The following is a 67,653-nucleotide window of genomic DNA, read 5'->3' as shown; positions in this document are numbered from 1 at the left end:
GAAGTGGAACCCTAGATGGACGACTAGGGCATGGATGACGCGGGAAACCCACATATCCGGTGCTTGGGTCCATGCTGATGTTAATGGTGCAGAGGCCGCCCCTTTTCCTGTGAGGAGCTCGCTCCGGTGGAACGCCATGTCAGCTAGGGGTGAAATCGTGTCGTCATCCATGCATACCGACCACCAGGAGGTGCAGGCCGCACTATAACATAGGTGACCTTCTGTGACAAATTCCTCGTGACAATAGAGTTATTCGTCATTGAATAATTCTGTTTATGACGTTTTATAGGAGTCAATACAATTTAGTGACGAAAATATGGTGTGCGTCACTAAGACCCTTCAGAAATCGTCATAATTCGTTTCATTACCATATTTGTGACCAAGTTTACAACAATGCTGGTTCGTTGCAATTTTTCTATTTTTTTAAAAATGCTTATGTCATCCCTATTAGTAAGCCAGCACTCCGCGAGCCATTGCCTCCTTTCGAGCTAGGCGTACACCGCGACGAGGCACGACAAGCATAGAAGCAGCCTCGTCACGATCATGGTCATCACAGTGTCATCGTAACTGACAGCGGATCCATCTGATTGCTCCTTGTACCGCCGCCGCCTTGGCCGGACATCCCGTTGGAGCTCGCCGACATGGTGAAGAGAGGGGTGGTAACAAATCATGTCCTTAGTGCTCTCTTTATAATTCAATTTGGCTCTTTGTATATTTTGTATATTTAGTTCAAAATTGTATAAGATTAGAGTCTGATCCTTTTAGTGCCCGGCACTTAAATTATCTAGACTAAAATTTAAAATTTAGAGTCCTTTACCATCCCTATGAAAGAGGTGGTATTGATGGATGTGTACACATGTACAAAAGCGAAAAATAATCAGTTGTGACCCGAAGCCAGAGCTCGCATGCTGTGAATGTGAGAGCTGGATGGAGTATTGGAGTGTGTGAACGGCCAGGAGAAAATTGGCTGCTTCGTGCAGCGGCAGTAGACAAAAGTCAAAAGTGCATGTGAACACGTGTTCAAGTTGCATGGCCGCAAAGTTGACCGGCGGTCAACTAGTAACGCCACATGCATTATTGTACTACTAGTACATTTCAGGACTGATAGATGCTTGACTGCTGACTTTGTTTCTCAATAAAAAGAAAAGAAAGGATTGATTCGATCGTGTGCAGGCTCTAGCTAGCTGCTCAACCTGCACAGCGAGCATGGAGTTGGGGACGGCGGCGATCGGGAGCCTTCTCCCCAAGCTGGTCGAGCTGCTCAAGCAGGAGCACGACCTGCACAAGGGCGCGAGGAAGAAGATCAGGAGCCTCTCACGGGAGCTGGAGAGCATGCTCGCCGTCCTCCGCAAGGTCGGCGAGGTGCCCCCGGACCAGCTCCAGGAGCTCGTCAAGCTCTGGGCACGGGATGTCCGGGAGCTCTCCTACGACATGGAGGACATCGTCGACACCTTCCTGGTGCGCGTCGACGACGGTCCGGAGCCCGCCGACACGCACAATCTCAGGCGCCGCCTCCGGAAGAAGATGGCCACGATTTTCAGGAGGTGCAAGCACCAGCGTAAGATCGCCGGAGCAATCCGAGACATGGACAGGAGAGTCGAGGAGGTGGCTGCAAGGCGTGACAGGTACACGGTCGACAGCGTCATCGCCAAGCTTGCAAGTCCTGTCGCCGTCGATCCTCGCCTGCAGGCGCTGTACAAGAAGACTGCGGAACTTGTGGGCATTGAGAAGCAGAGCGAAGAGCTCGTGAAGATACTGTCCCTTGGGGATGATGCTCATGCGCCCGATGAGAGGATGAAGATTGTCTCTATCGTTGGGTTCGGAGGACTTGGCAAGACCACCCTTTCCAAAGCAGTCTATGACAAGCATAAACCGGCGTTTGATTGTGGGGCTTTTGTTCCGGTTGGTCGGAATCCTGACATGAAGAAAGTTTTAAGGGATATTCTCATTGATTTTGAATACATGAATCCGAATGTGATGATATTGGATGAAAGGCAGCTCATCAACGAACTACGGAGACTCACCGAAAATAAGAGGTACCAGAACCTACTCATCAGCATGCGGTTTTTGTTTTAGTAGCTGAACATGTAAGATCCCGCCTTCAATGTTGCATTCGGAGGGTAGGGTTTGTGTGGATGAGGATAGACGCTTATATATTGCTAGAGCATCAAAACCGGTTGTTAGAATCGGTAGTACCGTAGTAGTGATATGCCATTTACTACGTTGTTAGTTACAATCAGTAGTAGTGATATACCATTTACTACCGGTTGTTAATCTGTAAATAGTAATGCTATTTCCTTAACCAGCGTTTGCTAGTTATGGTTTGGAAGCCTAGAATTTTTACATCAACCGGTTCTGTGGATGAGGATAACGCTTATATAGAGAGATATCATCAAAACCGGTTGTTACATCAAAGGTGCTACAATTATATCATAAAGCTTTATAATCTTTTTAGCTGATGATAAAGCTTTATAAATCGGTTGTTACATCAAAGGTGCTATAGACAAGGATATTAACGGTCTAGATGTTGTATTGTAGAACATTATTTATATTGTCAATGCGCATGACCATGGACAATTATTTGTATAATAGGCTAATTATGTTTTCAAAATGCCATAAACATTGGGTATAAGTACAGCATATTAGGCTATGAAGCAAAATGCATCCGAAAGAACTTAACTGAGGCATCAGAGTTGCCTAGATAAGAACATTGAGAATATGATCGCTATCTATTATAGTTATGGATTACTATCCGGTTCTTTATTTACACAGTATGGTTTTTTCTAAGCCCTTTATGCAGTATGGATTATATGCGGCATATGTTTTCTAAGCTCTTTACACATTATGATTTTTTAGAGAGTTTCTTCCATCAACATTGTTAAAACATTTATACAATTTTCAAACTTATAATATTCAATTTATCTGCACTAGACTTTCTACAAGTTGTCGATTTACAGTGCCATTTTCGTTTGTTCTTAGAAATGGTTGGCAACTTGGTGTGCCATTTTAAATGATTTACAGTGCCATTGTCGATTTACACTGCACTAGGTCAACTTACTAACTTAAGTTATTCTCCTTGTATTTTCATGTGAATGCCTAGGTGTTTGTTTGTTATTGATGACATATGGGATAAGAAATCATGGGAATTGATCCAGTGTGCTCTGCAACATAGTAATTACCGAAGCAGAGTAGTGGCAACTACTCGTATTTTTGAAGTCGCCACACATATCGGTGATATTTACAAAATGCAACCACTTTCTCGTGATGACTCTGAATTATTATTATACTCTAGAATTACTGATGGTGAAGACAGATTTCTAGACAGTCTTTCAACTGAGGCATGTGATAAAATTTTGAAGAAATGTGGTGGTGTGCCATTAGCTATCATTACAATAGCTAGTTTATTGGCAAGTAAAACAAGGGAGGACTGGTCTAAGGTGTACAATTCAATTGGTTTTGGTGATAGAGGCAATGACATCGTAGAGAATACCAGAAAAATATTGTCTTTTAGCTACTATGACCTCCCTTCACATCTAAAGGCCTGCTTGCTGTATCTAAGTCTATTTCGGGAAGAATATGGGATTGAGAAAAATCTTTTGATATGGAAGTGGATAGCTGAAGGTTTTATCCAGAATGAACAAGCAACAACAGAGATAGAATTATTTGAGCTTGGGGAAGGGTACTTTAACGAGCTAATAAATAGAAGCATGATCCAACCGATGGAGTTAGAGGATAACAGTTATGTATATGGTTGTCGTGTTCATGATATGGTTCTTGATCTGGTCCGTTCATTGTCAAGTGAAGAAAAGTTTGCTACTATATTGGACAGCGATGACCAACAAAAACTTGTGGGTAGCAATGCTCGCAGGTTCGCCGTGCATGGTAGGAATGCTGACCCCCAGCTGGTTGACATGGGTTTGGAAAAGGTGAGGTCCTTTAGTGCCACTCAGTGCGGCAATGTTAATGTGGTAACATCATGCTTTCAAGTTGTACGGGTTTTAACTTTAGAAGATTGTAGTGTGGAAGCTTGTGGAAAACATAGACTACAGCATGTAGGGAATTTGCACCACCTGAGGTATCTCGGCATTTGGAATACACGTCTTGATGAGCTCCCCAAGGAAGTAGGAAATCTCAAGTTTCTGCAAACGCTGAATTTGTCAGGTACTGGAATGCAGCAGCTGCCGGAGTGTGTGGGCATGTTGAAACAACTGTTGTGCCTACGTATCAATGACAGTATAACGGTTCCAGCTGGTTTGATTGGGAACCTTACTTCTTTGCAAGAGCTGAAGCTATGGCCGGCTGATGATGTGTCAACAAGGCAGTTTGTGAAGGAGCTGGGCAAGCTGAGAGAACTAAGGATCCTCCGGTGTACCATTCATGTAAGGGATGAGAGCATGGAGAGAGATCTGGTAGAGTCGCTAGCAAATCTCCACAAGATCCGGACTCTGTGTGTTCTTGGCTCGGCGTTAGCGAGAGGCATCACAGGGGAAGAAGCATGTTTCGTGCCCCCTCGGTGCCTTGGACAGCTATGTTTGGAATGCTTCAGGTTCTCTGGACTACCAGTGTGGATCAACCCGTCACTTCTCCAAAACCTCACCCATCTAGATGTGGCAGTGCACGTGGTGCAAGAACAGGACATGGAAACCCTTGGGAGGCTGCCAGAGCTCTGCTACCTCAAACTGAATTCAGATCACACCAGGCTAGTAAGCATAAGGAAGCAGGCTACCGGTGATCTACGCCGCTGCTTCCGGAAGCTGAGATTCTTTGTTGCTCCCTCTTCATTTGTCCGGTTTGATCTGCACGGCTGCAAAAGGGACCCCAGCATGGCACACTCTGTCATGATGCCAAGCCTTGAATCCCTTGTGTTTTGTGTCCATGTTCAGTTCCTAAAAGACATGGACATTCAGCCTGGCTTTGGCAATCTCATTGGCTTTGAAGAAGTTGCTATCACTTCGCTCCGGAGGGTCACAGCTACGATCCAATGCGAGGACGCTACCGCTGAGGAGGTGGAGGAAGTGAAGGCGGCATTGGCTCATGCAGCTGACCGCCATCCCAACCGTCCCACCCTTAGAACTGAGATGGAGAATCAGCATAAGATGCTCTCAACCGGCCGAGAGGTAATTACCTATTGATAACACATTCTCTCTTCATGATAATCTTTCAGAATTCATGGTTGTGCTTACATTTTTTTTTGCTTCGGCATTAGAGGAAGGCAGACTGTAATAGTTGAACTACTGCAGCACTTTCTGGTCACCATTCACCAATCCCTGTATGTGCGCTTGTTTTCACTCTCTTCTCCAAATAGAAAGGGCCAGAAAGAAAGAACTATTATTTCAATTAATATCACCAAACAGAGTCAAATGGAAATGGTCTAGGATACAGTAAGCTGCAAGGAGAAATGAATGAAGAAACCATGAAATTACGTATATTCCAACTTTAAAAATCCAGTCGTGGTTCCTTAAAACTTACTCCCTCCATTCTAAATTGTTGGTCATTTTACCTTTTTCTAACTCAATTCTTGTCTAATTTTGAAACGTCCAGCGTTAGTTCATTTCTATCTCAGGCTACCAACAAAAGGTTTGTCATCCATTTCCTTTGGACTGAAAAAGAAGTTGAAAGACCTAGTCTTGAAATGTGGTTTGTAAATATTTTAATGTTCCATTTCTTCTTTTCTGCAAAAACTTCGAATTTCTAAGAAGAATAGCATGTAGAACCGCACAAGACAAAATCGTAGGATTCAGCTGCGCTTAGAAGCCTATCCATGTCAAATTAATGTGTATCCACACAAAAACAACAAAACTTGAGGTGTCCAAACAAAACAAAACAAGATATAGTATGTTTGTGTTTAAACTAACACCCCTGCTATACTCCTACTAATTTAGTGAAATCCTTTCCGTTCACAGAAACTAAAAAGGTGTCAATTAGGTTAACAAGAGAGGAGGGGGGGGGGGGGGGGGGGGGCTTACAACCAGCTTGTACTTTCGCGTCGTGGCCTTTGTGCACCCCTGGTTCTACTTCCTCTGCGTGGCAAGTGAGGCTGCTGCCGCTGATCAGGACCACCAGCAGTAGGACAGCAAGGTAGCAAGTCCTTGTTGCCGACATCTTGTAAGAGGCCTTATGTGGAGTGCTGGCTTCAATTCAATAGTTACTCCTAGTTTTATACTAGGTGTTTATGTTACTAGAAAAGCGAGTATATAAGGTCATTCTCAGTTTTGTTGCACAATTTCAAATAATATCATGTCATCTAAGGATATTTAAGCTAATGAATGAAACTAGATCTCATAATACAAAGTTTCATTTCACGATTTTATAGGTTAGCATATCATTTGAATGTTGTACTCATGTGACCAATGGGAGTGGATGAAATATGTGGAGATGAAATCAAACTCTCATAATTAATTTCTAATAGTTTCTAAGGCATTGGTAACTGTGTGTGCGACAAGTTTCATCCCGATGAGGCGATGAAACTGCTACCATCTCTCTCATCATAAATATGACACCACATCATCTAATTTATTGATGTGCACCTTATCAAATACAAATGAAACCTCATGAAACTTGCACCGTGAATGGCCTTTCAGGTTGGACCACGAACTGTGATTAGTTTTTTGTTTCTAAAGCTCTTCTCTCGGTAAGCCACTTCACTATAAAAAAAAAAAGGAAGGTGTGTTCGTGTAATCGTGTTAGCAAACGAAAGTTTTGATGAGTTGCTGGCCTGCTCCCTCCAATATAGGTCCTTGCCACTGTCCGACGGCAAAGGCACTTGCGGCTCTTAATAAAGTCGACGGATCATCGTACTTTAGAGCCTGCGCGACGGTAAAGGCACTTAGGGCTCTTAATGTCGACGGATAGGCCATCTTACCTTTGTTAGTACGTGTGCGTGTGTGCGCGCGCGAGAGAGAGAGAGCAGGCCTATGGACAGGAACAGTTTACTGGCTTTCACAAAAATAGGAACAGTTTATTGGGAGCCGCGGGCCCCCATGCCGGGCTCCACGTGCGTGCCCTAAGTCCCGCGCGCCGGCCGCTTCTACTTGTGCCAGGGCCGAAGCCCACGGCGTCGCCATGGCCATCGTCGTCCATGCGCCGGGCCGGCACCGAGCGAACACGGCTTACCTCTCTGGTCTCGAGGCCGAATTTGGTTTCCCGGCGCGGCGTGAGGCTCTCTGCTTCTTTCTCCACGCACACGCAGCACAGCCGGGTTGGAGATGGGCCTGGAAACCAGCCCGCTGGCCTGCATTTCGTCGGCTCAGATCTGGCCCGTGCGGGTTGCTCTAGGATCCACTCAATGCGAATCTCTCTCTCCCCGACAGGGATGCAACTGGGCCGAGGTGCAGCGACTCGGTGCCTCCTATTCCTAATTCCCCTGACGAGCGATTGATATTTTTTTTTTTTATCGAAAGCCATCTTTCCATAAGTCACGAGCGCAGCAGACTTGCCAGCTACCAGGTCCTACAGCTACAGGAGAACTCAAACCATACTGCATCTAGCAGGGGAAAAAAAGTCCAAGTGTTTCTATGGCCTCCAACACATGAGACATGAATGTTTGCTATGGTATCTTAGTCACAGCTAACTTTTATTAGTATTAAAGTTGCTATAGTACTCAGAAAATGAGAACGTCAGGATTATGCCTCTTTCTGCGTTTGAAACACTCCGTCGAACTACGAAGACATGTGGCTAGTAGCTGTCAGGTCCGAATTCGTGTTTTTTAAGTACCGGAAGAAACTCAAACTCCCTGTTGGATTATAATAGATGAAGCTTGAAGAACCGTGTCTGATTCCTCCATACACCAATGCCTTTCGCACTTTCCATCTCACCTCCAAAGTTCCAATCTCTATAATACACTCTAAACAAGTACTCCCTCCGTCTCAAAATATTTGTCACCGTTGACTTTTTTTTACAACTTTAACCATTTGCCTTATTCAAAAATTTCTTGCACATACAAAAAGTTAAGTTATGCTTAAAATATTTATAATAGTAAAGCATATCACAAACAAAGTAGATGGTATTTACATAATTTTTTGAATAAGACGAATGATCAAAGTTGTAAGGAAAAGTCAACGGCGACAAATATTTTGAGACGGAGGGAGTACAAAAAATAATTTCTTCTTACGTAAAACACCATTCGCAATCAGGCACCGGGATTCAGAAGCGTATCAGCTTCAGCAGCGGCCGATAGTTTCAGGACAGGACTTCGACGAACGGAAGCGCCGGCAGGAACTCTTGCGGCCTCGTGGCAAGATGACGCTGCGAGAATTTTTTTAGGACATGCGCTGGCGGAACTTTCGGCCCCGATTTCGGCTGCCGCGCGCGGACGGGCCGGGGGTGCGGTTTTGCAGCAGGTTCCGACGCTGTCGGCGGGATTTGGGAAGCTACACGTCGTGCTTCATGCCCCAGCGCCGGTGCCGAGGGACTCGCCGGGACTCGCTGTCCCTCGATTCACGGCGCCGGTGTCAACGCGAGGGGGACGCCGGCCAAAGTTCTTCCTTCCTTTTTTTTTAAAAAAGTTTTACCTCATGCTCATGTTTCATTGTAAACAAGGCGTCGCACTCGTGCATGCGCGCGGGTCGCGACGAGCCGCCAGCGGAGCAAGGCCGCGACGGTACGTGGCGCTGCGGCAACCGCGGGCCCCCATGCATTTGACGAAGGATCAAAGGGACGGGTCAAACTGGGACCAATGGCCTGCAATTCAGTACTGTGATCCCAACTAACTAACTGACTGACTGACTGACGGGTGATGAGTGGCTGGAGAGATTTCATCTGTTTGCGCGGATCTTGGGCGCTGGAGAAAGTGAATCCATCTCCATCTTTCAAGGTCTGGGTTCCTTCAGCTTGGTGTTTAACTAGCAAATAACCAGGCGATCGCCTTTCACCAAATTGCTCCTGAAATCGCGCTCTGACCAGTGACCACCAACCGCGGCTAGTTCGTTGCTTTTACCTGCCATTTCCATGATATATAACACGAGCAAAATTTGCACGAAATTTATCCAGTTTAAAGTTTACGCGTCCCCTCGCCTCTAAATTCGCTGCTCGCATTTGAATCCTTCTCAGCAATACGACACAATGGTAGCTCAAGTATGCAACTCATACAATGGGGATCTACGGTTCAGTAGTACCACTAGAAGAAGTTTCGCTCACAAGTACATGCCTTCAGAATTATCAGCACGTGCTTCCAAATCATACACATTTTTAATAGGCATTGTCCAACTGTACGTGCGTTTTGCATTATTCTATCGCAGCATTATTTGGTTGCAGAATAAGAACTGTACTGTGTATAATGGTTAGTTTTTTTCTCCGCTCAACACCAACTCGTCACGTTCTGCCCAATAATTCGGCCGGCAGGATCCCAATTTTTCTTGCCACGTAGTACTTCCCCATTCCCAGCAGATTGCCTATAAATACCTCACTCGTGGCGGTTCCTGCAACTCACCAAGCAAACACTGCACCACTCTCGAGCTGAGCTCAACTCCTAGCTCACAGCCTCTTCCGAGCTACCAGTGCTTAGCCCAGACGCAGCAGCAAGCGAGAAGCTTGCGGCAGTAGCGATGGCGAAGTCCTACACCTCACTGTTCCGCGAACTGTTCGTGCTCGGGCTTCAAGTGAGCCCCATTGCTTGCACCCGCAAGCTCGCCAAGCCAAACAGGCACAGGCGGCCGGCGCACAGGCCGGCAGTGAGGGCCCGCAGCAACCACACCGCTACCCCCTGGGCCTCCTACGCCTACGGTTTCGGCGGCTGGCTGTCCGCCGGCCGGCGCGACGTACTACGGCGCGCCCAACGGCGACGGCAGCGACGGTTAGTGCGGTTGCTTATTCTATTGTCTGTCGGTTAGCATTACACGTGACGTTTGACATGGAGCGGGGCGAATTTGTATATGCAGGCGGCGCGTGCGGCTACCAGACCGCCGTCGGCCAGCGGCCGTTCTCGTCGATGATCGCCGCCGGGAGCCCGTCTCTGTTCAAGGGAGGCAAGGGATGCGGCGCCTGCTACGAGGTCAGCATTGCACAGAGTCTAAAATCTAAACTACATTCATGGTGCCAAGTGGTCGGCGCTGGTGCTAACTGAATGCTTTCATGTGGCGCGCGTAACGCAGGTTAAATGCAGCAGCAACTCGGCGTGCTCCGGGCAGCCGGCGACCGTGGTCATCACCGACGAGTGCCCCGGCGGGGTCGGCCTCGCTGAGGCGGCCCACAGGCTCCGCGCCGGCGGAATCCTCAAGGTCCAGTACAAGAGGTACGTGCGTGCCTGCTGCTACCTACAGTATTGAGAAGTTCAGAATTCCATCTCAGAACGGAGTTCATATATAGTTACCGCTCTCGTGCGTGACAGGGTGCCGTGCAAGTACAGCGGCGTGAACATCGCCTTCCGGGTGGACCAGGGCTCCAACCCGTTCTACTTCGAGGTGCTGGTCGAGTTCGAGGACGGCGACGGCGACCTCAGCGCCGTCCACCTGATGGAAGCTGGGTGCAGCACCTGGACGCCGATGGTGCAGAACTGGGGCGCGCTGTGGCGCTACAACTCCAACACCGGCAAGGCGCTGAGGGCGCCATTGTCGATCGGGCTTACCTCCGACTCCGGCAAGGTCCTCGTCGCCAACAACGTCATCCCCGCCAGCTGGAAGGCCGGAGCCACGTACCGCTCCTTGGTGAACTACTCTTGAATGACTGCTCCCAGATCAAGTGGTGTGGACGGGACTGCGTATCGGGGTGTTTGCGAGAGGCGGTGTCAGTCTGTCAGAAGAGGAGAAGCAGGTTAAAGAATCCTGTTTGATTCTTTCCCTCCCTCCACGGTCTCTGCAGCCCCCGGTGATGCGCGTTGCCGTGTACTAGTCGTTGTGCCTATTTTTCTGTACGTGTGTTTTTTTCCTTTTTTCTTCCTCTCAGTTGTGATGTCGAGGAGAGAAGCCAAGCTTGAGCTGCGAATAATGTTGCATGCTGGTGTGTCGGCTATGAAATTGTGTGAGTGTTTTTTTTGCCACGCAATCCTTTCGGAGAAATGAATTACTGCTATTTCGTCGCAACTACAGTACTCCATGGTGTCAAGTTCAGTACTTTCTTTTTTACTAAATACAGAAAAGGTAACAGAATAAATAAATACAACAAAACCCCTTTAAGTTTCTCAGGGGTCATTTGCAAAGGGTACTGTGCCCTGACCGACAACAGCTCCCTCATGCCTGTTGCCCGGCTACTCTGGACTCTGGTGCTTCATGCGCCTGTCTGAAGGCAGCGATGCCACGCTGGATGATGACTGAGAGTTGTCCACGGTTCAAAGCCTTGCTGTCGAACATCCTGCAACTGCGTTCCTTCCACAAATTCCATGCCATGTAGATGATTGCCTGTACTCAAGTTACCAAGCACACCGTAGCCTCTGATCTGGCCTGGAAACTTTTTCTCTCGAGGGAATAAATACTCGTAAGCTGCAATCATATCAATGAAAATTGACATGAAATCCAACTTTCTTAAGGAAATCACTCGAAAAAAATTGCCCTTTAATTTCTGAACTTACGAGAGACAATATTGCCCTTTAATGATACCTGGATTAATAATGTTTGGTTCACTTTATGGTCCGCGAGATTTTTCAAAAGACGACCGCCGCTCAACTGGAGACTACAGGTCAACCGGGCCTGCTAATCAGCGCGCGCTCGCCAGGAGCGCTGCTGGCGCCCGATCTCCAACAACATCTGTTTTCTTTTTCTAAAAAGTTTTTTTTTTCTCTGCAGCTTTCTATTTTTGAAAAATTATAACTCGTAAACACGATTTTACTCACAACTTTTTACACACACCTTGTGTGAGGTGAATTCTCATCATAACTTTTATGGTACACACAACTTTTACGTATAACTCTTTCGTAACAACACAAAGAATAAGTTTTTAGCACAAATTTTACGATACATATAAATTTAATGCATCTTTTTTTCCCAAATAACTTATAAAAGATAACTTTTTAGCACTTAAAAATTGTATGAAGATGTTATCGGGAAGATTTCTCATACAACCTTTAATCAGACAACTTATAAGTACAATCTGCAGTATGATTTTTTTTAGTATGATTTCCATATAAAAGTTGTCAAGAAAACTTCAGATATAATAGAAGGTAATAAAAGGAAAATCTGGAAAAGAAAAAAAGCCATGCCAAAAAATAAATCGCACTCGCTATTATGGAATGTAAAAGAATAGAAATGAAAAGAGAAAATAAATGGATACCTAGGCCTTGGGTGCAAGTGCATGCAGCTCCGTTCGCAGCTGTCCGGGCACAATTTTCCGAATCCGAATACCCCCTTCCGAAATATCCGAACCCATATTTCCCTATCACTATCTCGAAGAACATTGTGAAACCCGAAATTAGTTCGGAAAATTCAAAATTCTAAAAAGGCCCAGAATATCCAAAATTCTAAAAAGGCCCAGAATGAATAGAAGTAGCAAGGCCCATCCCGCCAGCCCACAAACTTTCGAACGCTAACTTCCCTGAGTCATCATCATCCTCGTCTGCCCGACTGCCCAGTCCCCAATCCCCATCTCGGCATCTCCCCGACCGCGACTCTACCAGGCCGCCGGCAGGCGCCCACAGCACCCCGCCTCCCATCGCACGCTGCCACCAAGGACCACGCGCAGCTCCGCCGCAGCCCCAGCCGCTCGCGCCACCCGCCGCTTTGCGCCCCTCTCGGCCATCATCCTTGCCTGCTCTGCCCTCGCAGGCCGCTGCCCCTGCGCGGCTGCGCCGCATGCCCCAGCCGCCCGCACCACCGGCCGCCCCCGCGCCCCTCGCCGGCCATCCTTCCCACCTGCACTGCCCTCGCAGGCCGCCGCGCCCGGATCACAGCCCTAGCCGCTGGCGCCCGGCGCCAACCGCAGGCCACGCGCACCTCGGCGGTCGTCGTCCAGCGCCCCGCTCCACCGCCGGCCAGCATCCAACGCCCCGCGCGGCACGGCGGCAGCGCCCCAGCTCGTCCGACCCATGCGCACTGACCACCGGCAATATATATCCGAACCTGAATTTCCTGGTATTTCCTTTTTCTGGTGAATTTCGGGTAGCAATTTTCTATCCGAATTTTTAATTACCCAAATTACCCGACCTGATTTTCCCGAATTACCCGAATGCCTAGGCCTAAGCGGTGCTACACCTGCACTGCATGGCGACTGACGTCGATCCAAGGACGCTACCTGGTCGCCGTCGGGACCCCGAGATCCGCCATGTGCGACAGGAACGGGGCACGAGCTATTCGTTCCGTTCGCGTGCATGCTCTGGCGCCTGCGCGCCGGCCGTCCTTTGCTTTGCCCCCTCCCCTCCGTCTCGCAAGTCGCAAGGCCAAGTCGCACTAGCCGCGCGGCCAACCCACCAACCGAGACCGGGAGCGTGCATGCTCGCGGCGGCCGCATGCTGCATGGCCCGGCGCCGCCGTGCCAGTCGTCGTCCGTTCTCGCCGCGCATGTGACGGCCGGCAGATCCCGGCGGATGCGAGCCCCGAAAGGGACCCGCACATGCTCGCTCTCGCACCCTACCAGCTCCCATGCCCCGCGCCCGTTTGCTGCTACACGAGCGGTCAACACTCCCATGACATGTCACTTGGCAGCATCTCTCCAGTCTATCCATCTACCTACCTATCGGGAATCGAGTAAAGTAGTAGCAGCACATTCATCCTGGGCTTTCACACGTCTGAGTTTTTAATCCTCCGAACGTGCTTCGAGGCAGCGGCGAGCATGTCGGAGCGATTTGCGTCGCCTAACGTAGCGTTTGGTTGGTTGAGAGAACCGAGCGGCTCCATACCGGATTCTAGGAATGGAGCCGCTCTATTCCGGGTTTGGTAAACTGAAACGGAGTAGCTCTATTTTTTGTTTGGTTGCAGAGTGAACTAGAACAGAGTGGTTCCATCCTGTGTTTGGTTGAGGAGTCAAGTGAAGCACAGAGATAGGAGCGCGAGGCAGGAGCGAGTCCGGAGCGGAGCGGCTTCGTCCGCGCAATTTTTTGGAGCGGGCTTGTTCGGCATCTGACGGGAATATTGCTCGTCGGAAGCCGCTCCGCTCCACAAATCTGGCAACCACACATCTACAAAAGTAAGATGGAACAGCTCCGTTCTACTTCGCTCCCCAACCAAACGCACCCTAATAGGTTAATCGATTTTGATGTGGGGCTCACATTTCAATGTGGCCTCACTAATCTACGTGAAATATTAGACTGTCATGCTGAGTAATGTCCAATAAATTTCAGTTAATTTCGTTAAAATTTTATTATGTGAACGCAGGGTTTTATATAGTTGTAGCTATACTAATCGGCACGAAGTAGCTGAACGTTCTACTTATTCATCACAAGCAACTTCTGCTGATCCTGGAGCAACATAGATGCTGCTGCCAAATGAGGTCTCTTCCAGGCGAGCGCTCATAGGTTTTGATGACCAGTATATGAAAACCAGATGGTCCGTTTTTGCGAGCAGCGAGTTAATTCGATTGTGATGCTTTGGTGTTTGGCCATATCTTTACGCCAACACAATCTATCAACCTTGCCACATCGCCACCCCGAACAGACCATGGCATGTCACCTCACCCTCTCCCCACCCTCACCCTCTTTCCTAGGTTACTGGGTGAGCGTTCTCAACTCTTGTTCAAGGCCACATATTTATATGTATTTATATGAGATAGGAACAACCCCTTTCGTAGAGTACAAGGAAATCATAATGATGGTTGGTTTGGCTAGAATATTTCCTTATGTACAAGAAATATTTGTTACCACAGATTGATCCTATCCATCTATAGGATCCGGTAGAACTATCTTGGCCCTGATCTTGTCATTTGTTACATTGTTTTCCACCAGCCCCATCAAACATAACTTACGTGTTTTACTGTAGAGGTCATTGTTAATCTTGCAAGGCATGACACTAAATAAGCTCCACTGTCACAAAGTGCTCCACTGTGGATCTCACTAACCCTGTGGTCTAGCAGTTATTTTTCCTTACATTGCCGGTGTTCACATCAGTCAATTGATCATCACCAGTAGCTGGTCCCGAAAGCAGGTATTGCAAGTTGGTATACAATTTGCACTGTCGAACATGTCAGCAAATTGACAGGTGACTCTTCATAGGAAGATGTTGAAAGGCTGGCATTCTGTCACCATCTGCTTTCAACACAAGCACAAGATGAAACCATCAGCTCTAAAATTTGGGCGCCTGATTCTCTCTCAGGAATCGGCATGGTGCTCTATATAAGATCATATACGCCTAAAATGCTCCGAGATGACACCAAGGGACCGGGCAACAGCAGAGGATGCTTACGCGGAAACCTTGTCCATCAGAGAAGAGTTTCTAGCATTGTGCAGCTAGGCACCTGCGCAGTGCTTTCACTTGCGTCTTGGTTGTGCTCTGCTCCCCGCGGCTCATTGCCGCATTCGCCAGGTTTCAGAATTCAGAGGAGCAGGGCTCTCGGAGGTCGAGTCGGTTCATATGGATCGCCGGTGTCCGCTGTCCGTCGGCATGGATCTCCAGTTTTGATTAATGGAGGTGTACTGGAAGTCCGAACTTTTTGCTGAAACGAGTTGCACGTTCAAACTATTACTGGTTCGCATCAGTTCTGATCAGTGGAACTGTCTGTCGAACAGAGGTTATCCATTTGATCAATACCATTGTACAGAAAACAAATAGATTTGCCTGTGATGAAGACGAAGCTGAAAGAGAGGTTCTACGGTGCCACCGAAATTCTGTTGAGAAAACAAAAAAGAAATAAAAAGGTGTGTCTGAGCCCAGGTTCGAACTGGGGACCTTTAGTGTGTGAGACTAACGTGATAACCAACTACACCACCCAGACGGTTTGGTTTTGTGTTCTTTACAGTCGAACCTCGTAGACAGATGTTACGAATGGGTCAGCTGGTGGGTCCTACGCTGCCTCCATTCTGCCGTCACCCCTCGCCGCCGCTGCCGCCGGCGATGGGGAAGAGGAAGAAGGGCAAAGCCGACATGGTACCCTGCGAGAACCCCGATCTCGCCCCACATTTCCAGCCCACCACCTCCTCCACGCACGACCGCAAGCACCGGCAGCCGCGAGACCCCGCCCCGGGCGCCGGCTCCGACTCCGAGCCGGACCCCTCGCCGCCGTCCTCTCCGGGCTCCGTGCGGCGCCTGATCGAGGCCTACTCGAGGCCCCGCCTCCTCGCCATCCTCGCGGAGGCGGCCGCGGCCGACCCCGCGCTACGCGCCCGCCTCGGCGCCGCCGCCGACGCGTCGCCCTCCCACCGCCGGCTCTTCGTCCACGGCCTGCCCCCGCGCGCCGGCGCCGCCGCGCTCGCGGAGGCGTTCTCCCGCTTCGGGCCCCTCGCGGACTGCCACGCCGTCGCGGACCGCGCCACCGGGCGGTGCAGAGGGTACGGCTTCGTGTCCTTCGCCTCCCGCGCCGCCGCCCGCCGCGCGCTCCGGGACGCCCCGCGCCTCAGCGTCGCCGGCTGCCCCGTCTCGGCCCAGTTCGCCTCGGCCGGACCCGGCCCGTCCGCCGGCGGTGGCGGCGGCGCCGGGCGGCGGGTCTACGTGACCAACGTCGCGCCGGGCGCCAGCGCGGAGCGGCTGCGCGCGTTCTTCTCGCGGTTCGGGGAGCTCGACGGTGGGCCGTTCGGGTTCGACGCCGACACCGGGAGCTCCCGCGGGTACGCGCTATTCGTGTACCGGGCGGCGGCCGGCGCCGCGAAGGCGGTGGAGGAGCCGTACCGCGTGTTCGAGGGGCGCACGCTGCGTTGCCAGCTCGCCAATGAGCCCGCGCGGAAGGCCAAGGCCACCCCCGCGCCGCCACCGGCGCTAGTGGCAGGTTCAGCTACTGTGACACCACCGCTGACGGCGGCGAAGGTACAGGCACCCGCTCTGCAGCCGGTGCTTGATGCCATCGCGGCCGCCGGCGTGGGGGACCTTGCGACGTACGCGCGGGACCCGGCGCAGGCTGCCGCATTGCTCGGGCAGAACCCGGCTCTTGCAGCTGCGGCACTGAGCTCTGCATTGGCGGCTGCGGCTGCGGCTTCGCGGAGTCCTGCAGCGCCTGCTGTCGCCTCAAGTCCGGCTGCTGCATCTGCGCCGATTCCAGTGGCTGTGGCCACAGGAAGACCGGCAACGGCAGCAGCAGTAGAGCCATCGCCGGTGAGATTTGGTGTTCGGACAAGTGGCGGCGCAGGGCTGCTTGGGCCATACAAGCCGCCATCGTCGCCAGCGGTGCCATCGTCCCCAAGGAGGAAGGGAACATTGCTGTGATAGTCATGGTAACCACCTCTTGCTGCTGTTGCTGCCAGGAATGATTGTTTTGGTTATTTTGCTTGCTCCAATTGCAGTTGGCCATTGATCAGTGCTGTTCTATCGACTGAGATTCTTCAGTGGTTGGATCATCCCTGTATGCAGATGTTGATTTATAGAGATGGAAAGTTGGACAAAGCAAATCTTGTTGTGCCCAAGCTGGAGGAGCCTCTAGAATGGGTGCCAATGGCTTCTGTTTTCAAAGCTCTGCCTGCTCTGGGATACGGATGCAAATCTAGCTGAGGTGATCCTCCCTTCACTACATAGAATTTTGCTGTATATAGCGTTTCATGTTTCACGTTATTGTACTTAAGAAATTCTGCCTTCATGTTTCTGAGCAGGATAGTAGCTTTTAGTACCTATGTTATTCCCAAATCTAACTTGTACTATGCGGTTTAACATCCTTGTTGCATCATCTGAACTTGATGTGTCTTATGCATCTGTCTTGCTCATCAGAAAACGCTACTTTAGTTGCCTGCAAGAGTTTATTCATGTAATACATCATAAACCAACCTACATTTTACATAAATAGGCAGCACAAACAAGTCTAAGCCAACCTAATTTGCATTCTTTATACTTTGAATCAACCGGTAAAGTTGTATACGATAAAGAATCGCCTCTGAGGCATTGATCCAGTGCATTGTACAATGTGTGGTTCGCAGGGGGGAATAACAAAGGTGGATGAACATGATGAGGCATTTCCATTCATCACAAAAATAAACCGTCCCTCCTTCAGAAACTGCCTGTATTATGTACAAGGTCACATAGCGCTTCCTGATTAGTTACAGTAACTTTGGTCTTCTGCGGCGCTAGTAGGATTGCTTCCTGCTGATGCATTCCAGTGCTTCTGTTGGTATACCTGTAATAGCATACACCACACCATGCAGAGAAGAGAATAGTGGTGTCTGCCTTGTAAGGTGTAATAGCATATGGCACTGCAAATGCCCCTATGAGGAACCATGAAAAGCTCACTTCCACCTCTTTGCGTTTTTAAGTGACTTCGATTTTTGCTTGCTTTGTTGGAAGGCCTGAACCTTCTGCTTCTTTCTGACAGCTTTCTCTGCCTGCATTGGAGTTCCAAAAACAGGGCTGTTAAAATAAACTAAAGCAAACCAAATGTATGGTTGCTACCTGAAATAGTGAAATGGCATTGTAAATGCATAATAGCAATGTACCTTCGACATTTTGGATTTGGCCTTTACTTTGGGAGCTTTCTCCTCGAGCTCTTCCTCACGGGCAAGTTCCCTTTCTCTGGCTTCAAGGTTCCTTTCAAGGTAATACTGCAATCATTGATGAAGAAAATTTCATCATTACTTGTCTTACAGTCCTGATATGATTCAAAATATGAAACCTTTGATAATACTAGATGGATCCTGATTCTTTTTCTTTCAGTGCACACGTCAGTGATGACTCTCATATGCAGATATTCTACATACTAAACTTATGGCATTATTATTGTTAAACTTTCCGGCACACAACTTCAGTCTGCAAGCTTCTAATTAACTTCGTTGAAAGTACAACACACTTAACACTGACTTAAGCAGATAACGCTGTAAATAGCCATGATGATTATGCAGTTGTACTAAGGGAATAATAGCAAGAAGAATTCAGCATAATTCATGCCCACTGCGATCAGAAGTTTGAAGGAAGAATAAAGGTAGGCTTTTAAGGTCATAGGAGAGCTTACATTATAATCTCCTTGATAGTCCTGAATAGTCTGATCTTTCACTTCAATGACTCGGTTAACAATTTGTTTTATGAAGTACCGATCATGAGAAACTGTTATCACAGTACCTGTATATTCTGATATTGCCTCCTGTCATGCATGCAAAACCATTTATTAGGACTGCATGCTAAAGAATTCTGACAATCCCATATCAGAGGGGGAAAAGATGAGAAAATTATAGATCATGAAAACTGAACTTTCCAAAAGGATAAGGACTGCATCTGACCTCAAGCATTTCTTTTGATGGGATATCAAGATGGTTTGTCGGTTCATCCAATATGAGTAAAGTAGATGGAGTCACCATGAACTTGCAAAATGCAAGTCTCGCCTAAGCAACAACAGAGAAAGAGTGAGCATTAGAGAGCATTCAGAATTTCAGACACAGTATAAAGGTAACTTGTGAGGAGTAACTGTGCTGAAAATGCACATTACCTTCTCTCCACCGCTTAAAAATTGAACTTTTCTGTCCAGCATGTCATCCCTGAAGTTACAACGGCCGAGGAGACCTTTGATATCATCAAGCTTCCAATCTTCTGCAGCATCTGCTACAGTATCTAGCACGGTCTTCTCCAAATCAAGAGCTTCTGCCTGGTAAAACATCATATCCCATTCATGTAGTTGGAAAAAGCAACTTTTACTATAGTTACTCAGTAGGAGCATGACCAAAGTGTCCCCAAACACTTGATTTGTATGAAACAGCCACACAAGGAGATACTGATTAGAGTAACTCAGTTTACCTGATTCTGCTCGAAATAGTTCGGCAACACATTATGGTCCCCAAGAAGCACCTCACCATCTTGTGGCTTCTCCATCCCCAAAATAAGTTTAAGCAGTGTGCTCTTCCCACATCCATTGGGCCCAATAATAGCTATCTTTTCACCTCTCTCTACTATTAGATTGGCATTGTTGAACAAAGTCTGGAGCACACCACAGCAACCAGAATGTGAGTAAACAATTGGTGTACAGAATATCACAATATATTAATTCATAAACTGAAATCTTGTAAACAATGGCCATTCACACAACAACACTGACCTTATCCTCAAATCCGAACTGAAGATTTTTTATTGCTAACACAGTTCTACCACTTCTTCCCCGCTCAGGGAATCTGATCTTAAGCTGCTTCCTCTGGAAAGGTTTCTCAATCAACCCTTCCTTTTCAAGCTTCTCCAATTTCTGTTCAGATAAGATAAAAGTTAGAAGTCACACAAAAATGTAAGTAAAAACATACAAAATAGCAGCTGGAAAATGCAATGCGATTGGTCACAAAGATTTGACGAAAACTTCCATAAAAAATCCAAGTTACCTTTTGCTCACTGGAAGCACGCCCTGCATTAACTCCAGCTCCAAGTCTGTTTATCAGTTCCTTTGTCTGTTCAATCTCCTTCTGCTGCTTCTCCCACGCAGCATATTGTGCCTCAACCGCTATCGCTTTCGCTAGAATGTATTCTGAGTAGTTACCCTTGTATGTCTTGGACACACCAAATTCAGTTTCTACTATCTTGGTACACAATTGATCAAGAAAAGCCCTGTCGTGAGATATGATGACCATCGGCACATCCTGAGTCTTCAGATAGCTCTCCAGCCACTCAATGGTATCCAAATCAACATGATTTGTAGGCTCATCAAGTAGCAGCAAATCAGGGTCCTGCACGAAATCAAATTTTCAAGGTAAAACTTAAACTAGAAAGAATTGCTGGAGGACAACTCTGTCCGGATTCATCACCAATTCAGTGCCATAATGCAAAATTCCATTACTGTCCAGCACAATTCTTCACATTGTAAAATTGTAACAGCTGCCCTTGTTCAATTTAAAGGTCAGGGTTTTATACCTGAAGAAGTATCTTGCCTAGAGACATCCTCATCTGCCACCCGCCACTGAAGGACGCGACAAGGCGGTCGGCATCCTCCGGCGCGAACCCGAGCTCCGGCATGAGCTTCTGCACCTTGACGTCCACCATGTCGAGGTCCACGTCCTGTGACCGCCGCTGCAGGAGGTCGAGCTCGTCGAGGAGCCGGCCCATGAGGTCCAGGTCCTCCGTGGCGCCCTCGAGCGCGGTTTGCACCTGCTCGAGGCGGCGCTTGACCTCCATCTCCTCCTCGAAGGCGCTGAAGAACTCCTCCCGGACTGTGCGGGAGGCGGAGACCTCGAACTCCTGGCTGAGGAAGGCGATCTTCATGTTCTCCTTGGCCTTAATGACGGTGCCGCCGTCGGGCTCCTCGAGCCCCGCGATGATGCGGAGCTGCGTCGTCTTGCCGGCGCCGTTCACGCCGACGAGCCCCACCTTCTCGCCGCGCTGCACCTCCCAGGACACGTCCTTGAGCACCGTGACGCCCTTGTAGGACTTGGAGATGCCCTCCAGCCGCACCCCCGACGGAATGCTCGACGCGCCGCTGTTGCCGCCCGACCGCTTCTTCTTGCCGGCGGCGGCGGCGGAGGGGTCCGAGGAGGATGAGGAGAGGAGGGAGGAAAGGTCCTGGCTTTTCGCATCCTCCTCCTCCGTAGTGGTGGTGGTGGAAGTGGATGGGGAGGATGAGGTGGTGAGGCGGCAGCGGAGGGGAGCATGGCGACGGCGGCGGAGCCGGCGGGAGGTGGGGACGGAGCGGGAGGGGGAAGGAGGCGAGGGGAGGAGGGGCGAATTTAGGTGGAGGGAGCGGAGCTTGCAGGAGAGGATGTCCATGGCCGCCATGGGAGTGCTTCGTGGAGGCGGGGCCTCTCTCTCTCTCTCTCCGCGCTCTGATTCTTGGTTGGGTTGGGTGGAGGGAGAAAGGCCACACAGCACAAACCCACAGCCACGGGAGTGTATGGGTGAGGAAGGAGGTGGGGTAGAAGAAGAAACGGTTTCTTTTTATCAGGTCAAATTTATTTGTTGGGTGATTTTTGGGGTTTAATTTGACTTCAAATTTTTTCTGCTCCTCTAAATTGCTCTTATCAGTTTAGTTTCTTTTGTTTTGTTTTATACGATACTGTTGTTTGGGCCTAAAGTCTGTATTTTTCCTCCATGATAAGGGGCTAAGGGTAAATGTGTTTTTTTCTTTGAGGTTCCTCTTTGTTTTGAACGAAAGATGTGTTTTTAGTTGCTTTCATGTGGTCACGACATTTTTGGAGGTAGGATGTAGAAAGTTTCTCCGAGATGTGTGGCAACGATGCTTTCGCTTACAAATTAAAAATAGTTGCCATACAGATGTCACTCATATAACTTTCTAAGTTGCTCCTCACTGTTAAAACCATCTTTTTTGGCTTAATAGATAGAACGAAAAATGGTTTTCTTAGGATTTCCGAATTTCCACTTTTATAGTCTTTATTCATAATTTCATCTTTGTTACAGGACTCTACTTTTTGTGTAGAAGAGCTAAAATAGTTTTCTTATAAAGATGACAGCTCAGTCTCTCGGATGTGCTAATAGGGTTAGGGTTGCGTGCGTGTATTCATAAGGTGAGTGTGCGTATGTGTATGTGAGCGTCTACGTCTGTACCGTGTTTCGTAAAAAATATTATTTTCGATATAAACATTTTGGGAGGTACAACAATGTAAATTTCTCTATTGGTGATATTGATTCGTTCACTTACAAACTACAAAATAGTTTAAGAGGAAGGATACGCTATTAAATTAAAGCAACTAATAGAGTATGGGTGAGGAAGGAGAGGGGCAGTAGAAGAAACATAATTCTTTAAAGTTATTTTATTGGGTGGATTTTAAGGTTTATGGGTTTTAACATTAACATTTTTAAGTGAGAATGCAAAAGGATTGGAGTAGAAAAATATTTTAAATTTTGTTTCTTCTGCTCTAGTTTCCTGAAGATATTCTTATTTCCTATGGAAGCCTAGTTTCAGTTTCTTCTAGAGAAAGGAAGGAGAGAGTAGCTTATTTTTCCTTCGAGGTTTCTATTCATTGATTTCATGTGGTCTAAATGTTTGGGGGTGGCAGGACATGTAGAAGTTTTCTCCAATTGATGTTGACGTTTTCCTACAAGTTAGAAATTCAAACATCGAAGGTATGCCCCATACCATGCTTTGAACATGAAGTTGTGATTTTTAGGGATAGATATGTTTAACTTTTAGTTGTCTCTTCTCATAAAAATGGCTTTGGAAATTTTATTTTATTATACTTATGTTTTCTCATATACTTTTTTCGTCGTGGCGAGTCTAGAATATTTCATTGCATGTTGAAACACGTGCCGAGTTCACAGAACATTAACCTGAATAGCCATGATCCATCGCAAGGAACCTAGCAGCTCGGTTTGCAAATTCGGTTAACTTTAATAAGGGCCATATGGTGGGAGTAGCAAGTGCCATGAAAAAGTTATTTTTGAAGAAAATCTTTTGCATTTACAATTGCTCGGAATACTTCGTTTTGGCAGCTCTCGCCGAGGGGCTGAAAAATTCCTGTGGCCTAGGTTGATGCAGAAGACGACGACGCCGCCGCGGTGGGCCGCCACCAATCCGGCAGCGGGACCGGGGCGTGTGGCCCTGGGCGGAATCGTGCGGGGGCTTCCCGGCCACTTGCAGCCACCCACGTGTCCCTCGCGAGCGCCCGGGAGATAATCCAGATGTTCTAGTAGGGTTCTAGTTCTGGTAGCCCTGCTGTCTCAGCCGGCGATGTCCGGCCATAGCTCCAGAGCTTTGCCTCCGGCGATTCAGACAACGATGCGCGAGCCGGCAGCGTGCTCACCTTCGCGGCGCAGGGGATCCACGGCGAGCTTGGATGAGGAGGAGATCTCGGGGAAAGAACGGGGCAGGGGGAAGCGAGGAACGGCGTGGAGCGCGGCGGTGCCGCTCCGGCGAGCTGCGCGGGCGCCGCGGTGCGGAGCGGGGGCGGCGCTTCCTGCCAGCCAAACACCGACCGCGCGTTGGAGCTCTCTGGGATCTCACCCGCGGCTCACGCGCCGGCTGCAGGGCCGATAGGAGGAGGAAGGGGATTACCCAGCGGACGTCCGGCGTGAGGCGGCGCGCTCCGGCGAGCCGCGGGGCGAGGACTGGATTGCGATCAGAATGCTTTTATAAAACACCCCTGAATAATTTCAAATGACCCCCTTATTTGGATCGCGACTATCGATCGCGATCCGAATATTTGCAAAATACCCCCAATATTTGCGAAAAGCCCCCTGATTCGGCTCAGGGTCCTCCACCCGCGCGTCCGCCGCCGCCATGGCCTCCCCCCGGCCGCGTCGGAAGCGCAGAGCGCCAGAGCCCGATACGTCCCAGTTTTCCAAATCACCGATGCATCCATCTGAGCGGACTCCGGACGGCCAGGTACCCGGCGCACGGCTGAGCTCGCTCCGGCCGGCCATGGCGAGCTCCAGCTGCGGCGAGTCCGGGAGGTGTTCGTTCGTTTTGGGAGATTCCTGCAGGGTAGCTGCTCCGATAGGCCCGTCTCTGATGGGGGTTGCCATGCCCAGCATTGCCGCTGCAGGGCGGGTCAGAGATCAGAGCAGACGAGGGTTAACAGATTCCCACGACTTGAAATTCTTTAGTACAATCCGATGAGGGGGTTAGTGCCCGGTGAAGGCTGAAGATGAAGCGGCTGATCTGCCGGTTCCAACTCTGAACGCGTCACAAGTTTGAAAGCTCTGTTCAGTATACTACTACCTTCAGACAAGCTGCCTGTCTACGAATCATATGATTATCTCAATGCAGGACAAACGAAATTACATGCTTTCTCCCTCTGTCCCTCTTTGTTAGCCACTTAGCCGTTTCAGATGTTCAAGGGTACCAAGAAACTTAGCCGTTTCAGATGTTCAAGGGTACCAAGAAAAGGCCAAACATGTAGTTATGCCTTCACTGCGTCTCTTGCTGTCGCTTCAGATTAGGTTGTCTGCCAAATTACGGTAGCAGCCAGCCACCCGTGTTGGCCCAGCTCACTCTCGATCAGGCACCGGAGCTCACACTGCTAGCACTCGCACGTTGTTTGGCTCTGGATGAGAAACACAATCACACGCATACAGATTGGCGCACTGCACACCAGTGCCTTTTTTTCCTGCACTACTCTCTGAACTGATTACATAGCCAGCTATTTAAACACACACGCGCACACAAGCTAGCTAGTGGCCACGGCTCACACGGTCTACACGTCTTGCCGTAAGAACCGGGCAACCCACAAGCTAATCACCACTGATACATCTACATGCAAGATAAGCACACGGTCTGGCCGCACGACTCAACCAGCACCCATCTCCCTGGATTACACGCAAGCCACTTCCACCTGCATGTCGCTAACTTACCCAAGCATGCAGATCACCAGTCCTCACGGCAAGGCTCCTCCTCCACTTGACTCGGCACTCTCCAAGCCAAAGTGCACTCCTGCATGCAAGCACCTACATGCAGATCACAGCCTGCACTAGTCTAACTAATTCACGCACACACCTGACACGACTGACAACTCACACAAATAGTAAACAACATGATTAAGTCTAACAAGTCGCAATTGTCGTCAGAGTTTTCCATACAAACTTCAACAAGCCAACAAAGCCTTACTCTCTTGCGGCGTGACACTCAAATGTGTTGGAATTCAGTTTCAGACCATGAAAAAGTTTAGGAACGATCTGTGCTTTGGGTTTTGAGTCTTATGATGCATAATCATTCCGAGTTTGGAACAGCAGGAAGTGGCTAGCTAGAGACGACGAAGAGAACAGCAGGACGCGCATGATCAACAAGAACATCAGTGTTACATCCCCGAAGGAATTGAAACAGGAAGGGGGAAGAACTGCTAAACAGAGCAGGATTTGGATGGGGAAGAAGACGAACAACGAGAGATGGCAGGTTCAGCATTATTCAGTTATGACTCGATTGGTTACAGGTTCCAGTTATATACCCAGATCCACAGGGTCATGACACTGCCCCTCCCTTGAAAATCAGCTTATCCCCGAGCTGAAGCATCCGGGTAACAACGGAAGACATCGTTGATCTCCTCCCAAGTAGACATAGAAGAAGGAAGATCCGACCACGCGACCAACAGTTGACAATTCGTGGAAGACCCCACCAGAATCACACGGTTGTCCAGCACCGCGACAGGAGACACCACCTGTGTAGGATCAGTAGGGAGCGATGACAGATCCGTACTTACCTCTGTGTGTGGCTTAAGCTGGGAAACATGATTGACTGGATGAATTTTGCAATCAGCAGGGAGGTCCAGCTTGTAAGCAACCTTGCCAATGCGCTGCAAGACTTTGTACGGACCAAAATACCGGAATGATTATATCTGATTAGAACGATTAGCCACAGATGTGCTTTAGTTTCAGAAATACCAAGTCGCCCACAACAAACTCTCTCTCAAATCTCTTCTTGTCAGCATGAGATTTCATCCTCTGCTGAGCTTGGAGCAGCTGCTGCTGTATCAACTTAGTTAACAACTCATGCTCTTTCATTCAATCCTCAAGATCCGGCAGTGAACAGGCTTCCTGATTCTCAATGCCCAAGTATCTCGGCTGATGACCATAGAGAACTTCAAAGGGAGTCTTGCCCAGTGCTGAATGATATGTTGTGTTGTACCAGAATTCAGCCAAGGAGAGCCACTTACTCCACTGTTTGGGACATGAGTGAACCGTACAGCACACGCTCAGTTTGACCATCAGTCTGTGGGTGGTATGAAGAACTCATAAGCAATTGTGTATCTGATAATTTGAACAATTCTTGCCACACAGTACTTGTGAAAATTCTATCCCTGTCAGAGATGGTGGACTGTGGCAACCCATGCAACTTATAGATGTTATGCATATAAGACTAAGCCACGTGTAGAGCTATAAATGGATGAGCTAAGGGCAAAAAATGAGCATACTTGGTGAACTTGTCAATGATCACCATAATGACATCAAATCTGTTAGACAGAGGAAGTCCTTAAGTGAAATCCATGCTAACCACAACCCATGCTTGAGAGGGAACTGGTAGAGGTTCTAACAGCCCAGGTAACTTGACATGCTCGCTTTTAGCCTGCTGACATGTCAAACACTCAGTTTTATATGTTTTAATGGTTGCCTTCATCTTGGGCCAAGCAAAAAGGGACTTCACTCATTTGCAAGAAATCCGGAGTGCCCACCAATTCCACTACTATGCAAGGATTGGATAATATGCTGCTGGGCCAACTGATTGTTGCCCACCCACACGCGACCCTTGTATCTGATGACCCCTTCAGTCAAGGCATAACCAGCAGAATTAGGGGAGCAAACAGACAACTCAGCCAGCAACTGTCTGGCCATTTCATCTTCATCATATCCTTGCACAAGTTTCTCCACCCAGGCAGGAGTACAAGAGGAAACTGCACACACTGGACATCTAGACAGGGAGTCAGCAGCTACATTGGAACTACCCTTCTTATAGACAATTCTGAACTACAAGTCCATCAACTTTAGCAAGGCCTTATGCTGAAGCTTGGTGTGAGCTCTTTGCTCAGTCAGGTAGAGCAAGCTTTTATGGTCTATTTTGATAAAAAATTCCTTATATTGTGAATAAGGTCTCCATTTGTCAATTGCCATTAGAATGGCCATACACTCTTTCTCATATGTTGAGAGTGCCTGATTCTGAGTGCTCAAGGGTTTGCTAAGGTAAGCTACAGGGTGACCATCCTGCATAAGGACTGCCCCAAGACCCAAATCACTTGCATCAGTCTCTAGAACAAATTTTTTTTCAAAATCTGGTATGGCCAACACGAGTGCTTGGACCATTGCTTGTTTGAGCACACAAAAGGCATCCTCAGTAGCTGGGGTCCATTGGAAACCAACCCCTTTATTGAGCAGCAGAGTTAAGGGTCTACTAATCATGCCATAATGTCTAATAAACTTCCTGTAATACCCCATCAGTCCCAAAACCCTCTTAAATTCTTCAAATTAGTAGGTCTAGGCCATTATTGAACTGCCACAACCTTAGCTGGTTCAGTTGACACCCCATTTGTAGAGATACAATGGCCCAAATATTCAATGTGTTGCTGGGCAAATGCACACTTAGAAAATTTGATGTAAAATTGATGTTGGGTTATCACCTGAAAGACTTGTCTCAACAACTGACAGTGTTCTTCCAAAGTTGCCGAGTAAATCAGAATGTCATCCATGAAAACCAGGACTCCTTTCCTCAACAATGGTGCAAAAATTTTCATTCATAACCCCTTGAAATGTTGCAGGGGCATTAGTGAGGCCAAATGGCATGACCAAGAATTCATATAAACCACTGTGTGTCTTGAAGGCAGTCTTGTGCTCATCCTCTTTTGCAATCCTTATTTGGTGATACCCAGATCTAAAGACCAACTAGGAGAACCATTTTGCTCCAGCAGGTTCACCAATTAACTCATCCACCACAGGCTTAGGATGTTTATTTTTGACAGTGATAGTGTTCAACTGTCTGTAGTCCACACAAAAACGCCAGGATCCATCCTTTTTTCTAACCAGCAGCACAGGGGAGGCATAAGTGCTGCTACTTGGTCTAATTGTACCATTTCTGAGCATCTCAGTTAACTGTTTCTCTATCTCAGACTTCTGCACAGGGGCATACCTGTAGGGTCTCACATGAACTGGTTGTGCACCTCATACTAATGTGATGTTGTGGTCACAAAATATGGCTGGGGGTAACTCTGTAGGTTCTTGAAATAATGTTGTATATTCTTGGACCAATGACTAAACCTCTGAAGGGATCTCAGCAGCTTCAGGAAATGTCACAGAATGCACCTCAGCTTCCTGATCCGCAAAAGCGTGATGAACAACCCTTGGCAACATCTGAACACAATGAGAAATGGCTCCCTTGCGCAATAAACCTTTCAGCTTCCTAGCACTTATAGCTGAACATTTAGTAACCTCATGATGAACACCCGGAGAGTGATCCTTTTACCCTTGTAAGTAAACTTCATGATTTTCTTGCGCCAATGGACCCACATAGGACTGCAGTCCTCCAACCAATCCTCACCAACAATCATATCATAACATTCTAATGGCAATACCCCAGCATTCATAGTGAAGATATGTCCCTGTGATGACCACTGTAGATTCTTCAGCACTTTGTCACAGGCCATTGGACTTCCATCTGCAGCCACATACTGGGCTGGCTCACAGTATTCAGCAAGGTGCTTACATTTATCTGCGAGCTTGGCACTGACAAAGGTCCCCACGCTGCCCGAATCCACAAAAATTAGCACATCCTGATCTCCCACAACACCATGGAGGCGCATTGTTTTCCTTTTCATCTTGGGGCTAGTATCACCTACTGCCATTACAATTTCCAGCTCCTCCTCATCTATATCAGCCACTTCATTGTCGGCAGAATGCTCTAGGGCCTCCCATAACTCTTCAATCACATGTAATGATACTTGAGCCGGGCAAGTGTGGTTGTGACCCCACTTCTCACCGCACTTGTAGCACGAGCCGTTTTTCCTTCTGTACAACATAAGAGCTTTCCCTTTATCATCGCCCTCAGGTTTCTCTACTCGGGGTTTGACATTGCTGGATCGTTCAAACACTAAACCCTTAGGCTTGTCCACATGATTAGCCTTGAAACTGGGCCGATTGAACTCCTTAGTGCTGGTTCTCTTCTTCGACACTCCAGTTCTTCCTCTTGCAATAGAGCTAAAGTACTGGCTGGCAGAACATCAGAAGGTCTATGCAAAAGCAATAGCAGACCGAATCTCTTCCTGCAAACCCCCCAAGAATACAACAGAATACCATGAGATAGCTACTCAAATCGCTCAAGATACTCTGTCACAGTGCTAGTCTGGCGAAGAGAATCCAACTGACGTAGCAAGAGTTGGTACCGGTGGATTGGAGGCTCTGATACCAATTGTTACGATCCCGGAAGGAATCAAAATAGGAATGGGGGAAGAACTACAGAATAAAGCAGGATTTGGATGGGGAAGAAGAGGAACAACAAGAGATGGCAGGTTCAGGATTATTCAGTTATGACTCGATCCGTTATAGGTCCCGGTTATATACCTAGGGATAGCAATTGCCGAGCTGGCAAGACAATTGGGCGCGTAGGCCTGATAAAAACTCAACGGCCCAACTTGGCCCAAAGTCACTCCCTCTTGCCGTTCTTGTGCTTCAGGTACTGTAGAATCATGACAATCAGACTGGTTTTTTAGTTCAGCTGATGATGCTAATCCTTTGGGGGGAAAGATCTAGCTGAGCATTAGGTATCCACAACCAACACGGGTGGAGAGGATGGCTGAAAACTAGTTGCAATTCCCAACATAGAAAAAAAAGAAATTGAGCATTTTCATATAACCCCCTGATTTGGATCGCGATCAGTAATCATGATCCGGATATTTACAGAATAAACCCTAATTATTTTCATTTACCCCCCTATATTGGATCGTGATTCTTAACCGCGATCTGATTATTTACAAAATACCCCATAATATTTGCATATCGGATCCTCCGGCCTCCCGCCCGTACAGCACCGCAGAACGCCCGCGCCAGAAAGGCCGAGCGCCAGAGCTTGCTCCTCCATATCCAACCCAGCACCAAGGCACCAGTCGCCACCCGCTCAAAAGATCTCCAATCGTGCCCTCTGCAGCTCCATCGCGCCGGCCGGTAATGGCGAGCTCCAGCGGCGGCGAACTAGCAGAGACATGTTTGTGGAGACGCCAGGCCTGCTGCGCCTGCAATGGGCACAGTCGCTGTCAGCAAGCCGTGCAAGCTGCTCGATTGCTGGAGCGCTGCAGCCGGCCGGGGGCGTTCGCAACTGCATGCGAGCTTGGAGTTGTGAAGGACACAAGGATTTCGGTTCTGTCTTGAACTTTCTTTGTAGTTGCATCATCCGGAACACTGTAAGCTACAGTATATCCATACCTCTCCATCTAACATAACGAGGATTCCTGTTTCTATCAGCCCTGTCGGTTGTCAACTACTCGACTAGCGAAAGGCTGAGGGATCCCGCCAATACTCTAGGTCACGCGCGGGTACGAGTCAACGAGTTGCACAGGGCCCAGTTATGGCCCACGACAGCTGCCGCAGCCGCTTGCCATGCTGCCGAGGTAGGGGAGAGGAGGGGGTGGAGCGGCCGCCGGGGGTGGGAGGTGGGGGGAGCAGCCAACAGCGAGGTCGCCGCCGGCCGGTGTGGTGGTCGAGGCGGCGGTCTTTAGGGTTTCGGGTTTCCGGGGGTGGGCTGGTGGGGCGGCTTCCATGACCGGCGGTTATAGAGGGGAGGTTGGGGGCAGCGCTAGCCCGACAATGGTGGTGGCTCGGCAGGCGGCGGAGGCGAGGCGGTGCAGGAGCGCCTCCGGTCGGACGGGGCTAGATCCTTGGCGGGCGGCAAGGCAAGAAGAAAGCTGGGGTGAGGAAGCATACCGGGTTAGTGTCGGCAGCGGTGTAAGACGGCAGCGGAGGCGGCAGGGTGATGCCGGAGCCGGCGGGCCGCGACGGAGGGGGAGTGCTGTCAGCCCACGGTGTTGGAGCTTGTGCAAGGTTTCAGCTCCTAGTCGCACACTTGCTACTTGGAATAGCCCCTGAGGGATCCTTGGTAGCGAAAATATGGAATGTGGACCGGCAACTGGACCTCTAACGGGCCGGCCCAGCCCGAACAGTCCTGCTAGGTGCTGTGCCGGTCAGCTTCCCCCCAATCCCCGCCCGTCTCGTCGCTGTCGACGGAGACGAGGGTCTAGGGTATTAGAGATATAATATATCTTCAAGTTGTACTTCCTGGTTATTGTAGTATGGCAACCGGTCTTCCTAGTTCTCAGGAGGTGCGTCTCCAACTCCTATTCGTGTACGACACGGTCTAAACCTGGTCCTTTGTGGCCTATATACCAATGATAGCCGGCCCCTTGAGAGGCACAATAGCCTTTGGTATTCTCACATGGTATAAGAGCCAAGGTGCAGTTTATGTCCGTCGAGACTTCTTCTACCACCTCCTCCCTTACCACCACCACGCAATCCATGGCTACGGCTTTCCCTACCATCCCAATTCACCATGCCGTCACCATCAAGTTAACCAAGAAGAATTTTCTTCTTTAGCGCGCTCAGCTCTTGCCCTATCTAAGGAGCACCAATCTCCTGGGCTACCTAGATGGCTCTTTGCCGGCGCCGCCCATGCAGGTGGCATCATCAACAGCTAATGGCGCCGAGCTCCAATCGAATCCAGCATATGCCCTCTGGTATAATCAAGACCAGCAGATCTTGAGCGGTCTTCTCTCTTCAATGACCGAAGAAGTCCTTCGGGATGTTGCTAAAGCCCCGTCATCCAAAGATGCATGGGACACATTGAAGCGCATGTTTTCATCCTCGACACGCGCTCGCACGGTTCAGATTCGTGTTGACCTTGCAACTGCAGTTGGATTCCTCCGCTGCGGATTATTTCGCGAAGATTAAAAACCTTGCTGCCGAGATGGCAGCAGCTGAAGCGCCCCTGTCAGATGATGAAGTTATTTCGTACCTCCTTGCTGGTCTCCCTTCAGACTATGATGCATTTGTTACTGCCATGACAACCAGCCGTGATCCCCTCTCCCTTGATGATGTTTATGCACATCTGTTGTCCTATGAAGCTCGACAGTTGAAGCATCATGCAGATCTACAGCTTGGACAGGGATCCTCTGCCAACTTTGCTGGCCGAGGATCCTCGTCTCGTGGACGCGGTCGTGGTGACCGCGGTCGCGGCCGGTCTTCTTCCAGGGGGCATTCGTCTCAGCGGCCCCCTGATTCTCGTGGAGCTGATCGTCGTCAACAGCCTATATGTCAAATATGTGGCAAGGAGGGGCATACCGCGGTCAGGTGCTGGTATCGCATGGATGAAAGCTATCAGGATGATCCACCATCGGCGTCTCTTGCATCCACTTCATCCTACAAGATTGATCCAAACTGGTATATGAACACTGGTGCTACAGATCACATAACCAGTGACCTCGACCGCCTTGCCGTCCGAGAGCGCTATAATGGAGGAGAGCAAGTTCAAGTGGGCAATGGAGCAGGTTTGCAAATCATGCATACTGGTCACTCTTTAATTAATACTGCTGCTCGTTCTCTTATCTTGCGTAATGTTTTACATGTCCCACACATCATTAAACACTTGCTCTCCGTCCACAAATTTTCACGTGATAATAATGTTTTCTTTGAATTCCACCCTTGGCATTTTTCCATAAAGGATCGGGCATCGAAGAAAAGCCTTCTAGAAGGACGATGTGAGTCGGGTCTCTATCCTATTGCACCGTCAGATGCTGCCACCCTCAAGCACGCCCTCATCAGTAGAAGTCCAAGTTGTGACCAATGGCATGCTCGCCTTGGTCATCCCTCATCTCAAGTCGTCTCGTCTATTTTACATCTTAATAAGATTTCTTGTCCTAGAGCTTCGGATCACTCAGTGTGTAATGCATGCCAATTATCTAAGAGTCATCAACTCCCATACTCTCTTTCTGTTCATCATTCTGAGTCTCCTCTAGAGATGATCTTTTCAGATGTTTGGGGTCCCGCTCCGACCTCTGTTGGTGGTTTTAAATATTATATTAGTTTTATTGATGACTTAGCAAGTTTTCTTGGATATATTTGATGCATGATCGTACTGAGGCTCCTCATCTCTTTTTGCAATTTCAACTCCATGTCAAGCGGCTCTTGGGCACAAAAATAAAATATGTGCAATCTGATTGGGGTGGCGAGTATCAGAAAATCCACAACACTTTCTTTAAGTCTCTCGGGATTGCTCATCGAGTTTCTTGTCCTCACACTTATCAGCAGAATGGTTCTGCTGAAAGAAAACATCATCATATAGTTGAGACTGGGTTGGCTTTGTTAGCTCATGCATCCATGCCCTTAAAATTTTGGGACGAGGCTTTTCTCACTGCCACGTATCTCATTAATAGGCTTCCCACTCATGTCATTGATAACAAGTGTCCTCTTGAGCGGCTCTTCAATAATCCTCCCAATTATTCTCTACTCCGTGTTTTTGGTTGCTCTTGCTGGCCCAATTTACGACCTTATAATAAACACAAGCTAGCTTTTCGCTCCAAGGAGTGTGTCTTTCTAGGGTATAGTTCCCTTCATAAGGGCTATAAATGTCTTGATCCAGATTCCGGGAGAGTATACATATCTTGGGACGTAGTGTTTGATGAACACAAATTTCCTTTTGCCCAAACAGTGCCCTTAAACCCTTCCTCGGATATCTTATCTCCCTCTACTCCTTTATCGGGCAGCAGTTTTAATTTAAACAGTGAACATTTGCATGCTTTTGTACCTGCTAACTCTTTGGGCGTAGAAAATCTGAGGGAGCAATCCTCTTCGGGACTGGAGTCTGCACCACCTGGCGCAGCAGGCGAATCCGCCTCCGAGTTCGCACCTGCCTGACGGTCCCGTGTCTTCTACCCCCGACAACGCCTGTCCACTTACAACGGTCCTGGCAGCACCTGTCCCTGCTCGTGATCCATCCGCGCCAGACTCCGATGAGCCCGTTCCTGCATTGGATCCTGAGCCGCCTGCGGATCATTTATGCCAAGAAAATTCTGCAGCTCCGTCAACAAGGTTATCGCATGTGCTACCTGATGCTCCAGCGCACAAATATGGGACTCGTCTGCAAAACCGAATTCGCCAGCCGAAGATCCGAACTGATGGCACTGTTCTATATTGAGCAGCTCGTGTTTCTGGTTCTGAACCAACCTCACATGTTGATGCCTTGCAGCACCCTCTATGGAAACAGGCTACGGCCGATGAATTCAATGCTTTGCTTCGCAACAAGACCTGGCACCTCATTCCACCGCGAAAAGGTCTTAATATTATTGGCTGCAAATGGGTCTTTCGGCTTAAGCAGAAACCTGATGGCTCCATTGATCGATACAAGGCACGTTTAGTTGCTAAAGGATTCAAACAACAATATGGTGTTGACTATGAAGAGACATTCAGCCCGGTCGTGAAGCCCACTACTATACGGATTCTATTGTCTTTGGCTGTCACTCGTTCTTGGGATATTCACCAGATCGATATTCAGAATGCTTTTCTTCATAGCTTCCTCAATGAAGATGTTTATATGCGTCAGCCGCCAGGTTTTGAGGTCAAAACTCACCCCAATTATCTCTGCAAGCTTGACAAGGCACTTTATGACCTTAAACAGGCTCCGAGAGCATGGTTTGCTCGCCTCAGCTCAAAATTATTACAGCTTGGATTTCTTGCTTCCAGGGCAGACGTTTCTCTGTTCTTTTTTAATAAGGCCGACCTGCACATATATATGTTGATCTATGTCGACGACATTATTATCATTAGCTCATCATCTACTGCTACAGCTCGGCTTATTGATCAGCTAAAGAACGATTTCGCGGTCAAGGACCTTGGTCCTGTTAGCTACTTCCTTGGTATTGAGGTTCACCGTTCTCCATCAGGTTTGGTGCTTACCCAACAGAAATATATCAGGGATCTTCTCACCAGGATGAATATGTCCTCTTCCAAAGGTGTTCACATGCCGATTGCAGGTGTTGGTACTCCTTTGTCTTCAGGTGACTCTACAAAATTCAGAAGTGTGTGTCGGTGTTTAACCGGCTGCCCACCGAGGGATATACCCAAGGTGGTAAGTTTTGTGTGAGGAGACGCCGAGATCAGGAACTCGAAGGTGCGAGGAACACAAAACTTTTAGACAGGTTCGGGCCGCACGGAGCGTAACACCCTACGTCCTGTATGGTGGTTTGTATTCCCTTTGGTGTAGAATGACCTAATGATCTTCTGTTTTGAGGGGGGTCCCTGACCTCCCTTATATATCCGAGAGGTCAGAGTTACAAAGATGCTAACTAACCCTCGTCGAGGGATCATACCAGAACATATCTCGAGTAGATCCTCTCCGTATTGGTTAGCTCTATCTCCTATTTAAACGGGATAAACAAGAGATAAACAAAATGAATAAGAGATAAGACGGGCTTAATCTCTTAGACTACGTAACGTGCCCAGCCCGGTGGCCCCGGGTCTGACAAGCCCCCGAGCTCTTCGTAGCTGAGTACTGCAGGCTTATCGAGTACTTTCGAAGCAGTCTTCGACTTCTTCTGAAGCTTCGTCTTGAAGTCCTTCTTCGAGTACTTGTTTGGCTGCATCGAAGCTATGAGGTGCTCATGCCCTGAATTTGTGTTATGGCGTGCGATTTAAAAATCGCACTCCATATGGAGTAGCCCCCGAGCCTTAGGTTGAATCGGAGAATCAGGCTGAGGGTCCCATTTGTCTGTGACCCTACTTATCCTTCAAAAGATTTGAAAAAATAAGTAGTCGATGCCACGTATCCCGCAGCCCCCGAGCCTTGAATCCAAATCCCACAAAATTTGGAGATAAGGATCCAACAACCGTGGCATGCAGGCGAAAAATGACAACTTGCAAAATTACCAAAACGATGGTACAGATAATGGGTATTAGATTATTAATTCGAAAAAACGCTTTTTTCAGGCGAACAAACCCTAAAAAAATGATTAATCGAATATCCAATCCAAATAATCCATCAAATGACCCCTCAGATTCGGAATATTCTCGGAAGTGACTCCTGAACTTCAGAACAGTGACTTTTCCCCACCCCGTTGGTTATTTAACCCCACGATAACGGTAGGAAAAAACCACGCTTTCAATCTGCATTCCATCAAAAGCCACCAAAATCCCCAATCCGAGCCAAGCGCCGCCGCCATCCCCCCAAGGAGATCCTCCCGCTCCACCCACTGGCGCCCCTCTCCCCGCTTATCGTGAACCTTTTCCCATGGAGAATGTCGACGAAATCGTCACATTCTTCCATTTTGCTGAACGGGGATTGGCCCTCCCCACTTGTTCCTTCTTTCATGGTCTTCTTTAGACTACGGGCTTGAGCTCCATCACCTCAACCCTAATTCCATTTGCCATATTTCCATTTTCATCCACTTCTGTGAAGCATTTCTCGGAATCGAACCCCACTGGGATCTATTCCGCTTCCTCTTCCGCGTCAAACCCCAGCCTACCACAAAGAAACTTGCCGTAGTAGGGGGCGGCGGCATCCAACTGCGACAGCAGGCCGGCGAAAAATACCTTTCGTACAAATTCCCCTCAAACCTTCCTGGGTGGAAAAACCAGTGGTTTTACATCGAAAATCATGCTCCCCAACTTCCGACGAAGTCGAGCAGACCGCCTGTGGTGAGGGGGGAATGGAACCTTGAACCCTCCGGCATGGAGATGATTCAAGTCAGAGAGCTGCTGGAGGCCATTGAGGCACAGAAGAAGAAGGGAGTGACCGGCGCCTCCGTCATATTCTCATTTTACAAACGCCGCGTCCAACCCATCCAACAGCGCTGTTGCTTGGGCTTCGAGTACACAGGCCCCGCTGACCCTTCTCGCATGTACACAGAGGAGTTGCCAGATGAAGTCGCGCTCCAGCGAGTTCAGCGGGTGCTGCTAGACGTGGACGCCGTGCCGTACGTGCCCACATTGTTCTCCGCACGAAATCCGCCCAAGCCGGTAAGTATTCGACTTCTTTTCGCTGAAGGAACCTGCTATTGCACCATTACGTAACTGAGGAACCTTCTGCAGGGACACACGGACCTGTACTGCAGCTACCCGCCGCAACCTTACCTCCCCCAAGCGTATCATCTCCTCCCTTCTGCTGCCACTGCAGCCAAGAAGGCTCGCCTTGCTGCAGCTCAAGGCAGCAGCGAGTCCGCCGAATGCGTGGACTCGCAGGCGGGAGGAGGAGCCGAAGGAGAACCGCGCCCTTCTGCTGCCACTGCGGCCAAGAAGGCTCACCTTGCTGCAGCTCAAGGCAGCAGCGAGTCCACCGAATGTGTGGACTCGCAGGCGGGAGAAGGAGCTGAAGGAGAACCGCGCCGGGACAACTCCTCTGACCAGAGCGTGGAGTTGGCCGGCGCTCTACCACCGGTGCCGAAGGGCCAACGACAAGTGCGCAAACGCAAGGCGCAAGAAGTCGAGTCCTCCAGGTACTGAGCTGCTGTTTTGGCGAGCTGCTAAGTATCAATGGAGCTGAATACTGATAGTATCCACTGGTAGTCTCCCTGCTCTGCCACCCGGGACCGAGCCCGAAAGGGTGGAAACAGGCCCATCCGCCATCGCTGTAGTGACTATTGCCGTGGCGGGGACCCCTCAATCGGCCGACCAAGCCTCGCCGCCAGCAACAGGTGTTCCTCGACGGGCCTGGCGGGTGAAGAAGGCCGCAAAAAAGAAGTCGACACTGTGAGTTTTCCTCCGGTCGCTTGAAGATCTTGCCCTTGCCCACTTGGATGACAATGTCTTCGATATCGTCAGGGCTGCAAGCACAGTACAACTCCAGATGGACTCGGGCACGGCTATTGCGGCCCAGAGCCATCAACCCGAGCTGATCCCTCCAGCGCAGAGCCGGCCCCGACTGCTGCAGCCTCCGAGCCCTCGGCGCCTGGAGGGCCAGTACCCACGGAGGTGGCCCCTGAGGCAGATGCGGCGCTTCCCGACTTGCCGCCTCCCGAGCCCCGACAAGAAGGAGCCGGACCTGGTGGCGGAGAACAAGTCGTGACCCCTGATGCCGCTCCTACCGATAGCACAGGTACGCGCTTACCTGCCCGCGACTGGTTGCCGAGGTCTAGGCACAATGTGTTGACTACATTGTATACTTGCAGGTGTCCAGCCGCCGCCGTCCGAGGATACCGCCGGGTCCTCGGGGAATCCCCGTGAGATGCTGAGGGCCGGGCTGGGGTACCAGAACATCATCACCACCGACCTGGTGGACAACCTCCTGCTGACGGTCGAAAATCTGAAGACCTTCAAGAGCACCTTCAAGGAGTTATACGATTTTTCCATGGTAATATTTGGGTAATGTTCCAGCTGTGCATATTGGTGAGTTGTTTGTGACTCAATCTCCGCCTTTTTGCGCAGCATGTAATCACCAAGTCCCAGAAGAAGTCAGAGAAACTCCGCGCGGTTGTGAGTGACGCGCGAGAGTTAGGGTCCCTGGACAAGCGCGTCTCCGAGGAAATGACAAAGAATTGCTATCTGCAGCGAGAACTGGACATACTGAAGCAAGAAAGAACTCGAGAGACCTGGCTGCTCAAGAATGACCTGAAGAACCTCGAGAAGGCCAACTCCGAGCTCCAACAACAGCTCAAGGAGCAACAAGCAGAGTACCAGGAGCAGCTCAAGGCAGAGAAGAAGGCGCACCAAGGTAGGCTCTCGCTTCCCTCGAGTACTTTTCCTTAGTAACTCCCCTTAGATGCTGAAGTACCCTTACCACAGAGCTTAGGAAAATAACGAAATACAAAGAGGAGCTGCTTACTGACGTGAAGAATATGCTGTATCGTCGTACAGATGATGTCGAAAGGATGCAGAAGTTGATTGGCGATACTGAACGTCAGTTCGTCGACTGCCTTCAGCAAGTCAAAACGCTGGGCGAGAAGGACGAGCAGCTGCGCAAGGAGCTGGAGGACCTCCGGGGGGCCGCCCAGGAGCTGGTGGACATGGTGGATCCCCCAGAAGAAGGCAAAGCGGGCCCGCGGCCCCTGCTGGAGCGACTCCGCGAAGCCCCAAAGAAATTGCTCAAATTCTTATCTGAGGCTCCAGTCGCATGCGTGAGCAATGCCCTCGCGTATGTAAAGTCCTTCATGCCGAACATGCAGCTGGGCATTTTTCGCAAGGGATGGCGGCAGACTGCACGGACGAGCAATTCGAAGAGTACCTGCGAGAGGCCCAGCCTGTGGCAGAACAAATTGTACACAGTGTACTCCAGGATTAGGGTATGAGAAATGAGTAATCATTCTCTGATGTAAATACTTCACTCGATATCTCTACTTGTTTGCGTGCCTTAGCTGAATTGGGGTCCAGGCTTACTAGGCTCAAGTAGTAGACGCTTCCCTGGGTGCAACGACCCGAAGGGTAGCTAATACTCGTCTAACAGATTAGCCACAACTCGAACGAGCAGAATATCTGAGATGAAGTCGACGACCCGATCTGGCGTGAGCTTGGCTATCGGCTTGTACTCGATCCACTTAGTAAACTTGTCGATAGCCACCAGAACATGGGTAAAACTGCCTGGCGCCGTCGTGAAGGGCCCGATCATGTCAAGACTCCAACAGGCAAAAGGCCAGGATGGTGGTATGGTGATGAGGCTGTGAGTTGGAACATGCGTCTGTTTGCCGAAGAATTGATAATTTTGGCACCTGCGCACGAGATCCTCCGCGTCGGTCACTGCGGTGGGCCACCAGAAACCGGCACTGTATGCTTTCCCCACCAGCATTCTTGAAGCCGCATGGTTGCCGCAGACGCCGTCGTGGATCTCCCGCAGTATGTCGTTACCATCTTCCTTCGTGACGCACTTCATGAGAACCCCTGACCGAGCGCCTCGCCGATAGAGCTTGCTGTCGGCCAGGACGAAACCCTTGCTTCTTCGTAAGATGCGAGCTGCTTCTGTGCTCCTGGCATTGATTCCCGCTGGTAATCGTTGATCTCGTATGAAGTCGATAAAAGCCCCTCGCCAGTCCTCTTCCAGCACCATAACCTCTCGATCGGGTTGTTGGGGACCCGCGTCGATGGCTACCTGCGAAGAAGACTTGATGGATGGTTGTTTGAGCTTCTGGACGAAGACTCCCGACGGGACCTGGGCACGCGTGGACCCCAGTTTGGACAGGGTATCTGCGCCAACATTGTGCTCCCGCAGTACATGATGAACCTCCAGGCCGGAGAATTTGCTTTCCAATTTGCGCACTTCCTGTACATAAGCATTCATTGTCTCCTTGTTGCAGTCCCATTCCTTGTTGACCTGCTGAACAACAAGAAGAGAGTCGCCATATACGAGTAGTCGCTTGATCCCTAGTGATATCACCAAACGGAGCCCGTGAAGCAAAGCTTCATACTCGGCTTCATTGTTGGATACCACCCACAGGATCTGAAGGACATATTTTAACTGTTCACCTCGCGGGGAAATAAGTAGAACACCAGCGCCGCCGCCGTCGAGCTTGAGAGACCCATCAAAATACATGGTCCAGTACTCTGGCTTGTCCACTGGGGTTGGGACTTGATTCTCCCTCCATTCAGCCATGAAGTTGACTAGAGCCTGTGACTTGATTGCAGTGCGTGGCTTGAAATCTATTGACAAAGCCCCCAGCTCCACTGCCCACTTGGATATGCGCCCCGTGGCATCTTGGTTTTGAAGGATATCCGCCAGCGGGAAGTCCGTGATCACAGTGATCTTGTACTCGTCGAAGTAATGGCGTAGCTTTCTCGATGTGATCAAGATTGCATACAAAAACTTTTGAATAGCAGGATACCGTACCTTGGATTCGGAGAGGACCTCGCTGACGAAGTAGACAGGCCTCTGCACTCCAAACGCATGGCCTTCCTCGCCTCGCTCGACTACAATAGCACTGCTAACAACATGGGTTGTCGCCGCGATGTAAAGTAGCAGATCCTCCCCGGGCAACGGTGCCGAGAGGATCGAAGGTGACTGAAGATGATGTTTCAGATCCTGCAATGCCCGCTCGGCCTCCTCCGTCCATTGGAACTTATCTTGGCGTTTCAGGAGCTTGAAAAAAGGTAGTCCTCTCTCCCCGAGCCGGGAGATGAACCTGTTCAGAGCCGCCATACAACCTGTTAACTTTTGCACATCCTTGATTATGGCCGGAGCCTCCATATCAGTGATGGCCGTGATCTTTATAGGGTTGGCTTCAATGCCCCGATTGCTGATGATGAACCCGAGCAATTTTCCTGAAGGTACTCCAAAGACGCACTTGGTGTGATTGAGTTTCCACCGAAATCTGCGCAGACTGCTAAATGTTTCTTCCAAATCTGCGATCAAGTTATCGGAATCCCTGGTCTTGATGACCACGTCATCCACATAGGCCTCAACATTCCGGTACAGCTGATCCGCGAAACACATCTGGATCGCACGCTGGTATGTTGCTCCTGCGTTCTTCAACCCGAAGGACATTGTTTTGTAGGCGTAAGTCCCGTACGGGGTGATGAATGCAGTCTTGATTTGGTCCTCCTCCTTGAGCGCGATCTGATGATATCCTGAGTAACAATCAAGAAAACAGCGAAGGACACAACCAGCCGTCGAATCGACAACTTGGTCAATGCGCGGCAGCCCAAAATGATCTTTTGGGCAATGCTTATTGAGATCAGTGTAGTCAACACACATTATCCATTCATTGTTCTTTTTCTTTACAAGAACGGGATTCGCTACCCACTCTGGATGGATTACTTCTTTAATGAATCCAGCCACGAGAAGTTTAGCGATCTCCCATTTAATAGCCTCACGCTTGTCGTGGGCAAACCTCTGCAGGCGTTGCTTCTTAGGCGTAGCCTTCGGGTGTACATTCAAAGCATACTCGATCAACTCCTTGGGCACCCCTGGCATATCCGCGGGTTTCCATGCGAATATGTCTCGGTTAGCCCGAAGAAAGCTGACAAGCGCGAGTTCCTATTTGTCACCCAAGCCCGCACCGATGACGGCGGTCTTAGATGAATCTCCCTCCTGAAGCTGGATTGTCTTGAGGGCCACATCGTCAGTCGACTGGATGCTCGACTTGTTGGCCTTCTTGGAAGGAATCTCCAGCCCGGTCTGGGAGAGCTGCTACGCGGCCGCGAGTACTTCTCCCGAAGCATCTGGCACGCGAGTAGTCGAAGCGCATTGGATCGCCTTCTGATTGCAGTCGTATGACTTCTTCAAGTCGCCGCGGAGGGTGAGCACTCCACCGAGCCCTGGCATCTTAAGAAGCAGATAGATATAATGCGGCACTGCCATGAACTTGGCAAGTGCCAGACGACCCAGTATTGCATGGTAAGAAGAATCAAAAGTAGCCACTTTGAATTTGATGAACTCGGTACGATAATTCTCCCGCGTGCCGAAGGTGACTGGGAGGACCACCGTACCAAGCGGGTGCGCCGTATTACCCGGGACGATGCCGTAAAAGGGGGACTTGCTGGGAACCAGCATATCCTTGAAATCCAGGCCCATTTTCTTCAAAGTGCTGACGAAGATGAGATTGAGCCCGCTCCCGCCATTGATGAGGACCTTGGTAAGCTTGACCTCCGCCACTACAGGATCCAGGACCAAGGGGAACTTGCCGGGCTTGGAAAAGCTCGTCCACTGGTCGTCACGAGAGAACGAGATGGGGACCTCCGACCAACGGAGTGGCCGTGGTACCGCCGGCTCGATGGACAAAATCTCCCGGAGGAGCAGCTTCTGATCCCGCCTAGAACAAAAATCCTCGTCTCCCCCGAAGATGATGTTGACAACCTTTGACGCGTCTTGAAACTTCGGGTTGCGCCCGTGATCCTCTTGATCATCATCCTCGGGTTCTTTGTCAGCAGGCCTCTTGTTCTTCTTTCCGCCACCAGAGTTGCTGAACGTCCTCCGAAGATGGTAGCAGTCGATGGCGGCGTGGTTGGCGCCCGGGTGCCACGGGCACTTTTTCTGCAGGAGCTTCTCGAACTCCTCCTGCGTTGTCGACTTCTTGCCCCGTGCAGGACAATCGATAGCCGCGATGACCTCATCTGGCTTTCGTTTCCGGGGTGGCCCCAAAAAATCCCGCTGGCCTTTGTCACTGCGGTTGTCGTTTGGGTGCCGCAGATTGCTATCTTGACGCCGCGGGAACCGCTCCCGCATCTTCTCCTCCTGCTCGGACCAATCGTGCATCATATCACGAAGGCCCGCAACAGTTTTCGGCCTATTCCGCTTGAAATCCCTGTATATGCCCGGGTCGGTGATGCCGTGGTAGAAGCAATCGATGATGTCGTCCTCCGAGATGTTCGCGATAGTGGCGCGAACATCGAAGAAGCGACGCGTGTAGGACCGTAGGAGCTTGTTACGTTCTTACTTGCACTGGGCAAGATCGTGTCGAGTACCTGCACGGGCAATCGCTCCCTGGAAATTGTCGATGAAGACCTTCTTAAGTCGTTCCCAGGAGTCGATGGAGTTGCTGCCGAGGCTCTCCAACCAAGTGAGCGGTGCAGGGTCCAAAGCTATCGGGAAGTAGACGACTTTGGTGACGTTTGAGCCCCCTGCGACCTCAATGGCTGTGGAGTAGCAACGGAGCCACTGCTGGGGAGCCTGCTTGCCGTCGTACTTGGTGATACCGATTGGCTTGAAGCCCTCTGGGTACTTGTAGCTGCTGAAACAAGCAGAGAAAGCAGGGAATCGATCACTACAGTCAGTACCTTCAGCTTCGACTTCTTCGCGGGTCTTGCGCCTGGAGGAGATCACGGTGCACGCGTCGCGACCTTCATTGATGTGCTGGCGCAGGTCCTCCAGAGGAGGTCGTCGATTGGCCTGTCGCAGATGACCCCCTTGTGGTGGCTGTTGCCTCCCGACAGGGGCCTGGCTCCCACGTGCGTTGTCGTTGCTAATCTGGTGTTGAGGACGGCCACCAGCCGTTCGACTGCGAGCCTGACTTCGACTCTCGTCCACGCGTTCTTCCCGGATGATGGATGCCGGATTGTGTTGACCCAGCTGGATCCAAGCCCTCTGCGCGTAGAGGAGTGCTTGACGTACCTCCGGATCGTGGCTGCGCTCGAGGATGGCCGTTACCCTGGCGATGTTGGCCACCGGAGTCCTGAAACCCCGCTCGCTTACGGCAGCAAACTCAGGGTCGAGCTCGCGATGCATAGATCGCCTTCGATCGTTAGCCCTCCTCCGCCGGATTGTGCGGGCCCTGTTCCTGGCCCTCCGCGCCTCACGATCGGTGTCGTTCTCGTCACCGACGTTGGCCGTGATCTCATCTTCGGAGATCACTTCAAAGTTGTCGATGGGTAAGTCCCCACCGTCCTCGCCTTCTTCGGCCATTAGCACCTGGCGGGAGGAAAGCTCATGAGAACTTTCGTCGATTAGTTCGGTCGACCCCTCCGCCGCGGTGGCCAATGGCCTGCCCTCCTGGAAGGGCAATGGCTCGAGGTGAGCCACAAGCCGACCCTCTGCCTCGAGTAGATTGGAGAGCGTCATGCCCCTCCAATGCACAATGCGCCCCTTCGGCAAGGAGGTGATCACCAAATCACCGGGACCAGAACAACCCGAAGCCCCCCGACACGCGGTGGCTTCAGGATTTCCATCCTGGAGCAGCAAGTCCAGATCCTTTTCTAACATGGAGAGGGATCCAGATACGTTGGCCTCCTGAAGATCAGTGGCCAATTTGCATGGACCGAGTTGAGTTCGACCATGCAGATCCCTAGATTGGAACAAGTCCAAACCAGGGGAAGTTGTCACAACACCAGAAGAAGTCGAGCTTGGAACAGATTCCATCTCGATCTGTGCTGCAGAAGTATGGAGCGGTAAGTTGTCGAGTTCATCGACGAACTTGTCGAGGCCGCTGCGAAGATCCGCAGCGAAGGTTTTTGGCGTCATGTCGACGAGGAATCGCCGAAAGTTGCCTGCACCATCTGCGATGCAAACCCATGAGCCAAAGACGAATGTCGTGCCCTGAGAGGGAACTGACTTGATGAAGTTGAAAGATGCCATCGAGCTCGCCGGTGGATCTTCGACGCGCTCCCCTACCTGACGCGCCAGCTGTCGGTGTTTAACCGGCTGCCCACTGAGGGATATGCCCAAGGTGGTAAGTTTTGGGTGAGGAGACGCCGAGATCAGGAACTCAAAGGTGCGAGGAACACAAGACTTTTAGACAGGTTCGGGCCGCACGGAGCGTAACACCCTACGTCCTGTATGGTGGTTTGTATTCACTTTGGTGTAGAATGACCTAATGATCTTCTGTTTTGAGGGGAGTCCCTGACCTCCCTTATATATCCAAGAGGTCAGAGTTACAAAGATACTAACTAACCCTCGTCGAGGGATCATACCAGAACATATCTCGAGTAGATCCTCTCCGTGTTGGTTAGCTCTATCTCCTATTTAAACGGGATAAACAAGAGATAAACAAAATGAATAAGAGATAAGACGGGCTTAATCTCTTAGACTACGTAACGTGCCCAGCCCGGTGGCCCCGGGTCTGACAGTGTGGTTGGGGCACTTCGGTACTTGTTGCTGACACGACCAGATATATCATTTGCAGTGAACCGGGTTTGCCAGTATATGTTGCCCCTACTGATGCTCATTGGTCGGCTGTGAAACACATTTTAGGCTATCTTCATCATACATCTCATATGGGCTTTAATTTTAAGTCAGGGTCTCTCCTTTTAAGCGCCTTTTCGGACGCTGATTGGGCCGGTAACCCGGATGATCGCCACAGCACTGGTGGGTATGCAGTGTTTTTCGGTGACAACATAGTCTCCTGGAGCTCACGCAAGCAGCAAACAGTGTCCTGTTCTAGCACGGAAGCTGAATATAAATCCATTGCTGACGCCAATGCGGAACTTATTTGGATACGTGTTCTTGTCAAGGAAGTTGGACTCTCCTTGCCGCGGGTGTGACAATCTTGGAGCTACGTGCAAATCCTATTTTTCATAGGCGCATGAAGCATGTTGATGTGGATTATCACTTTGTGAGGAAGCAAGTTTCCAAGAGGCTACTTGATGTTCGGTCCATCTCTACTAATGATCAGGTGGCAGATATCATGATCAAGCCATTGTCATATCCGTTGTTCAACAGGTTTCGTAGCAATCTGAACATAGTTGAACTTAGTTCAGATTGAGGAGGGGTATTAGAGATATAATCTATCTTCAAGTTATACTTCCTGGTTGTTGTAGTATGGCAACCGGTCTTTTCAGTTCTCAGGAACTGCATCTTCAACTTCTATTCATGTACGACACGGTCTCGTAACAAAGCTGATCCTTCGTAAATAGCCGGCCCCTCGAGAGGCACGGCAGCCTTCGGTATTCTCACACAGGGAACTCCTCCTCCCCCTGCTGAAGCCTCTCCTCCCTCGCGCGGCAGGCGGAATCCGCGGTTGCTCGGTAAGCGGAGCCCCTCCCCGTACCCGTGACTGTTTCGCTTCGGACCCTCTCGGGAAACCCTTGCGCGATCTCGATCTCTCGATGGGATCGTGGGTCCAATCCAGCGCCGCCGCTTGAGGTCCTGCGCCGCCTCCCAACCTAGCAGCTCGTCTCGTCTTGTAGTCGAGCCGGGTTCCGTGGTGTTCTTGCGTAGATGGAACTGGGGATTTTCTTTTTTGTTCTTTTCTTTTTTTGGTGGTGTGTGTGCGCTTACATACAGATGAACTGCTGCGAGCAGGGCGATCCATGGAGCCTGCGGAGGCCGCGAGGAAGAGGGCCAGCCCGCGCCGCCCCCGCGGCGGCGGGGGCCCTGACCGGCTGAGCGCCCTGCCGGACTGCCTCCTCCACGTCATCATGTCCTCCCTCAAGGCTCGGCAGGCGGTGCAGACATGCGTGCTGTCCAGGCGCTGGAGGGACCTCTGGCGCTCGGTGCCGTGCCTCGACGTCGACATCGACGAGTTCAGGGCCAACACGGCGGCGCCCGATTTCGACCACGACGCCGGCTCAGGCGGCAACAGCATCCCTGACTCCAGCGACGACAGCTCTAGCTCTGACTACAGCAGCTCTAGCTGGGAGAGCGACGACAGCTCTGACTCCGGCCTTGGCTTTGACTCGTCCTCCTCCTCGGATGACGACGACGACGGCAACATCAAGGAGTGGGTGGAATTCGAGGATTTCACCGCGAACCTGATGAGTCGTTGTAACATTGCAGAGCTTGATTCCTTCAGGCTGCACATTGGCAGCCGCTGGGCACCTCCGTTTTGTTGTCTACAAGCACAAGGATGGCTCCGCCGCGCAATGAAATACTGCAACCCGGATCCTGCCAGTCCGCGCAAGGGATTGAGCCCCAGTCCGTGGCGCCTCAAAAGGCTGCATCTCTGCCATATGTTTCTGGGCGATGGTTTTGCGAAGCATGTTAGTTCAGTGTGCCGCAATTTGGAGGATTTGGAGCTGCACGATTGCAAGTGTCAAATCCAGTCAGTCACCTCCGACTCGCTGAAGACCCTGGTTCTGAAAAATTGCAGTTGGCACAATCTTTCTGAGATTGCATTGCCCACACTGAAGACACTGGTTATTGATGGTGGCGAAAACATTTCTCACTGTGTGCTGGTTATCTTGACCCCTGCTGTTGCTTCTCTGCACCTGGCTGTGAGAGTTGACCACTTTTATGGTGGTATTTCAACGAATCAGATGCCATCCCTTGTCAAGGCTTCAATTCATCTACAAGGTCACAGATATAGTTTACCCAATAATAAACTTGGTGGCGATCAGTTCAAGCTTCTTTGTAGTATCTCTAACGCGACAAGTTTAGAGTTGTCTGGTGTTGGAAAGAGGGTACGCCCTCTTTGTCTCTGCTAATGTTCCATTTTATTCACTCCAATCACGTTCTGGTGCTATCTAATGTACTCCAGGTACTTGGTAAGAAACCAACATTCCAAGAATTCATGAACCTGAGGAACTTATTGCTGGACGAGTGTGATCTCAGGAACGACTTCCGAACATTAGGATTCTTTCTTCAGAGTTCGCCTAATCTGGAGAAGCTCACTCTGCGGCACTGCAAGGTATACTGTAGTTTGGTTTTTTTAACTTCTTATGTAACCATCATTGTTCATCGTCTTATACATGTTTTATGCTACCCACAGTTCCCAAATTACCCTAAGAAAAAGAAAGGAGAGCCCAAACTCAACAAGACCTCATCTTCTGAGTTCCGTGGCCTGGATTTCATGTGTGAGAACCTCAAGGTTGAAATCATATGTTCCAATAGTGATGCCCGCGAACTCGTCAAGGTTCTGCTGCACGCTTCAGGGAATCTGTCGATGAAGAACATTAAATTCACCATAGTGAATTAGGTTATTGTTAGTCCAGGGATCCAGGCATTCTATGTGGTTCATGTGGATTATGCAGGCATATTACTTTTGGCTCATATCTAGGTGATGCAGGCCTTTGCTCTATTGACTACATATGCTATTAGTTTTTACTCTGTTTCTTTGCTTTAAGTGTATGATTGCCTCTGGATATGTTTGCTTTCTGCTTTCTGTGTTCTTTCTCGTTCCCCTTACTGGAAATGTCTCCAATTAGAAAACACCGAAGTGTAAATGGACCCAGGAATCGCAAGTTTTTTCTCTGCTTTTTCCCTTGGATCCTTTTTTTTGGATGTATATAATTTCGAAAGCTAAAAGCCCACATGGCATACTGCATAGGGAGTTCACGCTACAGATCTCCTTGTGCATCAGGTAAAAGCTACAAAAACTAAAGAAAAAGCAATCCAAGCAACTTCTCATCGGTCATTTGAAGTTGCTCCAAAGAAAATTATAGCCAAATAGTCCCCTTCCTAAAGCTGGGTAGAGGAAGTAATTTCAGCGTCTTCTCTTGTATCATCTTGTACAGTGCGAAGTACAAAAAAAAATGCAAGGGAGATACTCTGATAAGAATCAGGAGTTCATTAGCGCTTTTCTCATCAGCTTGCAAAATGTCTCGAGCCCTTCCTTTTGACATGCATGTGCTCTCAAGTCTCAACTTAACCTGGAGAGTTCAAATCTTATATAAACATCTTTCAATTTGAGGTGTTTTGGTTTTATCTCAAGTCAAATCCCTTCAAGTTTGATCAAGTTTAACAAAATATACAACACCAAAATTAATTTCAATAAATGCACCGAAAATTCGTTAAGCTTGAAGAGGTTTAACTTGGAACAAACCAAAAACGCCACCATACATTTTGGAACCAAGGAATTATACGCTAAGCATATATATAATTTTACTAACTATTAGTTAAAATTTTATCAAGTACTATATTTTAAAGTCATTTACGTTTACAAATTTCGAACTGAGGGTTTACTTTAGAGATGGTTGGAAATTCTTTTTTTTTAAAAAAAAAGCAGACGAATTCTCCGTTGCGAAATTTATAGAACATAAAAGCCTCTGTCGCGGCAACTGGGCCTCTATTGGGCCGGCCCAGAGCTGCTCGCCGCTATGCTCCCCCTGGCCCAATCCCCCGTCTCGCCGTCGAGGGTTTAGGCAACTCTTCTTCCCCGCTGGCGCCGGCGCCGCCCTTCTCACGCCCGCGTCTTCTCCGGGCCCGCGTCTTCTCCGGCTGGATCCGCTCCTCCCCCCAACGGCAGGTTGAACCTGCGGCGCTCGGTAAGGCCCCCTTACCCGACCGCCCATCTCTCGCCCCGCCTCCCGTTCCCGTGACTGATTTGCTTTCGTCCCCGTCGTGAACCCTACTTGATTTCAATCTTCAGAATTGATCGAGATCAAGGTTAATGATTCTCCATCACTTGAATTCCCGCGCCGGCTCCCGATCTAGCAGCGCGGCCCATCTAGTAATCGAACCAGATTTCGTGGCGTTCTTGCGTAGATGGAATTGGGGATTTTTTTAAAAAAATTGGCGTGCGTTGTTTGTTCTTCTAACGGAGCAACTGATTCGCGCAGGAGACACCATGGAGGTTGAGGAGGCCGCAACTGAGCGTGGGAGCTCGGGTGGCGACGCAGACCGGCTGAGCGCGCTGCCGGACAGCCTCCTCCACGCCGTCATGTCCTTCCTGAAGGCCCGACAGGCGGTGCAGACGTGCGTGCTGTCCGCGCGCTGGAGGCACCTCTGGCGCTCCGTGCCGTGCCTCGATGTCGACCACGACGAGTTCAGGACCGCGGTGGCAAGTGCTCCCAGCAACCACCCTGCCACCGTCCATGACTACTCTGACTCCGACATTGACAGCTATGATGACTCCGAGGACGACAACGACGACAGCAACGACAACAGTGAAAGGGAGTGGGAGGATTTTGAGGACTTCGCCGAGAACCTGATGCACCGCTGCAACGTCGCTCAGTTGGATTCCTTGAGGCTGCGTGTTAGTAGGGGCAGGGCGCCTAACTTCGCGGACAGACAAGCAGGCGGGTGGCTCCGTCGCGCGATGAAGTACTGCACCCCGGATCCTCCCCGTCAGCGTGAGGGGCTGAGCTCCAGTTCTTGGCGCCTCAAGAGGCTGTATCTCTGCAATGTGGCTCTGGACAATCGTTTCGCGAAGCATGTCAGTTCAGTGTGCCTCTCATTGGAGGATCTGGAGCTGGAGGATTGCGCATGTGGGATTCATTCAATCACCTCCCGCTCACTGAAGAACTTGGTTCTGAAAAACTGCAGATGGCGCTATCTTTCTGAGATCGCATCGCCCAAACTGAAGAGCTTAGTAATCTCTGGTGGCTCGAATACTGATGAGTGTGTGCTGGTTATCGTGGCCCCCGCGATTGCTCACCTGTGCCTGGACGTGTCTCTTCGCTTTGCCAGACGTATTTCAGTAAATCAGAACCCATCTTTATCAAGGATTTGATTCATCTACGAGGTCATGGAGACAGTGTATTCGGAAGTGAACTTTGCTGCAATCAATTAAAGCTTCTTTGTAGTGTATCTAATGTGACAAGTTCAGAGATGTCAGGTTTCGGGACAATGGTATGCCTTCTGTCTTTGTAGTGTATCTTCCCAGTGGCCTGGATGTCAGTGCGAGAACCTCAAGCTTACTAAATTATATATGAAGAGATGGTGTCTGCCTACTGTCAAGGTTTTTTCTGCACATTTTAGTGAAGCTGCCGAAGAACTGCATAAAACTCACCAAAGTCAATTAGTTCTACTGTTGGTCTAGGCCTTTTATGTGGCTTGCCACCTTCTGGTTCATCTAAAATTTTTGGCATGTTCTATGTTGCCTTCAGATGTATATAAAGTGGAAGCATATAGTTTTGGCTCGTTTCTAGATGATGTAAGGTCTTGCTCTATATACTATGGTACCGATGCTCTGTTTTCTTGGCTTGTGGTCTTGCTGAAGGTTATGACTGCTCAAGAAAATATCTTCTTTGAGTCCTATGAACTTATATTGTACTAGAAGCTTTGGTGCGGACCTGGAATTTGCATATTTGTCTCTGTTTTTATAGTAGACTTTAAAGTAGGTGCATCCTTTCAAGAGCTAAATGCTGACTAAAATTGCTCAACGTTTTCTGAGTGCATTACTTGAACACATTTTGGATTATATGTCAACGTTTATTTCTTCACTATTCTGGGTGTGATTCTTAAGAGGTCAGACCATTCCATGTTCAGTTTCCTTTGGCTGGAGGAACGAGGTAGCAGTTGTTTAGTACAAGAAAGCGTGTTTACATACCAGGGAAAACAGGGGTTTGGGTATTTTAAACCTTGGCTCTGATGCACTGCTCTTTATTTACCAAACTGTGGTTTAAACAGTTGAATAGTGTTGGTTTATAGCATAAGTTTGGTTTCCTGAAAGTATAGTCGGGAAAACCCCTCTGCCAATCGAAGTTTCAGCTATATGTTTGCAATTCTGAAAACGGCAGGATCAAGAACTTGTTGCTTAACTGCTTTCAAAAGTGTGTGTGACGGGCTAGATTCAGGGCAGATCCTTGTTTTGGTAGTACTCCCTTTGTTACAGTGTTCAGTGTTCACTAGAAAGGTTTACTCCCAAAATCTATACCCAGAAGCTTTTGAAGAGGGTTCTGTCCATTTTCAGGGATATTATGGGAGAAGGTAGAGCCGTCCTCTTTACCAGCACAACTGCTGTTGGCTGTTCCTCCTTGTATTATAAGAAAATTTTGAAGACGTCGTAGCCTCCATGAAGTAACTCATGGGAAAAGTATTTGATGTGCTTATGACAGAATATTTCGTGTTCAGGTTTCTTTGCCATTATGGACATGGTAACAAAGAAGTTTTACCTTGTTTATTAGTACAAGGAAGTGTGATTACCTACCCGGGCACAGAGTGGTGTTTGGGCACTTTAAGCCTTAAGCTCTCACCTCTCACGAGCTGCTCTTTCATTTGCCAGACGGTACTTTAAACACTTGAATAGTTGGTCTGAGACCTTGGCCTGAAGAGACGCACTGATCGATAGTTCAGGGACACGTATGGTAGATGGTTGAGCTCTGCTCCCGGCCCTCCTAGATTAATTAATCAATTAATTAACAGAAATACTACTCATAATCAACTGTAATTTACACACACACACACACACACACACACACACACACACCAGTATTTGCAGTAAGCCCTCTTTACTGAAACCTTAAGCTGACTAATTACCGAATTTCTGCGGAAACTGAAAGTATCAAAGTAGAGAGTCATACGCAGTGGTTTTGCGCTGACTAATAACCGGAGAGGAAATTTCCTACTGGCAGCTGTGAGTTTGGCTTGGCAGCTGGTGGCGTGCAGCCTGCAGGCCTGCAGAGCCATTTGTGCGAACTATCTGAGGAGATGTCCTGACAAATTCTGATGCGTGTATATGGGAGACGGCTGAACTCTGAAGTGCCCATTGTCCGAGCTCTGATTCTCTGAAGAGCTGCTGGTTCGTTCATAGCAGGAAATAATAACAATAACAATAACAATAACAATAATAATAATAATAATAATAATAATAATAATAATAATAATAATAATAATAATAATGTATCATGAAAAAAAGTACTGGTATGAAACAACTGTAGAATTGCAAACAAAAGCACAGGTACAATACAGTGTGTGATGGGTAGGTTTCCTCGTTCTTGTGATGTACCCAAATTAACTTATTAGACAATTCGGAAGATCCTGCGCGATCGTCGTGACAGCAGAATGCCGTCCAGCCTCTGGTCGATTGGCAACAGGCCGTCTCCAACGCCGGGACAGCTCGCTCGCTGCGCCATGTCCATGTCCACATCGCGCCGCGCTGTGCCAGGTGCCAGCCGCGCCGGAGACGTGGCCTTCAACAAGTCTCCCAGCTAGGTCCTCTTCGATAACTAAGCCTCTCGCTAATCCACCGCCCAGGTATAAATCAATCAATTCACCCAGGCTTGTAGTCGATCTACATCGTCCACGCAACAAGAACAAGCTGCTAGCTTTCTTCTCTCCTCTCCTCTCTCGGCGCGCGTCTGGCCTTCGTCCCGCGCAACAACGGCGAGTCAATCAATGGAGGTGAGGGCCGGCCGGTGCAGTCTCCGTTCCTGCGCGCAGCTGCTCAGTAGGTGCATGGATCGCAGCTGTAAGCCTGTAAACATTGTTGCGTGCAGGGGAAGCAGCAGCAGCGGCGGCCGCCGCGGGCGTCGGTGCCCGCGTTCGGGGGCTGGGAGGGCGGCGGCGGCGCCGCGCCGCCGGACTACTCGCTGGACTTCACCAAGATCCGCGCCGCGCGGATGCAGCGGCGGACGAAGGCGCTCTCCTGGTCCAGCTTCGTCGGGAACGCCGCCGCGGCCGCCGAGGCGCCCGGCGGCGGCGACGAGGAGAGGCATCATCAGTGGTCCTCGGCGGCAAGCGAGGGAGACGACGACCACCGCGAGCGCCGGCGCCGGCGCCGGCCCCGGCACCGCCGCCTCCGCAGCGACGCCGCCGACCAAACCGACGACCGCCAGCCGATCCGGCCCGGCCGCGCCCCCGCTCCCAAGGTCAGCTCGATATATCATCACATAAAAGCACCTAAAATTGCTGGAGCTCTGCATTTGCTGCACTGCTCTGATCTGCTCATCAGACTATTCAGATTAGTGCGGAGATGAGAGCTGAGAGATCACAATTCACAGCCTGGTAAATCCCAATTCCCAGCAGGGCCTCTCTTTTTTTCTGGAGGGTTCGACGAAAACGCATTGTTCAGGTGGAGCTAATTGCTAGGAGACTTCACACATTTTTGTGAATGAGAGTGGTGGAGAATTCTAGGCTTGACACTCCCTAGAACGCATCTTGCTTTAACTTACCCGTGGAAGGGACAAAGGAAAAACAGCACACTACCAAACTGCAGATGACTAGAAAGATCATCAACCGATGATTAGCAACGTGCTCCCCACCTATCTTCCGCTCCCTTTTGAAGTTTCCTTCGTCCCATTGGATTGCACATTATCATAAGCTTCATGATCTGTTAGCTGGTTCCTCTGTGCATACTTAATTTAGAAAATTAAAATCGACTCATTCTTCTTCTCTGCGGATTGCTCATCAACTACTAACATATTAATTCCTAGTTTCATATGATCTTATTTGTGCCAGCAGGGAGGGGGCAAGTTCAAGGGCTACCTGTTTGGTTGCGTGGGTGGACTATGGTGAGCCCGACGTGCAACGCCTTGCCCTACCCAAAAAAATGGAGGAAAAATGGAGAGCACAAATGGATTTGCCGTTCTGAAAAGTGTGTAAATATGTGTTTTAAAGGGTTATTAGTGCTTCGGATGCATGCTTTTGCTGAATTTTTATGATCGAGTAAATGTAATGTGATTTGTTCTGTTTTTGTGGAGCAAAAATGTGATGATTTTTTGTTGAAAAGAAAGAAGCAAACTGAAAGATCACATCAGCGGAGGCAAAGACCCCAGGGCGTAACTCTCACTCCGTCGAGAAGTTTAGATGCCATCTTTGAATACCTAGGTAGGGACCTGATCGAAAGGAAAGAGACCTGTGTTAAGAAGTGTAATACCAAGACAGGGGTATATGTGTGAAGGATAAAATCAAGGGCAAGGGGCCAGGCCTCGAATTTACAGAGCCCCAGGGGTAACGGTGTAAGGATAAAATACGTGTCAAATAGCATTGCTTCTCAGGATCTCCGGACTCGGGAGTAGAACTCGCGAGGGCCTGGAAAGAATACGCCAGGGGCATCCGCGCGAGGGAAAACAGGCGCCCAAGGGCGTATCCGTAAGGAGAAAACTCGGGCCCAGGGACCGGCGCGCAAAATCAAAAAAAATTCGGACCATTTCTCGATTTTTGCGTGTCATCCTTGCGCAGGGGCCATGCTAATCTTCTCTGTATCGTTCCAATTTTATCGGATGATCTCTCCGAAGTGTCCCCGAAGAGACAGAACGGGCGCCGAGGCCCCGGTTCATAAGGTGCTTCGCCCATGTTTCGCTGAGCGCTGTGGGATTAATATACCTTCGTTTCGTCTGCCTCCCCCAGCGCCTTCCCGCAGCTCCCCAGGCGCCGCGCGCGCGCCCGTCCGTGGGCCGGATTTCCACTCTCGGCCCAGCATAACGAGGCGACGCGCGCCCGCTCACGTGCTCGCACCATGCAATCGGCGGCCCATCGATGCCAAGCCGCCATCACTGATCGCCACCCTGATCGACCTCATCAAGCAGCTACACTTGCTCATCAGTATGCACAAAGTTACAGTGATAACGTTCTTTTTTGAAATAGATTAACAATATTTTCTTAAGAAAAAAAACACACGAATCAATCCACGTACGTACATGCGCATCGATGACGATGTGGTACGAGTTTACTGCAAGTAATTACACGACGGACGAATCAACTGACGGCAGAATGAAACTATCGATATATTAAGCTCAGCTGTAAGAGCATTATCAGTAGTCGCGTCGTCATGTACGATAGGCTGGCGATCGAGCTTCACATCACATGAGCAAGGCGCGGATGATGAGCTGGGCCGCGTCATCGGCGGCGCCGCCGTACGGCTGGTGGTCCTCCGGCATCAGCCGGGCGAGGCGCTCGGCGAGGCCGTCGACCTCGGCGTGGAGCCTCCGGATGTAGGCTACCGTCTCGTCCAGCACCTGAGCCGTCGACGACGTCGACGCCCCGGGAGGGAGGAGGGCCCGCAGCCTCGACACGAGCTCGTCGGCCACCGTCGTCGCCGCCTGCTCTTCCGCCGCGGCCGCCGGCGGCGACCTCCTACTCCTCCGCCGGCTCGACATATATGATGGTCACGCGTGCGTGTCAATGCAAAGACTCAAAGCAGTGCAGTGTATCGATCTATCGATCTCTAGCAGAGCCAGGCAGCAGTAGTGTGCACGTGATACGATCCTTGCTTCAGCTTGCAGCTGCTGGGGTGAGGCTAGCTAGCTAACGCTGCGTGCAGAGTACTAGCTATAGCTAGCTTAGCTCTTGTGTGTGAGCTTGTGGTGCCTTGTATTGTCGCGCGCTGTGTGCTAGCTTGTGTTGAGCTGCTGCACTCCATCTCCTATCTATCTTTATATAGCACTGTAGGGTTTTGCTCCCTTGCGTCGAGCATGTCAAATGCATGATAAGCACACATTTTTTCAGTTGGATGATGACACGCATCAATATCTATTGATGATAATAACCTTCCTTCCTAGATACTAATACTTTTCACGTGCTACCATGAATTAAAAAAAAACGATGAAGCCAAACTTAAACTCAGAAAAGAAAGATTAGGATCATACATGCGCAGGAGATTTTAAAGTCTTTTTAGTTTGTGGTTGGTGGTGCGTTAGTTGTTGATGTACGTACAGCACTACTCGACGGTCAACACAAAATGCATGCATGCATCTGCAGCGCATGCATGTATTTGTGATCTCGAGATTGTCAAGCTGCACATGCATGACCAGTGACCCCCCCTCTACATACTATACCATGATCTCAGCTCGCTCAACTGTACAGCCGTGAGCACTGGTCTCAGTCGCCAAGCTTGCTAGGCTTGAAACTTTTTGTTCCAGCAAATACCATCGTTTTAGGCAGTGGCGAACGCAGGATGAGAATCTAGGTGGGGCGAAGAAGACCGTACGATAAAATTAAACAAGATCATAAAGCAATGCCATATAGAATTTAAGCTACATATCAATACACCATATAAGTTCAAAGAAGGAAACTGCATCCTTCTAGTTTTGAGACGCTGAAATCGTCGAATAATTATCTCATCATCAAGAGATTTGAAGATCTCTTTCTCAGTATAGCAAACCATTAGATCATTCATCCAATCATCTTCAATTTTATTGCGCAATTCTCTCTTAATGATATTCATAGCTGAAAATGATCTCTCAACACTTGCTGTTGACACCGGTAATAACAAGGCCAACTCAATTAGCTTGTAGACTAAAGGAAAGACAACATGCTTCCCGGTTTGAACCATCTTAATAGCAAGAGATGCAATATCTTCACAAGTACTAAAAGCAGAATGCAATCTAATATGGACAATATATGTCTCGAGTTGCTCTCTTAATATTGCACGATCAACAATTGTGAAATCTTGATCATATAACTCACCAAGCTTAACAAGCTTATCTAAATTAAACATGCAAAAGAAGTTCTTTGGATCTAGGCAAGAAAAATTAACTAGCAACTCACTTGAAATCTCACTAAATCGATGGCATAACTCTGTATTGATTTTGTCAAGAACAACAAAAAATATCTCGGTACGGTAGTAATGAAGGTTTGTCACTCTGAATCCATCTCGCCTTGATCGACCTCTAATGGGTACTTCTGCATCCATATCTACCATAGGAATATGCTTTTGAGCACAAAAAAGCTTCAGATCTTCAAAGAATGACTCCCATCCACAGTCTGTCCTTATCATAGCCATTCTAGCTTTAACAACATCAAGTAACTCCATAGCAAGAACAATATTGACATTCTTTCTTTGCAATATTTGTGAAAGCTCATTTGTGACTGCAAGCACCTTGAACATCAATTTTAGAATGAAAGCAAATTTGAAAGTCTCCATTTTTTCTATCAATCCTGCTGCTTGTGTCGGTATACGACCATCTTCATGCACAATGGCAAGAACATGTAATACTGATTCCCACATAGTTTCTAAACGAATCAAGGTTAAATAATGAGAACTCCATCTTGTGTCACCAGGTCTAGCAATGTTAGTTTCTTGATGAATACCTTTTCCAGTAAAAATTTCACCCCTTTCTAGTTTCTCTAAAATACTTTCACGTTGTTTTGTTTTTAGAGCATCTCTTCTCTTGCAAGATGAGCTTGTGGTGCTTACAATTCTCTGAATATCCTCAAAAAAATCATGAACTGATTGACAGCAGGCACTACTAGCAACAGAAACCACTACGAGTTGAAGTTGATGTGCGAAACAATGAACATAATACGCATGTGGATTAATATCCAAAATTCTTTTCTGCAAGCCATTGAATTCACCTCTCATATTTGATGCTCCGTCATATCCTTGTCTCCTAATCTTGGATGTAGATAAGCCATGATGCTCTAGAAGAGTCAAAAGAGCTTCCTTTAGGGCATCCGACGTAGTATCCTTGACATGCTTGAGAGCAAGGAATCGTTCGACCACATGACCTTGATTATTCACATATCTACATTACAAGAAAATATAGTTAGATAGGCAAAACAATATAAATATACATTATCATCCATGTTGCATATATAATTACCTCAATATCACTGCCATTTGTTCTTTAACAGAAATATCACGTGATTCATCAATAAGAATAAAGAAGTTCCTATCTCCAATTTCTCCTATGATGATCTCTGTGATCTCTTGAGCACAACTTTTGGCAAGATCCTTTTGAATATGTGGAGATATCATAATGCAATTTCTTGGAGCATGATCGAAAGCATCCATCACTTCCTTAATTTTATCCTTCACCCAATCAATCGACTCCCGAAAATTTCCCTTATTAAAGGAAGTAGATGACTCATCATGACCACGAAAAGCTAAGCCTTGCATCAATAAAAATCTTGCACAAGCCAATGCAGAAGTCAAACGAATTTTATAGAGCTCCTCAGCCTCACGACTAACATTAGACATGACAGTATCAATGCTTTGTCTTTGGTTATTAAAATCATCAAAATGCAACCTAGCATTATTGTGGATACTATTAACACCACTAACATGAGATTTGAACCTTTCAACTGCATCTTTCCAGTTATTGTACCCATGTTTGGTGAAAGCTTCATATTTATCACCTTTGCCTGGTTGCTTAAAAAGAAAGCAATAAAAACAATAGGATGCATCTTTTGACTCATTATACTCCAACCAATCATATTTTTCATACCATTCTTCTTTAAAAGGTCTTGAACCTTGACGATATCTTTTGCCCTGTGGGTCCGCCCCTGGTTTTAGGCGTGCTAGATTTGTCGCAGCATGCATTAAGTGATGATGCATGCGCCTGCTCGATTGGCTGGTTGGGATGCACATGCCCCTCTTAATTGGACGGCCCCTAAGTAGGACTGCAATTTTCTTTTGCTACATACTTTTAAGAATAAAATAAAGTGAAAAGTCCAACTTACACCAAACTATGTCAAAGCATGGTTTTCAACCTTCAACTACATAATCGGATAGCGAGAGTTATCCAACTGTTGAAACATGTTTGGCCTTTTAGGTGGTTTCCAAGATGGTTTTGTATATTTTAAAAAATAAAAATAATTCTATTTAGATCTAAAAAAATAAAAAACTAATTCATTTGATATCAGAAAAATATGAAACTAGTACCAATTTTTTTCTAGAAATATAACATATCTATTGTTGCTCTGCTTGAATCTTATTTATTTAAACGTAATAAGCATAACTACAAGCAAACAATAAATACTAAAAATATGAAAAAAATTGAATTCAAATAACTAACAAGTAGAGTGCCGATAGATAGGATATATTTTTAGAAAAATGCTGGCACTGGTTTAATGAATTAGTTATGAATTTTTGGATGACCTCCGTTATTCGGTTTTGTAGCTGAAAGTTGAAAATTAAATTTTTATGATAGATAGAGGGTGTAAACTGGATTTTTCTATAAAATAAAATACATTGTGTAGTGGTGGAGCTAGCAGAACTTCACGCCTAGGGCCACTTATCTAAATGCTTAAAGCGCTCAAAATAGTCCACATACCGATAGTTATAATAGCGATAGTTTAAAAGTGCTTAAATTGCATAATTTAAGGTATATCCCCAAATCCAAGTCTAATTATACAACAAACTCAATAAAAATTTAAAGAAATATAAAGAAGTACCTGACTAGTGTGAGTTGGTTCATCCCTGTCTATCAATTTATCTTTTGAAGCCTTCAAAATATAGGGTCTTTTGGCAGCTGCCCTAATGTTTGGATGCATTTGCTCAATTGGTATGGAAAAAAAAACCATCATTAAGTACAACATGAGGATAATTGCTAGCACCTGTTGTTTGTGTTTCTACATTACTGGCATCCGCATTGGATGCCATTGCTAGTTCTAGATGCTACTATTTCAGGCTGTACTGATTGTTGTTCAACTTCAACGGAAAGCTGCCTTAGGCCTCGTTCGGTTCTCCCGTTCCGGGTCATTTCAGGCCAGCAACAGTTCCACACTAGTACAAATTATTGAAGGACCATTCCCATGCAACCGAGCGGGGCCTTAGTGGCCTCAGCGGTTCAACAGGCTTAAGACACGAAGAAAAAAGGATCTCAATGTCATGGTCCTTTTCGTTGTGTAACTCCAGTCTACAGAATGGGACATATATAATCTCATAAGTTAGTCTGTTCAATTTTAACAAAAAAAAAATGGGGATTGCATTGCAGGATTGGGGGGATCAATCTGACCTTCCTGCTGCTTGGTTGCTTCCGTTTGTGCTTTGCCCGTCCACTTGCAGCCGGCCGTCCGCGGCTCTGCGGTGCGCCTGTCCGGCTCCAGGCGTATGTATGTAGCTGCTCTCATATACGATAAATTTTATCTACACTCGCTTTGTAACTACTTTTACTATCAGTATACCACCGTACGTATGTCCACATACTTATTTATCATTTTGAGTATGTTCATATACTAATTCTAAGATACTTCAAAGGGATACGTACGAAAAATTTCAAAAGCATCTCTATTTTCTAAATATATCATAACTATACATTAGTACCAGTATATAAAATGAGTATATCCATATACTCCATATATGGTCACATACTTAAAGTATATACTATCACAGACGGTCTAGTATGATCACATACACCTTGTACGTATTTTTTGTTGAGTCAGATACACTCTACATCATAAGATACACATATAGGAGTAGCTGCAAGCGCGTGTAGAATAAATTTTTCATATATATATATATATACATACACACACATATATATATCCAACGTGACACTAGTTGCATGGCCCCAATGCTAAATCTACGGTTGACCGTATGGTCCAAAACTTACAGTCCAAAGCTTACAGTCAATCGAACACCATAAGATTATTCTATAACAGGAGCTTCCCGTCCCCTAGCGTAATTTTCTTCCTTTTTCATTCTTTCTTTTCCTTTGCCTAGTTCTAGCCGGTGACTAAGCTTGTTCCCTAAATTTTTCTTCCAAACTAGGTATTAAATTTTTGCTTCCAAAATTTTTGCTTCTGATTTGTTGTTTTTCAAAAGTTTTGAAAATATCTATCTCCCAAGTTTGATCTTAAATTTTTACTTCCAAATTTTTTGTTCCTGAAATTTTTTTCTCCCAAATTTATTCTTAAATTTTATTTTCCAATTTTTTCTCCTCAAATTTTTTCAAGATTTTTTTCTTTGAAGTTTCACTGCAAGTTTGTTTCAAAATTTTTCCCTCCAATTTTTTTTTGTAATTTTTTATTTCTAACCTTTATAATTTTCTCTTTTTACAATTTTATCTTTACGATTTAATATAAATATTTGTACGTAATTTTTATGTACATAATTTTTTTATCAAAATAGAAAGAGAGAAAAGGATATGTACGAACAGTAGTTTAAACTAGCTGGTCGGAAATCGACGGCACGGAACCCTCCGTATTGCACGCAAATTAGCGTGCCCCTTGCGTGGTCCATCTCCTAACGGCGGCCACACACGCGAGTTCCGAGGGGCTTCAAGCCCTTCAATTCGTCTCCTCCGCGAAACCATGTGCCGACGGGCACGAGCAACCCAAGGGTTCGTCCCATGGTTTTCACGCGTGCTCGGGCCGAGAGATCGACGTCGCCGTCGCAGCCCGACATGTAGCTGCGAGCTAGCAACATGCTGCCTACTCACCCTAGATAGATCGAGCTGAGCTTGGTTTTCAGCTGCGTCAGCGCCACTACTCGCCCACATGAGAGGAAGACGACGGACGGACACGCACGCCCATCAATGCGGCGCGGATCGAAACGCGCGTGCAATCACAGACTAGATCGACCAGACAAGCCTGACAATGCCAGAGAGGACGCGCAACAGGAGGAGTTCTGAAGGTAGCAACTGCAGTTCCAGACACATTCTTCAGTTCACCACGAGTGACTGCAGCTATTCGTGTATTCTACTTGGGAAAAAAAATTTACAGAGACCAGACCACCTAAAACAAAGCAATTCTGCTTTTTACTGCATGGTTCTTGGGTCACATATACACAGTTTCGGGGGCAGTCGTTTTAGTATACATAGGTTCCAGTACCATACGTTGTTTAACAAAACCAAACTAGAACAAAGAAGGAAAAACGAACTGAAACTTGGGCACAACTTGTACAGAATGATACATAGTGTAGGCGAACAATAGTATCCACATAGTATCTAACCACGTCTCTGTATATTTAGCATCATAGCTATGGTATCCATTCATGTAACACTTTTTAGTATAAAGGCATACAACATGCACATCCAGGGAATTCACTTTCCACGCAGTCCTTACTTTGCGTCGGCAACCAGCCCCCTGGGGATGGAATGAGCCCTGCGTTGCAGCAAAGACAGAAATTACATGGGCAGGCAAGCAGTTTGTTTAGAAAATTTCAGACATTGCTGTCTCTAAAGCATGAGTTAGCCACCAACTATTTTCTGGTCTGATTCAGAGGAGACAATTTCTAATTGAGGTATCGGCCTACTGCACTTCAGAAGTTCATATCCCAGAGAAATTAAAAAACAAGCTGCACGTTAGACGTTACAGTGGGGAACAACATATTAGAAATAGATTGTATTAATAATGTTACTTAGTAGGGAAGAAAACTTCTGAAGGAAGACTGACGGAGTCATTGAAGGAAGAAAATACTTTGTTATAACCCTCATGTGTTTAAGGTATCAGTTAACAGACATAGTACATTTTGGATGTAGTCAAGTACAAGACAACTGAGTCTTCCTGGGTCACTGATGAGAGCAATCATCAATCACGAGACATTTCAAGGAGTTCCGGTCAGAATTAATATCTGCCAGAATATAATGGTAAACAGAAACTGACACTCTGTCACATGTCCCAACTCATCACTTGGACCAATTAACTATCACACACACAGTCTAACTTGAAACGACGAAAATGAACATACCATTTTGGCAAGCCTAGTGGGGTAGTAGACTAGTGAGACCGAACATCATGGAATGCAAGTACTACATGAGTGCCAGGGATCAAATTACCAGGTCACTTGTACCACAGCATTAATATGTGGATTGTTCAAGTCAAACTAAAATGGATGAGACTTTTCATATTTGGTAGTTCCATTGGAAATCCCTCATTGTGTGGTCAATAGGGATACTATAAGGTCAGTCTACTAATCCTTTTAAGCATTTTAATATAATACGTGCGGCATTTTCATTCCAATTTTTGTTTAACGAGATAGCAAGTTGCTGCCTTGTAAATATTATATACTGATACTAAAATCAATAAGCAAGTACTTCACCTGACCTAACTCCAGCATCAAGCAAAGCATTTTCTTCTCTGCAAAAGAAAAATGCAAATGACATGAGTTGATAACTTTGAATATCTCTGAACAGGCATATGCATAAGAAGAATTTGTCTTTGAAATTCATAGGTAAGATTCTCACCCATCGCTCAACTTCTGATGCTGATTCAGAAAGTCTCCTCCTAAGAATAGATTTTTCTGCTTCGCAGCTCTCCATATCAATATCTGCACAAGTAAGACCGTTGAGAATCATTGCCATTTCAATCCTAGGTCACATATAATGCTATGTTTGGTAGCTTTGCATACAAAATCTTCAAACACCGTGAAAAGGGAGAGAGAGAGAGAAAAAGGGGGGGGGGGGGGGTGGTTTGTTGTCCGCTTCAGCCTTACCGTAATAGTATGTTGACAGGATGTCGATTCGCTCGATCGGCTGACAAAAGAAAAAACACAATATTCATCTGTCAGCCATACTATGCAAAAAGTTCAACAGATTGTGGGTAAATTCAAATATTTCTCAACTATGCATTGTCAGTGAGCATAACAAGCAATATGTATCAAGGCAAAACAGAAAACAGTATTCAATAAAACACTTAAATGAGATCACACCCAAAGAACATCATTTAATTACATATTTTCGTCAAATATTTGCAGATAACCAAAATATTTACATAAAAAGCATAGAAGGAAATCACTAAATGAGTTAGATAAGGAATACAGGGGCCATGTACATGAAACAAAGCTCTTGCAGGTTGACACGTACCATTACAAAAATGCCTTCTCTCCGGGTTGGAAGCCTCTCAAGCTTGCTCAATGTATCATCACCTTTAGTGACCCTCCCAAATACAGCATACTGAAATTCATTATGTATCAATTTCGGATCAGTGAAGTAGCTGATATTGATTATGAAGCTTTGAAGTAGTGTTAAACACCTGGCCATCAAGGTGTGGAGCATTGTCAAGAAGGAAGGAAAAGGATGAACCGCCGCTGTCTGGATCAGAGTGCCTTGTTGAAGGAAAAGAAAGATACATAAGTTATAAGATAAATATTAGCTCACATGCAATAATGCTTTTTAGGGATTTCATTGATTCATCTGGACATGTACGTAACTAAAGCTTGAAGAAGTATGGAAAACCAGTCTTTATATTTTTTTTCCTAATAAACAACTTGATAATCATTGATGAACTTTTCAACTGCTCAGAAAGATGGTACATGCTCATTGTTGTAGGCCAGAACCATCAGACAGAAAAGTATTAGAAGTCTGTAAAAATTGTATACAGAATGCACCTTCCCATGGATAGGATTCCCCTGACATGCTTGACACTACTAAATTCACCAACAATTGTTTTCTCTGCTTCTCTTTTCTGCACCTCATTCATTGGGGCGGTTCTACCTCCCACAACAGCAGCAACTTGTGCCACAAAACCCTTGTCGACCTGGAAAAGGTAACAAAACATTATATAGTTAAATATGTAGTTTTTGAATAAAAAATAAGGTTATGTTAATGGAAATTAAAGAAGCAAGCAATTTAAAGTGCCGAATACCCTGAAGATATGATTTGTGTTGTAGCATCCAAGCTGTACAAGTTTGAAGATGTGTTCAACAGTCTTGGGCGCAACATGAGGAAAGAAACCAAACTCAATATCACCATAATTTGTCTGCAGGTACAATCGCAACAGAAGTGTGACCATCAGAACAGGAGCAAACAGTACCAAGAGTTACATGGTAAACGTAGGAACTACACGTGAATACGTGATGTCCCTTGATTTGTCAATTCACTACCTGGGATTTAGAATGTGAAATGAAACAAAATGTAGACAGTTTCCAACATTAGATCACAATAAATGCTGAGACATCTAGTCCCCCAAAGCTTCCACCCTTTGAGTGACTGGATCAGTTGTGCTCTGCGAATAAGCATTTTTGTAGTAGTCGCAGTGTTTTGAGGGGTGAATGATGTAAAGTGATAAAAAAATTAACATTAAACAAGAGTTAATATTGCAGCTTAAGTATACTGTTTGGCCAGTTCCATGCCTTGTAGAGGTGTCGCTTGGCTGGAAGATGAGTGGTTTCAATCACTGTCTAATGGTAGAAACTGAGAAATCCAGATGGTCGAAGAAATTGAGCATGCAATCAAATATACTTGGAAGCATGCCAAGCGCACCACACATCCACTAATTCAATATTCCTATTAATACTAATGAAATCTTCCAACTATTTTCCCTCAAAAGAAAAAATAATTCCTCTCAAAAAATCTTCCAACTAATATAGGAACAGTGTGTCGAGCACCTGCGGCCAATTCACAGTTCTTGGCATTCACCAGAACACCCAAACCCCCTCTAATGGCAAATAGCAACTCTGATATAACCCCAGTTCCCAGCCACATTGTACTCGCCTTGCCAATTCTCGGAACGAATCTCGCAGCCGCAAGAACAACGTCCCCGCAATTCTCGCCAAGATCCTCCCTCAATTCCCATACCCTCAACGAACACGGAGAGTTCAAGACTCTCGATCCCGATTCTCCCCCAAGAAACCAGTAAAAATCGCCCCTTTTGCGCAAATTCGGGCCACACATCTCCGGCGAATCTCGAAGCGATAAACGAGCGATATCAGGGAGGTAGGGTGAGGAAGGTTTGCGGGTGACCTGGAAGACGACGCGGGCGGATCCGAGGTTGGGGTCCGAGGAGTAGAACGTGGAGGCGCCGTCGGCGCAGACGGTTGCCACGACGAGGAGCGCCGCTGCGGCGGCGGCGGCGTGGCGGAGTATCACCGCCATTTTTTTTCTCCCCTTTTGGTTTTTGGCCCCTCTGGTTTTTTTGGACTTTGGTGTCCCCCACTGTAGAGACTTATTAGAGTTTTCGAAACAGGCTGCAAAATCTTTTTTTAAGAATAGAAATCTGAACGAATATTCTGTTAAAAAATAGCTGCATGACTCCCGTAATGTTGATTCAGAAAATGATAAAGAATGAATAGTAGCCATATTTAGATATTTACGTGGGATAAATATGAGCGGCCGTACATGTAACAGAAAAGAACGTGAGTAGCATCTGCACGTTGAAAAAGGTGCACGAGGAAGTACTAGCCATACGTAGGTTATAGAATCACATTATTTATACAAAATTTATATTATGATCATAAAGATGCGAAAACATCAGCACTCCACTCAAAAATCAGATTACCAGTGAAAATTGAAGGAACCATAAAATCGAACTTGATCCGGTCTCCCGTTGGCTTGGTAGAAGTGTGAATAAAGTTGAAAGCACAAGTGTGACCCACCTCATCGTAGTTCACCACTTTTAGAAATTCTATTTAATTAATAAAAGTTTGTTGACTTTTATATCAAATAATTTTTACGTCAGCCCCTTATATAGGTATGTCCGTAACCATTCTACACTTTTTATCTACATGTTTGGTTAAGTGGAATTTGCTGTGCCTCCAAATTTGAGCACCTAATGTCTAAACGCGGTGGAAAAAACGTATATTCTTACACGTAATGCGCGACAATTGGTTATTATAGTTTAAGAGAAATAGTTACTGTAATATTATCTATTCAGAGGACGCCAAAAAGGGTTTGTTTTTTTTAGGGAGTTGGCGTCTTTGGATGGCATCACGTGCATCTCTCGGTCTCTCGCATGTGCCATGCGTGTGGTGTGCGCGCGTTTTGCCGCCGGAGAGAAGTTTCGTTTGGGTTGCTTAATTGGGCCAAA

General features: G+C 47.9%; 8 protein-coding genes, 3 non-coding genes and 1 pseudogene across 17 annotated transcripts; 7 read left to right on the top strand and 5 right to left on the bottom strand.

The window, feature by feature from the left end:
• The first annotated feature begins 780 nt into the window (after nucleotides 1–780).
• On the top strand, nucleotides 781–5,939 carry LOC112903054 (putative disease resistance protein At1g50180). Of its 2 annotated transcripts, none has more exons than XM_025972261.1 (3): nucleotides 781–2,036; nucleotides 3,101–5,117; nucleotides 5,904–5,939. In XM_025972261.1, the coding sequence occupies exons 1-3, from the start codon at nucleotides 1,207–1,209 to the stop codon at nucleotides 5,928–5,930; spliced, it is 2,874 nt and encodes a 957-aa protein (XP_025828046.1). In that variant the 5' UTR covers nucleotides 781–1,206; the 3' UTR covers nucleotides 5,931–5,939. The 2 variants fall into 2 exon arrangements, with proteins under 2 accessions (XP_025828046.1, XP_025828048.1); XM_025972263.1 differs by lacking the exon at nucleotides 5,904–5,939 and adding an exon at nucleotides 5,207–5,890.
• Nucleotides 5,940–9,542: 3,603 nt separating this feature from the next.
• On the top strand, nucleotides 9,543–10,655 carry LOC112903236 (annotated as a pseudogene).
• A 5,057-nt stretch (nucleotides 10,656–15,712) lies between these two features.
• TRNAV-CAC lies at nucleotides 15,713–15,786 on the bottom strand. Its single transcript has one exon. It is a non-coding gene; the product is annotated as a tRNA-Val (tRNA).
• A 50-nt stretch (nucleotides 15,787–15,836) lies between these two features.
• LOC112872323 (UBP1-associated protein 2A-like) lies at nucleotides 15,837–17,674 on the top strand. Its single transcript, XM_025935425.1, has 2 exons — nucleotides 15,837–17,215; nucleotides 17,352–17,674. The coding sequence occupies exon 1, from the start codon at nucleotides 15,837–15,839 to the stop codon at nucleotides 17,205–17,207; it is 1,371 nt and encodes a 456-aa protein (XP_025791210.1). The 3' UTR covers nucleotides 17,208–17,215; nucleotides 17,352–17,674.
• A 173-nt stretch (nucleotides 17,675–17,847) lies between these two features.
• LOC112902551 (ABC transporter F family member 5-like) lies at nucleotides 17,848–21,794 on the bottom strand. The gene is made up of 9 exons (XM_025971673.1): nucleotides 20,805–21,794; nucleotides 20,279–20,620; nucleotides 20,008–20,148; nucleotides 19,710–19,889; nucleotides 19,405–19,560; nucleotides 19,199–19,300; nucleotides 18,934–19,062; nucleotides 18,422–18,526; nucleotides 17,848–18,310 (listed from the first exon to the last, which is right to left on the bottom strand). The coding sequence occupies exons 1-9, from the start codon at nucleotides 21,660–21,662 to the stop codon at nucleotides 18,215–18,217; spliced, it is 2,109 nt and encodes a 702-aa protein (XP_025827458.1). The 5' UTR covers nucleotides 21,663–21,794; the 3' UTR covers nucleotides 17,848–18,214.
• A 10,492-nt stretch (nucleotides 21,795–32,286) lies between these two features.
• Nucleotides 32,287–32,426, top strand: LOC112872492. The gene has a single exon (XR_003224686.1). It is a non-coding gene; the product is annotated as a small nucleolar RNA Z247 (small nucleolar RNA).
• A 14,146-nt stretch (nucleotides 32,427–46,572) lies between these two features.
• LOC112901979 (MEIOTIC F-BOX protein MOF-like) lies at nucleotides 46,573–48,706 on the top strand. The gene is made up of 4 exons (XM_025970861.1): nucleotides 46,573–46,670; nucleotides 46,948–48,044; nucleotides 48,122–48,271; nucleotides 48,353–48,706. The coding sequence occupies exons 2-4, from the start codon at nucleotides 46,956–46,958 to the stop codon at nucleotides 48,557–48,559; spliced, it is 1,446 nt and encodes a 481-aa protein (XP_025826646.1). The 5' UTR covers nucleotides 46,573–46,670; nucleotides 46,948–46,955; the 3' UTR covers nucleotides 48,560–48,706.
• Nucleotides 48,707–49,668: 962 nt separating this feature from the next.
• On the top strand, nucleotides 49,669–51,628 carry LOC112901957 (MEIOTIC F-BOX protein MOF-like). 2 transcript variants are annotated; one of them, XM_025970837.1, is made up of 3 exons: nucleotides 49,718–49,847; nucleotides 49,952–49,968; nucleotides 50,142–51,628. In XM_025970837.1, the coding sequence occupies exon 3, from the start codon at nucleotides 50,150–50,152 to the stop codon at nucleotides 51,032–51,034; it is 885 nt and encodes a 294-aa protein (XP_025826622.1). In that variant the 5' UTR covers nucleotides 49,718–49,847; nucleotides 49,952–49,968; nucleotides 50,142–50,149; the 3' UTR covers nucleotides 51,035–51,628. The 2 variants fall into 2 exon arrangements, with proteins under 2 accessions (XP_025826621.1, XP_025826622.1); XM_025970836.1 differs by lacking the exon at nucleotides 49,952–49,968 and having other exon boundaries at nucleotides 49,669–49,847.
• Nucleotides 51,629–53,446: 1,818 nt separating this feature from the next.
• Nucleotides 53,447–55,070, top strand: LOC112903307 (translation initiation factor IF-2-like). Of its 4 annotated transcripts, none has more exons than XM_025972549.1 (3): nucleotides 53,447–53,646; nucleotides 53,742–54,113; nucleotides 54,703–55,070. In XM_025972549.1, the coding sequence occupies exons 1-3, from the start codon at nucleotides 53,641–53,643 to the stop codon at nucleotides 54,757–54,759; spliced, it is 435 nt and encodes a 144-aa protein (XP_025828334.1). In that variant the 5' UTR covers nucleotides 53,447–53,640; the 3' UTR covers nucleotides 54,760–55,070. The 4 variants fall into 4 exon arrangements, with proteins under 4 accessions (XP_025828334.1, XP_025828335.1, XP_025828333.1 ...); XM_025972550.1 differs by having other exon boundaries at nucleotides 54,706–54,786; XM_025972548.1 differs by having other exon boundaries at nucleotides 53,447–54,113; nucleotides 54,706–55,070.
• Nucleotides 55,071–55,379: 309 nt separating this feature from the next.
• LOC112872497 lies at nucleotides 55,380–55,486 on the bottom strand. Its single transcript, XR_003224691.1, has one exon. It is a non-coding gene; the product is annotated as a U6 spliceosomal RNA (small nuclear RNA).
• A 559-nt stretch (nucleotides 55,487–56,045) lies between these two features.
• On the bottom strand, nucleotides 56,046–56,342 carry LOC112872321 (transcription factor ILI7-like). The gene has a single exon (XM_025935424.1). It carries the CDS (start codon nucleotides 56,340–56,342, stop codon nucleotides 56,046–56,048), a length of 297 nt encoding a protein of 98 aa, XP_025791209.1.
• A 6,302-nt stretch (nucleotides 56,343–62,644) lies between these two features.
• On the bottom strand, nucleotides 62,645–66,765 carry LOC112903490 (peptidyl-prolyl cis-trans isomerase CYP23). 2 transcript variants are annotated; one of them, XM_025972759.1, is made up of 9 exons: nucleotides 66,591–66,765; nucleotides 65,494–65,607; nucleotides 65,237–65,385; nucleotides 64,882–64,954; nucleotides 64,713–64,802; nucleotides 64,343–64,382; nucleotides 64,095–64,177; nucleotides 63,950–63,987; nucleotides 62,645–63,012 (listed from the first exon to the last, which is right to left on the bottom strand). In XM_025972759.1, the coding sequence occupies exons 1-8, from the start codon at nucleotides 66,720–66,722 to the stop codon at nucleotides 63,967–63,969; spliced, it is 702 nt and encodes a 233-aa protein (XP_025828544.1). In that variant the 5' UTR covers nucleotides 66,723–66,765; the 3' UTR covers nucleotides 62,645–63,012; nucleotides 63,950–63,966. The 2 variants fall into 2 exon arrangements, with proteins under 2 accessions (XP_025828544.1, XP_025828545.1); XM_025972760.1 differs by having other exon boundaries at nucleotides 63,955–63,987.
• Nucleotides 66,766–67,653: the final 888 nt, after the last annotated feature.

Source organism: Panicum hallii, chromosome 8, assembly GCF_002211085.1.
Source record: "Panicum hallii strain FIL2 chromosome 8, PHallii_v3.1, whole genome shotgun sequence".
NCBI classification, from domain to species: Eukaryota; Viridiplantae; Streptophyta; class Magnoliopsida; order Poales; family Poaceae; genus Panicum; species Panicum hallii.
The sequence above is the reverse complement of the archived record's forward strand: the minus strand, read 5'-3'. Positions and strand labels throughout refer to the sequence as shown.

Excerpts from the sequence above, each read along its gene's own strand:
- LOC112903054 (XM_025972261.1), top strand. The coding sequence starts at position 1,207 with ATGGAGTTGGGGACGGCGGCGATCGGGAGCCTTCTCCCCAAGCTGGTC. Across the intron at positions 2,037-3,100 it reads AGACTCACCGAAAATAAGAG|GTGTTTGTTTGTTATTGATG; the intron begins GTACCAGAACCT and ends GTGAATGCCTAG. Across the intron at positions 5,118-5,903 it reads TGCTCTCAACCGGCCGAGAG|AAACTAAAAAGGTGTCAATT; the intron begins GTAATTACCTAT and ends TTCCGTTCACAG.
- LOC112903490 (XM_025972759.1), bottom strand. The coding sequence starts at position 66,722 with ATGGCGGTGATACTCCGCCACGCCGCCGCCGCCGCAGCGGCGCTCCTC. Across the intron at positions 65,608-66,590 it reads CCGCCCGCGTCGTCTTCCAG|ACAAATTATGGTGATATTGA; the intron begins GTCACCCGCAAA and ends TTGTACCTGCAG. Across the intron at positions 64,803-64,881 it reads CTCCACACCTTGATGGCCAG|TATGCTGTATTTGGGAGGGT; the intron begins GTGTTTAACACT and ends AATGAATTTCAG.
- LOC112902551 (XM_025971673.1), bottom strand. The coding sequence starts at position 21,662 with ATGGCGGCCATGGACATCCTCTCCTGCAAGCTCCGCTCCCTCCACCTA. Across the intron at positions 20,621-20,804 it reads TAGGCAAGATACTTCTTCAG|GACCCTGATTTGCTGCTACT; the intron begins GTATAAAACCCT and ends GATTTCGTGCAG. Across the intron at positions 19,063-19,198 it reads CATCAAAAGAAATGCTTGAG|GAGGCAATATCAGAATATAC; the intron begins GTCAGATGCAGT and ends CATGCATGACAG.
- LOC112901979 (XM_025970861.1), top strand. The coding sequence starts at position 46,956 with ATGGAGCCTGCGGAGGCCGCGAGGAAGAGGGCCAGCCCGCGCCGCCCC. Across the intron at positions 48,045-48,121 it reads TGTCTGGTGTTGGAAAGAGG|GTACTTGGTAAGAAACCAAC; the intron begins GTACGCCCTCTT and ends AATGTACTCCAG. Across the intron at positions 48,272-48,352 it reads TCACTCTGCGGCACTGCAAG|TTCCCAAATTACCCTAAGAA; the intron begins GTATACTGTAGT and ends TGCTACCCACAG.
- LOC112901957 (XM_025970836.1), top strand. The coding sequence starts at position 50,150 with ATGGAGGTTGAGGAGGCCGCAACTGAGCGTGGGAGCTCGGGTGGCGAC.
- LOC112872321 (XM_025935424.1), bottom strand. The coding sequence starts at position 56,342 with ATGTCGAGCCGGCGGAGGAGTAGGAGGTCGCCGCCGGCGGCCGCGGCG.
- LOC112903307 (XM_025972547.1), top strand. The coding sequence starts at position 53,641 with ATGGAGGTGAGGGCCGGCCGGTGCAGTCTCCGTTCCTGCGCGCAGCTG. Across the intron at positions 54,114-54,702 it reads GCCGCGCCCCCGCTCCCAAG|CAGGGAGGGGGCAAGTTCAA; the intron begins GTCAGCTCGATA and ends TATTTGTGCCAG.
- LOC112872323 (XM_025935425.1), top strand. The coding sequence starts at position 15,837 with ATGGGTCAGCTGGTGGGTCCTACGCTGCCTCCATTCTGCCGTCACCCC.